The sequence below is a fragment of the Phragmites australis genome, chromosome 7, assembly GCF_958298935.1.
Source record: "Phragmites australis chromosome 7, lpPhrAust1.1, whole genome shotgun sequence".
Taxonomy (NCBI): Eukaryota; Viridiplantae; Streptophyta; class Magnoliopsida; order Poales; family Poaceae; genus Phragmites; species Phragmites australis.
The window spans coordinates 19877093-19949181 of NC_084927.1; the positions used below are offsets into that span (position 1 = coordinate 19877093).

Genomic DNA, 72089 nt, shown 5'->3' on the forward strand with positions numbered 1-72089 from the left:
GAGACGAGAGCCGGTGCTTCTATTCCATCATCTCGTGTGTGCGTTGATGGGCACCGCCTTCGTGCGGCCGCCGGAGAAGCACACGACTGTCGTATCAATTCTGTGTTGGATATGAAGCGCCATCGTCGTGTGTGCCGATTGGTCTCTGTTCTTTCCTTCACGCTGGAAGATTGAGGCTATCGTGCTGATAACGTGTTATAAATGAACTGTAGATAGACAATAGAGTAGCAAATGAACTCTTATATTCATTGATCATGATGTTTACATATTTATATATGGTGAAAAGATATGACGAGAGAACATGTCTATTGAAAAGATAACTCTTCTTAATAGACACAACTCTTAATAAGTAATCACATTATTATATTTAAAAATATCTATTCATAACAGGTGTGTCCAGCATCGTCCCTTTTTATCAAAAGACCAACGGGTAGCTTCTTTCTGGAATGCTCATCGTACTACTAGCAACCCGGGAAATTTCCTGGAAACTTCCTCTGACGGAAATCTATGATTAGGCTGCTTCCCCACTTGAGAAAGCGATGAGAAAGGTAACGCTTAGAGTGTTGCATGTACTCTCCTGCTAATGAGAAGTTCATCTCCAAAGTTAAAAAGAAAAAGGAATTGGATGGATAAATTAAGAGAGAAAGTCGAAAGGCATACTTCGTTGATAGACAAAAATAAGTTGCCCTTGATAAATGTTAACAAAAAGAACTGATATTGGTAAACAAGCAAAAATGGAATCACACAAGGTGTCTTAACTCCTAAGGGATATATAGCACTCGTGTCTTTTTTTAACTATACAAAAGATGTCTAATGCAGCAATTTGCAGCTTTAGGCGCTAAACAAACAACAAGGGATATATATTGCACTCATGGTTTTTTCTCAGCTCTTCCAAAAGAAATTTCAACCGTAATAATTAGCAGCGCTAGCCGATGATCCACCGCATGATCTCAGAGCAACTCGGGACGCGAATGATTTGGATTAACCGGCGTCTATTATCGACAATGTCCCATGCCCACACAAAACAATCACACCCAGGGCCGGTCATATGTATATAAATATTATGTATATTAATTTAAAAGAAAAACTAAAAAAATTAGATCTGTACGATTTATATTTAATAATAGTATCTCATTTTTAATCTCATCTTGAGCCACCAAAATGTCAGAACCGGATCTTATCACACCGTGTCTTATGTCAGATGTTTTTTGGATTAAGAAACCACGAACGATCCGGCACGCCGTGTCGTGTCCTCGAGGTTTTCAGGAATGTTCAGCCAAGGAGCAGCTACTACTCGGTACGATATTGTGTAGCAAAGCTATGGGCTTTCAGCACATTGTTTGGAAAACGGCTCAATTTATTACTCGAATGGTGTCGTCTCACCAGCCGGGTGTGAGAAGTAGCGTTGCTCGGCTTTCATTTCTCAGCTTGTCTCCATCCTCTGCCGAGTTCAGACATCTCAGCTCAGGTAGGACCGCATTCACATTCGCACGGCCAGGGTCTCAACTGCTCTTAGATCAAAGCCCGGATGCCCCTTCCAGTTCCAGAGAGGGCGCTCATATGTGATGTTCCTTCCTCTGAGCGAATGGAAGCTATGCGGTCGCACAGTTCAGTGCCCAGATTCTTCATCCTCTCCACTGCCGGCTGCCAAGCCCCAAACCTGCCACCACAAGGTGCAGACAAGACCACCAGTGACTCAGATTGCATCCAAAGTACAAGAGGGGAGGGAGACCGGCTCCGTGATGTACCAGTGACGATTCATTGACGACAACCGTCACTAGGATACATACCGGCAGTCTAACCTCGCACTCCCAGTTAATAAAAAGTACCAGTGTTACGACATAACTCTAGCGAAAGATTAAATTATCAAACATGGGTTCACTCAGAGGCCAGATTCAGACTACATCCGGTGTACCTAAATAGTTTGATCAATAGAGCTTTGCTTTCAGATGATTTTCATCTCTTAGTCGCCCTTGCGGCGGAAGGAGCACCCCTCGGTTAGCCTGGCCTTCCCACCAGTAGGCTGGCAGAGCACCGTCTGGCAGCCCGGGCAGACCACGACAGTCTGAGAGTGGCTGAACACGGTAGTGCTGCAACCAATGGAAAAATGTTTCAGTTCAGTGCGTCCATAAATTCTAGGACGTTACTCATTAATATGAGGCAGATGTTAAATTAACCAAAAAAACATCAGGCAACAAGATTTGATAGCATGGTACATGTAGTATTCAGTAGGGCCAATATAATCATTAACATCAACATACATTGTTGAAAAGAGAAATGTCCAAATCAGAGGTTAAGCTTTATTAAAAGGTGACGCAGACTGAATTTGTTCGAGCAAGAATTAATGAAACAAGCCCAAGGGTTGCAATGACAAGAGTGGTGTACACATGCGAGCTACCAGAACAGCACTGGGGCAGTAACCAGTGACAAGGATTACATGCACCACTAATATTACACAGAAAAGGTGATATTGTACCCTGGTAGTGTAGAATAACCACTTCAAAAAACTAGTGCAACAGTAAGATCACAGATAGTGCAACAATAAGATCACAGATCATATCAATGGAACATAGCAAAGGATAAGTAACAGAAAATTCATATACGCACACAACCAGTTAGGAGAAACATGTCAAGAAATCTTAGATGTTGAAGCAGGCCTGGCACTTGACATCCTGCATGAAAACAATGCAATATCATTAGAGTCAACAGAAAATGGATAATCACACAGAAATAATCATTGATGCTAGCATGAAAGGTGGGCATGAGAAACCATTGCAGCCAAAAAGTCAAGCACTAAATGAAAATAGCATACTACAGCACAAAAACTTGGCAGCTTCCCTAAAAATGGAAACAGAATTTGAATTCCTAAGCGATGGTCTTGGGTAGACACAACACAATTCACTTAGTACCAATGCCAATATTCTAAAAGGCGCTTATCCCCTAATCAGGGCTAGGCGGTGGCTATTAGAACAGCGACCAATGCTGATTGCAAATTAACATATTTTGCTTTCCCAAAGATTTCTAATTCTAATTGCACAAAAAAGTATCGAGCCAAGTTAGTTCCATCCCAACTCCTATCAAAATATGGCAAGGTGCAGTCAACCTACATACGAAACTAAACAACCCTGAAGCAGGGCCAGAGCTGCCATCCATCACATAATTGATGCTAAGGTATATGAGCGTAGAACATGTTACTTGTGGATGCTTCTAATCCGCAGTAGCTTGAAGCAACTATCTAAATTACGCGTGATCTTAGCAACACAATTGGAAACCCGCGCATAATCAGCACGCGCAGTTACAGGCGAACACATTCCATCAAAGATACGGAGCACAAACGAGAGTACAGATTTTCCTGAATAGAGGATGCAGAAGGGTTACCATGAAAAAGGAGTTGGGGGATTGAACGAGGCGCTTCTTCTTGTGCTTGAGCTTCTCCAGCTCCGCCGGCGGGTTCAGCAGGTCGATGTCATTCTGCAGCACCTGCACCACCACCACCAAAATTACACCGGTCAGATTTCAGAGACATAAATTCAACATCAAATTCGAACAAGAAATATGCGGAACGGGATGGGCGATCGCCGTCCGTACCATGGCGGGAGGCTAGGGTTTGCTCCGGCTCCGCGCTCGCTGGTCTCTGGAGGTCTCTCCGGAGAAGAAAGCGACGGCGGCGGCGGGAGGCAGAGGGTAGACGAGGTTAAGGGTTGCGGTCTGTAGTGGGGTGATGCAGTGATATCCGCCGTTGGATCGCCAGGGAGCAGATCTCCACGCGTGCGGACGGGCGGACCTTTTCTTAGGCCCTGTTTGGGGAGCTTCTGGCAGCTTCTGCTACTCAGAAAAGCTGAGAAGCTCTCCAAACAGGTTGATTGCCGAGGAGTTTTTCTGCAAAGCAAAAGCTGGTTTCTGGTGAAATAAACTAAAAGCTGAAAAGCTGGTTGAGGGTGGTTTTTCTGAAAAGCTGATATGCTGAGAAGCTAAAAATTAAGCCTATAAACCAAACCGCTTATCTTAGAAGCTATAAACAGCTTTTCAGAAAAGCAGCTTTTCAGAAAAAGTCCATAAGCTCCAGCTCCCCCAAACAGGGCCTTAGACAAATCAGTGGGCAGCTATGGAGGCCATGGGCAGATGGGCCAACAGTGTTGTATCATGGGAGGCGCTGCTTACACAGTGAACTTTCTATTTTTTATTTCCATTTTCAAAATTTAGAAAAATAAGCGCCTGTTTGAAAAAAAATAGCAAGAATATGTTTGTCACCCCAACAGGAGATAGGATGATGCAACATGTCAATATGGCACTGGATTGACATGACGCCCTTTCTGTAGCCTTTCCAATATATAACAGGTTGATGTCGCCTTTTTATTGGACAATAGGTCCGTGTGTCCAAGCTAAGGGTGTGGAGGTTGCGATTGTAGTGTCTGTGACATCGGTTTAATTGTTTGCTTTTTAGAATTTTGTGTTTTTAGAATTTGATATGTGAAATAATTGAACAAGAAGAGTAGAAGAAGACAATTTTATTCGTACAACTAATCGATACGATAATATGTATTGTACACTTTAGGAGGAGTATAAGAGCTTCAGATGATTGGTTTCGTTCTACAAGTAGCCTCCTGCACTCCTATTCATACAAAAAATCTATAGTAGTTCATGGACTAAATCCACATAAATAGTTGGGAAAATCAATTAATTCCTTTATCTAGAGTGGTCACGTTCTCTGGGAATACAACATCTAAAAAGTCTATGTTTTAAAAGTCTATTTCATCACCCACCTCCTCCACATCGTCTCCACCTATAACTCTCTAACTCCCTTCTTGTATCTACATTGCACAAACAACATAGGTGACTAACCTCTATCAATTACATCATGTAGGTACCTCCCCAAAATTGGGTTTCACTACGCGGGTACATCTCCAAAAAAACACTATCAGTCCTATGGTTGCTCACAATACTAATAGTAATTTATTGTCACTCGTGTAGGATCAAGAAGGCCGACTAGAGAGGAGTGAATTGGCAGTTCTAAAATTTATCTACCAACTTAACCGATAAAGATGCAGAATTAAAAAGGTCGGTTACAACACATATAAAACCCTCCAAAAAACTATCAAATTCTATGTCTATGTTAAGATTTGCAATCTAGAGTGGCATATAAGCAATTATAATTCTAGAAATGTAACTTGCATAAAGCAAATAAGCTTAAGTAAACAAATCACAATTGAGACACCAAATTTTTTAGCGTGGTCTCGAAGACCTTTTGATCTCCCCTAATTCACATTGAGGTAGGTCCAAGCATTTACCATTATTCTATAAAGTATACAATTCTCACCACGAGAAGAGACTCAACATGAGCAACTTGATTTTGAGCTAGATTAATCCAATGAACCACTCACTACCTCAATTCCACTAGAGTTACACTTTACCACTTTGGCAAGACATGCACAAAGCCTCTTACAATCACATTAGATCTTCTCACAAGCTTTTTTGAGAAGATCACTGGATCACAATGTCACCGCGTAGTCTAGGTGTTGGCAAACACCAAGAGTAATAAGCCAAGACGACTCTCACCAAATATCTAAAGCTCAATCTCTAATACAAATGCACTTGATTCTTGCCTTGCAACCCTCTCTATGTCCAACACACGTACAAATATGTGGGGAAGACTTTATTTAGCTCAAGGATGCTTAATGAGGGCAGGAGAGTTACTACAAGTCACTAGACAAGAGGTATATATAGGCTACACTATCAAAACTAGCCGTTATACCCTAGATGACCCAAACCTCTATTTTTGGTGGGCAGACCACAATACACAACTCGGTCAAACCGTCACTCAAGATAACAGCTCTAAAACTAACCGTTATAGCTTTTCTAGGCCTCCGACGATCAGATCGCCAATCATTCAAGAGAGATGAAAGTTCTCTTATAGTTCCAGTGGTTAGATCGAACACCCTATCCAGGAAAATGAAGTTTCTATATCAGCTCCAGCGGTCAGACCAGCAATCTTGAAGGTCGGACCGCCACTCCTAGATCAGCACAGATGACACACACAAAAATGGTAATAACTTCAATTTTGGTGATCTTGGACTCTACGGAAAGCTTATTCAGAGAGCTACACATCATAACTAATTGCTTGATCTCAAACCTAGAAACATAGTCCAAAGACCCGTCACAAAAAAACTGCATGAACCTCATTTGTCCGCAAAACAAATTTTTAAACTAACTTTTCCATGCTACCAAGAATTAAAACATTCACTATGACAATTTGCAAAACATATTTCCAAACTTAGTGACATATCATACGGAATAGGAACATGGACTTGAGCTATTTGTAAAACACATTTGGGAACTATAACATCCGACGAAAGAGAGAATACATATGCAAGATTGAGCTTATCAACACATGGTAAAACTCAAGCAATCGTCTAGACTCATCTTAATAGTATGATATTTATCCTATCAATCAAGTTATTTCTCTTCTCTAATCACCATTGATTGGTAAAAGAAAATGTCCTATATTTTATAACTTTGCCTTGAGCTAGCCATCCCGTTGGACTTGATGAACATATCATTTGAGTCTCAATACTTCTTCCAGGATTGTCATCAACTCTTCACTTGAGCTTGATAACGATATCCATCCTCGGTTCCCATCTTGATTCCCTCTTAATCTTCCAAAAGCTTAATGAAGTTCATTTGATTGCTTCCATATACCAAGCGCGGAAGACTTTTATTTTCACACTATCTTCACCGGTTCAACACCAAGATATAAACCACAAGCATCAAGCACATAAGGTATCAACTAAGGCCCTGTTTATTTCAGATTATAAAAGCTGGATTGTGATCAAAATCCAAAAGCTGAAACAAACAGCTGGATTGTAAAAGCTGGATTGTGATCACAATCCAAAAGCTGAAACAAACAGCTGATTAGAAAAGCTGGATTGTTATAATCCAACACACAGATTGTAACAATCCAGCAATCCGTCTTCCACCAGATTGTAACAATCTACAATACAGCTTTTACAATCCAGATTTTACAATCCAAGTTCTTACAATCCACAATCTATAAGCTGCTTTTCATAATCTCCAACTCAAACAAACATGCCCTAAGCGTGTCTTAATCTTGCTCTTCCAATACTGCATATTGAATAACTTAATTCAATACTTATCTTTAAATGAAACCTAACCCCAACTCACTCTGAAGCACATAGCACATTTATAAAAACTTGATTGACAACCTTATACTCCTAGTGGTCAGACCGTCGAACATTTAGAGAGAAGGTTTTCTGGTTTCTCTCAAAGTAAATTCCTCAATCAGGATTTCTGATTTCTCTAAATGTGAATTCCTTAATTAGGATTTCTCTTGATCACATGGCATTCCTTAATAAATCCATACTCAATACTCCATGTATCATCTATGGAACAACATACTAACAATTCTCAATATAATTGTTAGTTCATTGGTATTGTCATTAATTATCAAGTTCACAATTAAGGGCTAGATGAAACTTCAACTCGAGATCTATTTTGAAACCCCATATTAACTAGTCGTACAAATATCCAACACTCTTCTACATTGGTCTAGCTATATCCTTATCCATTGAGTCATACACCGACAAATCTACCAATTCCAGACCATAAACAATGTCCATTTCCCCATAAAAAATTATGAATTGCCACTTATTCGTGATAGCTGCCCACGATCGACAAAAAAATATACTATTATTTTGTATAACAATAATTATATCTGCTAGATCTACAACAACAAAACATAAAAAACACATATATAATGCTACTCTAAAAATCTAAGTCTAACCGTTGCTAAAAAATAGTAGATGTAATAACAGTGCAACTATCCTAAAAATTTAGGTTCAATAATTACACTACATTGCTTAAAAAACTAGATCTAATAACACTAGGTCTAATATCACTAAATCCTAAATTTGATTGCTAACATATGTCTAAACCTATATCTAATGGCTAACATAACTGGTTTGTAAAAAAACAAAGATCAAAATATTTACTTTTGCTGGAGATGGATTTCGGCAGAACTTCGCCGCTTTCTTCTCCCTCCCCTCCCCTCCCTTCTCTCCTCTCCTCCTTCTCTCCTTCTCTTCCTCACTCTCTGTTGGTAGCTAAGAAAGAATGGGCGCACATTGAGTGGAGGCTGGACGTGATGCTTTATATAGGAAAAGATACCCCCCGTTGGAAGGGTGACCGCTTTTCCAGTAAGGCCTTGAACACGCAAATGTTCATATCGTTCGTTAGAAGGGTGGCAGGTCACTTGTCACCCTTCTAACGGGCGACAGGAGGACGTGGCCACCACCATAGCGATGTCATTAATTTTTTTAGCTATTCAACCGCAGGGTCCATAACCTATCGCCTATTAAAAGAGCGACATATACTCGTCGCCCTTCTAGTGGGCGACATAAACTTATTTCTGCTATTTTTTTCAAACGGATATCTATTTTTCTAAACTTTGAAAAATGGAAATATAAAAAATCCTACATTCATGAGATTCATCCTTTTCTTTTCTTTTTTTCACCCTCTTTTCCATTTTTTGAGCCAGACCCGTCCTTCTCGAGAACTATTTTTATTTTTCCAACACACAAGCACATGCACCATTACACATGCAAACTGCACTCATATATCCACGAGTCCACCCCCTCACACGTCTACATTTTCAATGTTACTAGTACAACAATTGCTTTGATAATCAACCGGTGTGAAAAAGCTGAGAACTATTCAAGCTATTTTAGAGAAGTTGTGCTAGTAACATCAGGAAACATCCTTTTGCGTTGTCTGTGCACATGACTATCATAGTTTTCTTTTTCAAAAATAAGTTGATGGGTCATCCATACCATGGTCCGAGGGTAGGATATGCTCTGTGCTTGCTAGTCGGCAGTAGTAAGGGGGGGGGGGGACAAAGCGGGACCACTAATTTGCGAGATGGGGAGAAATCAAGTGGGATTTTTCATAGAAGGGCAAAATAACCTTTTGGTAGGGGAGAGGAGGATGCTCTGGTGCCTACAAGATAGTTTTCTAGTGAGTAGCTATGAGCATACTTTTTGAATTTTTTTTGCATGCTACCAACTTTGATCTGCCATATGCCATATTACTAGAAGATGCAATTTAATATTTTTTTTCCAAATTTATTCATACATTAACCTTCTTGGCAAATTTAATCCAAAAGAAAAACATGGAGTCGGCAAAAAATAAAAACAGTTACAGGCGACAAAGCAGGGGAAAATATACTGTTTAGGCAGGATGTGCAAATGACAAAACGAGCAGAGAAATGCGACATATATAAATAAAATATCTAATGTTGAGAGTGGGATTTGAACCCACGCCCTTTCGGACCAGAACCTTAATCTGGCGCCTTAGACCAACTCGGCCATCTCAACTGTTGCATCACTGTTTTCCCTTACAATACTATTATCTTCGCCAGAGGGTCTCCTTCCTCTTCACTCTTCTTCACACGTTCGTCGTGTCTCCCTTCGCCGAGCATCCATCTCGTATGCGCGTGCTTCCGAGAGCAGCCCAACAAGCCATGCCAATGTCCCGTCTACTCTGTGATCCCATATACAAATCTTCGCCCTTCTCGGTCGCCCTGCACTCGTCCCATAGTGGCATTGGCATAGTCCCGTAACAGGTCCACACGAACATTCCTAGAGAAAAGGGGGGAAAAACCCTCCACGCTAGCACAGGGCAACAGCTTATATAAGAGCCATGGACGCTGCCCATGCCACGCGGTGCGCGGCCACCGCGCTATTAGCCTCCCTAGTCTTCGTCTTCCTCGCCGCCGCCGCCGCGGCCGAGGGCGAGCCCGACCCGGACGCCGCGGGCACCCGGAGCATCGTGGACTGCATGGTGGGGTGCGCCATGGACACGATGGAGTGCGCCATGGGGTGCGCGAACAGGCGTGTCGGCGAGGCGCCCGTCTGCGCCGCGGCATGCAGCGCCCAGGGGGACGCCGGCTGCCTTGCCTGCCACGCCCGCGCCCGCGCCCGCGCCGAGCGGCCCTTGCATGAGGCGGGTCACGACGACGCATACGCGCTGCAGTAGACATGAGAGCCACGTAGCTGCAAGTGGAACATCAATCGAACAAGTAATAATGCTATGCATTGCAGTTCTGTTCCTTGATGCATGGTGTTAATTTGGCTCATCGACACTTGGGTAACATGCAGAGGCAGAGATCATAGATGTACAGATTTACAACTAAATATTTGTAAAAATTATTACTATAACTAGTTTGGTTGCTCCGAACGTTCCGGATTCACATGCCATTCTTACGGAACGATATCCAAATAACAGCGATCAAAAGTTCCATGAAATCGAGTCGAATTGCCGTTTCACCCGATTCAGCCCTTCTGTTGAGCTGTTGCAAGATTACCTCAAAAATCCATATTTCCAATCTCTTTTACCTATAAGTTTAGACCTTCTAAAAGATCCAAAAAAATCTACTAACTTTTGTGTAGGTTCTATAATTCATAAGCAACCTATTTTAACTTGTTGCCCTTAAAAAGCCTGAACAGAATTCAAATTAAAATTCATTAAAGTTGATTCTTTTTGCACCTTCCATGAATTTTTAGAGCTTTAAAAGGATTCCAAAAATTAGGAAAAAATCACCAATATTCATCTTAGTTAATGGACTAATTTCTAAAATTATCTCCAGCTCTAAGTTATATAGTGAAATTTCAACCTTCTTCACATGACCTCAATTTTCATGAATTTGATCAATTCCAATTATTCAAATGCATGCAACAATTGCTAAATAAATGATCGTAGATGATGCTTGTAATTGTTGTTATTGCAAAATAAAACCAAAAAACAGCATATCAGCAAAGGACGAAGTGTCAATTACACCGCCATCAACTCTTTTAAAAAACCGAATCCAGACATCTAGCCAAACAGTTTTCAAAGTTGATTCTGATTCACTAGAAAAATGTTTTCAGTAAGAATTCAGAACCAAAATGTTTATGGGAGAAACTGGAACCCTACCAAATGCTAAGCGGGGCACGGCGGCGGCATGGGCATGAGCGAGATGGGGCGCACACGGCTACGCGCGCGGGCACGATCGCGATAGGTATGTAGACCCAAGTTGAAAATATTGGACCCGCCACTGGTAACATGGCTTTTAAAGAGGAGAGCCAACCTTAAGAAAGTGTGTTTCCTACGCTTCAATAGCACCTTCGTAACAATCTACACTTCAATAGCACCTTCGTTACAATCGACGATCAACAACAGCTTAGCTTCGGGGTTCATCGTTGTTGAGTTCAGAGGCATAGCCTTGCGAGGCTGGCCCAGGGCCAATGATGGTAGCTACAAATGGCAGAGGACGACCAATGGATGGTGTCAACAGGAGTAAAGGAAAGGAAGTGGTCTTAGCCCAGCGTCGTCGGATTGTGGTGGGAGCACCGCTAGAGATGACAAGAGGAAGGCGGGATGGGGGAGCGAGGTGAGGCGCTGATGCAGGGGAGAAAGAAATTGTCATGAGGAAGAGAAGATGTGGGAGGTTGAAGACGACATGCGAGCCATTATCGGCATCCAATGGTCCATGATGTTGACTGTAAAATTGTTTGTTTTCATGTGACTTCCGTTTCTTATGCATTGTAGGATTTTTTATACCTTCCTATTAACACTTAGCTATAAAAGTACAAGGTTATTAAACTAATTTCAACAACACAAGTAGTAGTATAGTTTAATATAGCATGCCTATTTATCTTGAGAAAAATCCTTCAATGCCATTGGAACTTATATTTTTATTGTATGTGTCATCCAAAATTTACGTTCTAAGAAACCAAGTGGATATGTATATTGGTTTATATACGATAAGTTATTGATAAAGATTGAGTTGAGTTGAATTTGGTTTGCATGAGTATGTCTATGTATTACAGTGCATGATTATGATTATGACTAACTAGAGATGGAGAGAAATAGAGTTGAAGAAACTTATGTACTTGTCTTATGATGTGTAGGTGATAGATGCAACTTGACGGTCGGCGATAAGGTGATCAAGATTAAGCGGGGTGCTTGGTGCCAGACGATTAGATAGGGCGAGCAGAGTCAAGGGTGATCCTAACTGTACATGTGGAGAGCAAGCTTGTGTAAAGGAGTATGTGGTACCATCGTGAAGTTTGTGTCGAAGTGAAGCTAAGTCGTGAAGGCGCTATGACCGTTCTATGAACGGAGCAAGAGATGGACTAAAATACTCTTAGTGGTAGGTAGACGTGTACTATAAAAAATGGGTATTTTGATAATAAGCTAGGAAACTTAGAGGTCAAGCTTTCTACGTCTATAAATAAAGGGGTAGGCTATGAGAGAGTTTGAATCAACTATTTGAGCTCCTTGTCCCACCTATTTGAGAGCCTAGTTCTATGATTTAGAGCAAATGAAGATGAGTACTTATTCTATGTAATAGGTGAGAGTTTTAAGAGAAAAATTATTGTAATCCATCTAAAATAGAGCTGACATCTTTAAGTAATGAAGTTTATATTTTTGCATTTGTTTAAATTTTCCTTTTTCTAGTCTCTCTATTGGTTCTCTTGCAAGTTTACAAGTTTTTCTTTTTCGGTTGTCATTTTCTTCTTTTTGAGCTGTAGTTTTTCAACCTTTGTGAAGTAATTCTTTTGTTGCTAGAGGCATAAACGTAAATATACTCATGTATTTAAGATGGTCTTGAATCCCATTGCCTCTAGGCCATCAACTTGGAGAGTTGCTTCTTTCGATAACTGTATTTTTGCTTTGTTATTCATTTAAGTTTTAAGCTTTTGTGCACAAAGACATATAGAATGGTCTTAAATAGAGCATATGGTTCATATTCTATTTATAGAGTTATGTTGCTTTGGAATTTTCTTTCTCGTTTTATCTCTCTAAAGTTTATGCTTCCGTTTGTGCGTTTTTGAAGAGCATGTGTTAGGTGAACAAGAAGTAGATCATCTATTTCGTAAGAAATTTATAAGACGTCTATTCATCGCTCTCTAGTTATCTATCTTAGCCCTACAATTTCAAACATGTTTTTTTCCTTGTGGTCAGAATCAGATTGGTAAGAGTTTGATCAAATTATGTGTGTAATTTTAAAGTGCTTTAATAATCCTATCTGTTACCAGTACAGTGGAACCTGTAACCATCCTGTGGCAGGACTTTTCCAGAGCCACTAAAGTGAACCCTGACCCTGAATCAGGTTCACTCTCATTATGTGCTGCTTGATTATGTATCTTTGTCAGAAGCATTCACATCCACGACTTAATCTGTGGATATAACATATTTTGTATGCTTCCTATTTTTCTGCATGTAACAGTCTCTCATCCCTTCATTATAAACCACGTTTGTGATGTCTTTGGCAGATCAAAGCAAACACTATCCTCGGCTGTCGAGGTTTTGGTGTCTTCACTTTCCATGCAGAAAGGAAAGTTTGAGGTTAGTTTCAGCAATACTCAACATGTCAGCATCATTGTAGATACGATATCCATAGATTGTGATTCGGTAGCATGATCATGCATACAGAGAGGAGCCGAGGATCAAATTATCAGACTCTTCCTTCACAATATAAAGGAGCAGCAAAACTTGTGTGGTTTACTTTCACCTCTTCAAGCTATCTATATCTCAGAAGACCCTCCAATGTTCTTGACCAGATTGCTGTCCCTCTTTTCAGTATCACAGGTTTCTTCATGAATACTTTTTATGGGTTTATTTAAGATATGATCTCAAATCACGAAATTCCTTGATTGTTTTTTCTCCGTTCAAAAAAAAAAACAATCAAGAAATGTTGTGAATTGAGATCATATCTTGAATAAGCCCATAAAAAATATATGTATATTTGGCTTAGTGCAGTTGTCAAGATATGTGATTGATGTCCATTTACGATTTTTTTTGTGAAAGGTCCATTTAGGAAATTTGACCAGTCCATTAAAGAGGTCCATAGCCGATTTTTTTGTGAAAGGTCCATTTAGGAAATTTGATCAGTCCATTAAAGAGGTCCATAGCCGATTTCTCTGCTGTGGTATGCAACTCAAGTCCATTGTATCTGAATAATGCACTGTGTTCTGTTGCTAAGTAATCACGTTTCTCTGCTAGATCATAGGGCCTAGTATGTTCAGGTATTCCTATTCTGTTGTCTTGATCCTTTCTTAGACATACACTCGGACAGAAATTTAATATATGTGGGTTTCAGTTCATAGTTCAGTACATACGGACGGCAGAAGCAGCATTCGATGCCATGACTGATACAAACAATGGACCTACTCATTCTTCTGAGGTTTTATCTGTTCCAATATTTCTATGCTTGCGAAAGCATTTATTGAAGTTTTCTTGTGTCAAGCCCCATGTCATATCTTTTTCACAACACAACCTGCCTTCATTTGTCAGTACCACTAAACACGCATGCCATCATTCAGTGATTTGTAGATGCTAATGGGTACGTTTAACCGATTTTAGTTTATTGAGTCAAGAAATATGTCCTAGTCGCTTGCATTCTGTTTGTTTTCTTTTTCCAATACTGAGCAACTTTGTTATTCATCTCCTATGGTACGCTTGTATTCTGTTTGTTTTCTGTTGGTTCTTATTTGATGTCCCTCGTCAAGTGCAAGGATATCTCAAGGGATGTAGTAGAGTCGTGCTTGCCCTCTTCTGCTCTTGCCATCCTCCAAGCATGAATCTTCTGTTGTGCACTTGAACATAGTTCAGCGAAATCGCATAGGGCTCGAATTTTTCGCTCTCGAAATTTTCCTTTTCCTTTTCTTTTATATATTTCCCATTTTTCATGTAAACAAGTCATGTTCTCCATTATGGGAATAAGGATATAATAAGCTGGAAAGGAGTGTTTTCCTCATTCTTTCTCGTTGATGTATAAGCATTTGCATGTACACTTTTACGTAGAATCGCCAGTGTAGTGATGCTGAACAAAAGCAAACACCTCGCTGCTCATGCTTTTATACTTGCTATTTGTCAACGTCTTTATCCTCAATTGCAGATGGGTGCAGAAATGCTTATGCTAAAAAATCTTGCACTCATTGTCGTGCTGCGAAAAAGAATACTTTTGTACCCTTTTCTACTCTGGATTGCTTGGATCGTTCCTTTGCTCTGTATCTACTTAGAACATTTCTTTTCCTGACCATAAGGAAGAAGTACACGCACGCACACCAGACTCACACGGTTTGCAGGAACTGCAGGAGCCCTGTCAAATCCCTGTGTTCCAAGTATTTGCATTCTGCTAGCAAGTTGGCTGGTTTCTGAACGATTTACGTCAAAGGCACTCGTAAGCGAGTGTAAAATATGCAGCTAAACAATCTATTCGTTCCGTACTTGACAAATAAACCCTCAATCCAAAGCTGCAAGCACACCGTGGTGAACAGGCAGCAGTCTCATTTTCACGGAACAGGATAAGAAGTTGGCCAGTTTTTCTGGATCACAGAAAAAGTCACCAGATTTTCGCACAAAATTCGGTCAAAACGGCTGTTCCAGCACCTGCTACTTCCACGGGCAGCCATACAAATCCTCCCAGGTCAGGTGTTATTTAAGGACAGCATAGCTCGGTTCCGAAGCCAGGATAGTTTCACTACCCTCTCACCAAATAAAGTTTCACCTTTTGCCAAGCACATCAGCCTCGCAGACAGTCATCAGTGGGGAGGGGAAAACATTCGGCCATGGCCTGGCTCCGCATCCTCCCGGCGACGACCGCCGCCATCCTCTTCTACATCCTCTTCTACGTCGTGGCAGGCACCGCCGTCGCCACCGACGCTCCCGACTACCTCGTCCAGGGCCGCGTCTACTGCGACACGTGCCGCGCCGGGTTCGAGACCAATGTCACCGAGTACATCAAGGGTATGTCATTCCTCGGCCCTGCAGTGGAAACGCAAACGCACGTCTCTGAATCCATGAACAGCTGGAAGAAAGATAGTCTCTGAATCCATGAACAGCTGGAAGAAAGATAGATGGTGTCCTTACCTCTGAAACTGCAGAGAAGTTTTCACAAGTTAGACATCCAGACTGACCTGGTATGTCACGAACCAGAAGTTCATCACTGGGTCACCTAGCTTCTTGATCGCAGGTGCCAAGGTCAGGCTGGAGTGCAAGCATTTCGGCACCGGCAATGTCGAGCGCGCCATCGATGGGGTGACCGACGAGACCGGCACGTACAAGATTGAACTCAAGGACAGCCACGTGGAGGACATCTGCGAGGTCGTCCTCGTCGAGAGCCCCCTCGCAAACTGTGCCGAGGTCCAGGCGAGCAGGGACCGTGCCCGCGTCGTGCTCACCAGGGACGATGGCATCTGCGACAACCTGCGCCTTGCCAACCCGCTCGGCTACTTCAAGGACGTGCCACTGCCCGTCTGCGGTGCGCTGCTCAAGCAGTTCACCTTGGCTGACGATGATGAGTAAGAGTACGGCGACGATCGGCGTCGCATCACCGGACAGGCTGCACAACCTATAAATCAGTTGCCTGGCCTGCAAGTAGCATGTACGTGTCAGCAAAGTACAGAGTGAACCCATAGCAATAGCTGAAAACATGAAAAACTGTAATTTTGCTGTCTATATAATGCTACTCACAGCCTTGTGACGTACCAGATTGAGTGTTGAATTCTTGTTCTTGTCACCCATTCGTCGTCTTTAGAATACAATGATACAGCAGTTGCAGAATAAAATGGCACGACTGTAGTGAAAACTTGTCAACATAGATAACTAATCTAACATGTGGTTCTGATAGCAGTATAAATATGATTCATTTCTATCAGAAATCACTAAGTTGCATGATGTTCATAAGGACTAGACAACGCCAAGGTGTATTTTGCACCTAAAGCACAGCATTTCGATTACATCACATTTCATGAACTATGAACTAATCCTATGGGGTTTCCATGGCAAAGATTATCAAAGAAGAACAAGAAGAAGATAGCTCTTCGCTACCAAGGTTTCAGATCTCCCACAGGTCCAGCAGTCCAGTTGAGACGCCTCTCGCTAGGTTGTAAGTATACACCTTCTGGGTGTGGGAGCTTGCGAGCAAGGCCGTTCAAGATTTGGTGGAATGCGTCTCTTGGTTGAGCAGGCTGCGGGAACAACATGGCCTGCTTCATTGATGGATTTGCAAGTAACCTTTGCTTTCTTAAAATATCATCGATAGGCATTGATGTGAGGATTGTGTCTAGCTTTGGTACATCCTTCTCCTGGACAAAGACACCAATTTCCTCCCATGGGATTGCATCAGCAAATGGTAGCACAATATCATCAGCTATGATGACTGGAATGCAGCCAAAGACCACTGCCTCAACCAACCTAGGGCTCCATGGTGCCCAGCCCAATGGGCACAGGCAGAAGACAGCACGCTGCATATCTTCGTAGTAAGTGGCAGGGTGATCTGTGGAAATGTCAAATAGAGGGTTGCTCTTGAAGTTCTCCCATAGGGAAGCACGCGCACCTCTGTACAATAATATTACTGAAGTGAATAAAGGGATCCAAAATTCATACAAAATTCAAATATCTTAAAACTTTGAAGCGATTGCTACCTTGCATAGTAGCCACCCTCAGGGTCATTCCCAGTGTCATAGAAAAGTCCTCTGAAGTAAACGAAGATTGAACGTGGAGTATCAGGGGAAATCAAGTGAGCTTGCATTTTCTGCGGAGGAGCATAGGGTGGTATAATGATCGAACCCTCCTTAAGACAAACATGATTCTCCTGTCCAAAAGTTTGGACCAATGTAGCACGTCGCAACAATGGAAGAATTCCACGCTCAATAGCTTTTCCTTCCTGCAAACGTCAATACAATTGTTAGACATATAACTTCTGAGTAAAATGGTAGTTAAGGCAGGATCTATCCCTGATTCCAACCTCTGCTAAAAGGTAAAATTGTGCACAACGCATCCCATGATGAACATGGGATGCCGAGGGAGGTGCACCCACCTGATAGTGAAAGCATGCTGCAAAATCATGCGGGACAACAAAAAAGTGATCTGCTCCATCAGTCCTATTCCAGAAGGGCCATTTGTTTGAAATATACTGGATTGCACTCCTCATCACCCGTGGTGACTTGAATGGCAAGGGCAGTCCAGCAGGAGTTAAATCACAAGTAGTATAAACTGGTGTATAGAACCAATCAGCCTCCTTGGGATTTAGTGTCCGCACAGCACTTGAGAGCAAGAAACGATGCATGAAAATTTCTGCAGCAAACATGTGATTGAGGCACCGTGGATCCTTGGTGACCATCTTCTTGTTGTACTTTCTCGGCAGGTCATAGATGAAGACCTTCAACCTCCCCACGGGATTGTCTTCTAACACATCACCAGCACTCCCTACAGTTTCATAGTTGTTGTTTTAGTGCAAACACATGAGCAACTCACGTGAACAAAATATGATGTAAATAAATTGAAAGCAAAGCAAGCATGCAGCCATCTCTACCTGAGTTGAACCTTAATCCTTTTTATATTTGAATCAATATCATGCTAAGTATAATCCACTCGAGTTGAACCTTAGCCCTTTTTATATTTGAATCAATTCATGTGATTAAGATGGGTTCCTCGTTGATTCTATGCCATTTCTACCAGCTGAACCAAATTACTATCATACATTCATACTTATAAAAATACTCTTTTTCTCGTTTTGCGATTGGCTACCATAGTCATCCTTGAGGCTCAGCAACTAAGTGATCACGGGTCAACCCCCAAAAAATCCACAATAGACCGACCTTAGCATATGCTTAGCAGGACTGGAACCATGGCCATTAGCCACAATACCAGTGCCATACTGTTGGACTAATCATCGGCTGCATAAAAATAATCTTAGCAACAATTAACTAACAAAAAGCAAGAAATTCTGGAGGGAAAAATGAAGATCACCCCCAATGCAACCTTACAGCTAAAATTAAACGGTGATGATATCATCCACAATCATCGAGAAAAAGGATCGAACTTGAACCTGAAAACTTAACAACGATATCACAGGAAATCCAACACAAAAGGCGCAGAAAATAAGCAATCCGACTGAACCGATACGGATTTATTAGCGCTCAAAGAGGTCCTGGTCCACAAATCTAAGCAACAGCAAGAACTAACAAGTCCTAGTTCACAACTCTAAGCAACAGCAAGAACTAACAATCTTCACAAATAAGACTAATCCAAAGTATCCAACTCCAAAGGTAGAAGAGATATATGTGCCGTAGCACACGGAACGAATAAATCAACACACAATCAACAACTCCACAGACCATAGGCTTCTGACTCCAAAGTGGAGTAAAAAACAGCAACGGAAGCTACAAACCTAGGCTCCTAATCCTAACAACTAAAAGGAATCAGCTTTGAATAGAGAAGTTTGGAGATACAAAGAGGAAGAAGAAGAGGGGGGGGGGGGTACCTGAGATGCGCTCGCTGTGCTGTTGAACGGCCTGTTCGGCCTCGCCGGAGGCGGCGGCCTGCGGCGAGAGGACGGAGGCGGCCACCAGCAGGAGGACCACGGGGAGCCATCCTGTTCTTGATCCCATCGCGGACGCCCTCTCCGGTCTCGACCTCCCGGAGCCACGAGAGAGCTTAACGAGGGGATTGGAATTGGGAATTCGACAACGCAAAGGAGATTTTGTTAGGACAAATGGAGAGGGGAGAGAGAGAGGAAAGAGGAATCAAGGGGAGCACTTTCTCAGAATCCTAGTACTAGTTTATTAAGATGGTCCAAATCACTGTAGTTAATAGTTACCAGTGTTATTTTGATGTTTATATACTCCCTTTAATGTTTTGGACAAGGATATGGTCATCATCGTACTTCTTTCACCGCTAGTATGAAAAATATAGCATATTGTAATATTATAAAACTATTTTTCAAAACAGATCTAACTATAGCATTTTTAAAAGTTCACTAAAAATTCGAAAGATATTAATGATCAAACTTTAAAGATATTGACTACATGCAACTTAAAGTAATATTCTTTCATGATTAAAGGGAATATCTTTTCGATTAATGAATTGCATCAAATCATTTTGAACTTCCCTCTTGTGCTTCATATTTAGAACTTGACGGAAGCACTGTCACAAACGTGAGGTTTTTATCCGTGGGCAACTTAAAATGAAGGGAGAGTTGAAACAGTTCATTAATCATGTCATCAGTGGTCTAAAGGAAAAAATCGTATAGATTGGCAGGATAAGATTGATGTTATTACTTATAAAAATACTTTCTTAATATATTATTCTTTCTATTTAAAATATATATTTTTATAGATATTACTAGTTAAAATGTTATATTGGAGACCATTTTAATGTTGAAATGAACTTATATTTAGAATCAGACATAAAGCTCATTAAGATTATTATGTGGGATTTTCATTGAGTGTGAGTAGCCGCAAGCATGGATGAGTTACTGCTTGTTTACCTGGAGGCTGGAGCTGGGACACGCTCGGCCTTGGCGCCATCGTTGACGCCTTCCCTCGGACCGTCAAACTGGACAGGGGCTGACACTTGACAAGTTCATGTTCCCTTTGCCTTGCGTGCGCAGGTTGAATATCATAAATTAGATATATGGTTTAAAAAATAAAATGGTCTGAAATTTGTTAATCCTAAAATTTTGAAACCCGTATAACCTATTACATGCTGCCACGTCACATAGGGGTTGACAAAATTTGGCTCGGCAGCTCGAGCGGCCAATTTGCTCGCGTGGGAAAGACATAGCATTGTGAAGCAAAAATTTGGCATGCCAATTTTTTCTTTTGGCCAGCGGAAATTTTGCTCCCAATTAAACGCAAATAAAATTTACGGGATCCGGTCCTATAGAAGACGAAAGCAAATTTTATAAGATTATATCCTAGAAAGATCTTCTTCCCTGTGATAACATGTGTCCACACTCCCTCTGCTCTTCAGCCTAATTATTAATATGAAATAAATGTTATAGATGAGATCTCATAAGAATTTTTTTGATAGAATCTTATAAAATTTACTTTTACAAAACATTTGTGTCAACTCTCTCTCCTCTCAATTCATATGAGGATCTTTCTAAATATAATCATATAAAACCAAACACGCTTAGACCCATCCCTTGGTCATAGATGCCAAAATAGCCAAAATTTGACTTGGTCAGTTTGGGTCACAAACCAAACACGCCTAGACCCGTCCCTTGCAGCCGCCATTTTGGAACACTGCCCGATCGCATCAACACGCAGAAATAAAACCAACAGGAGAGCTCGTGGAATTTGATCTCACGTCGAAAACAATCACCAGTTCAATGAGTAACTTCACATCACATGCATAAATGGCAAAAGAACAGTGAGACTGCTTATTCGTTACAAGAATGTGCCACAAAGAGATAGCAGTACTCAAGATCCTTCCTAGTTCCTACTGCATCCCAGGGGGCAAAAATGAAGTTCAAAATGGCTTCCAACTTACATTTCAGTAGCAGCACAGTAGCAAATTATTTTGTACTTGAAAACTGCACTTTGGCAGATAACAGTCGACCATCATGGCATGGCAATGACACCCGTGAAACAAAAAAGTTAGCCAAACCAAAAAAATAAGGAACAATATAACAGCACAGGAGGGACTCAACCCTGTGAAAGTAGATAGATAGATGGATAGTCTCGGGCTCAGCCTATGAGCAGCTTGTTCTCTTCCAGGAAACTGTATGTGGGCACCTCAAGGTTGAACGGTGCGGGGCCCTTGCGGATCCTCCCGGAGATGTCATAGTGGGAACCATGGCATGGGCAGAACCAGCCGCCAAAGTCTCCGGCGTTCGGGAGAGGGATGCAACCAAGATGAGTGCAGACACCAATAACCACCAGCCACTCGGGGTCCTTCACCCGCTCCGCGTCCTGCTGTGGGTGGCGCAGGGATGCAACATCCACACTGTTGGCTAGCTTGATGTCATCCTCCGTACGGCGCCTGATAAAGACTGGCTTTCCACGCCACTTCACGGTCACTGTGGTGCCTGGTTCGATACTGGAGAGGTCCACCTCAAGTGAAGCAAGGGCAAGCACATCCTTACTTGCTGACATACTCAGGACAAACTTCAATACGAGGAGACGCAGCAGTGAAGCGTATATGAATCTCCCACCACTCAGAACAAAGTAAGCAAACGCACGCTTGCTGGGATCTCCGGGAGGATATCTTTCATGGTTGTACTCATCATAAACCACCTTTGGGTTAGGGTTCTTCAAAGCAGCCACAGTTGCTGGGAGGTCAGCCAGACCAACATCTTGGTTCCTTGGGACAAGTGTTTCAGTTGAAGAGAAGCCTGCGGGACAAAGTAAGATAACTGTTACAGAGCCCATCTTCGGATATAAACAAATAACAAATGATAGCACTGCATTCAACCTCCTGCACAAGCAAAAGACAAACCAACTAGCAGGAGTTGGCAATGATAGGAGCAAGATCATCTTAGCAGGCATTTCATGTAACAATCTGAATGGCGACATTGGATAATAAGCGAGTCTCCCATAGAGTTGAAACTTCAAAGTAAGCATTGTTGTTTCAATGTTGCTTTTATTTGGTGTAATGCTGATCACAATCAGCATATGCTATGCATGCTTTGGACTAGCAGAAAGCACAAGGAATATTTACAACAAGCAAGCATAATCAACTATTGCCTTAGTCTTTAGGACAGTGCCCACTGTTTTGGTCTTTGCCAACAGGTACAGGAAAAACATATAAACTAAATTGTAGTTTTGCAGCACATTGACATAATATCACCAAAGGCAACATGACACAAGGAAACTAAAAAAAGATTGGCGTCACACATTAGACAAGCATATGCAGACCTCTAGAGCAACATTAGGAAAGAATAGAAGCTATCCAACCAGTAAAAGTAGACTAACAAAGCATGATTAAATGTAGTAAAAATGGTATATTACTTCAGCGGTTCAGATACTAGGTCTTTTTTTGTGAGTAGCTACCTATATGCTTCAATTAATGTAACAACACAACATTGTCATTGTTAAGGGTAAAATAATAATTTCCTAGTTTCCTAGGTTTGGTCTCTAGAGTATTCCTCTCCTGTAATATATACTGCCCCTTTGGGGCTGTGGAATGCATACACACAGTTTACAGCCACTCTCACCCTCTAGCATGGTATCACAGCTCTAGGTTGTTCTCGATCCAAACCAAAAGCCAAAATCGCTTCTGCTCCGCTGCCCCCGGGAGGAGCAATCTCGACTCTCGGGGTGGCTACCTCTACTTGCTGTAGTTTAACAGTAGGTTGTCGAGCTGCTGCAGCAGCAGCTAGCCTGTATTCAACCATCGGGTGTCTCCATCGAGCAGCAAGAGCAGGAGCTGCCTCCCGATCCGATCTGTGTCACCTGGGCTTCTTGCAGCCGATTTGCTCATCAGCAGGCCAGATCGGGTTGGGCCCTATCACTGGTGGCCTCTTCATCATCGACCTCACCTCTGGCCATCCCTAGTGTCGCTGCAGATTCATAGGACTGCTGCTGGCCGGGTCTGAGCATCCTCAGCACAGGTCGCCACCAGATCCGTGCCTCAAGAGCTCCCGTTAACCTGAGCTCACCATGCCACCCTATGGTCGTCGACTACCAGGCCACAGCTCCGTCTCGACTCTTCCCTCTCAGCTTCCCGGGTCACCACCGTAAGATCCAGCTATCCCGAGGTCCTCTCCGGCCGTCGCCGCTACCACAGTCTAATCTTCTTCCCGAGCAGTCAACGGCCACCACCGTAGTTCCACCCCAGGGCCACCCAAATCTACTTGGGTGTTCGTCGTCTCTTCGCCCGCGCCTCTCCACCCTGCGGCACCGCCCAAGTCCCTCTTCCTCGACGCCTCCCTCCCGCTCCACCCACGCCACCAGCCGCTAGTCCTCTCCGGTCTGAGAGAAAGCAGCATGGGCTCGCCAGGCCCTACCCGCTGGATCTACTCCACCCCACCACCGCCCTGCTGCATGAAGCGCCCACCGGCTGCTCCTGGTCGGAATCTACCGTGTCCTGCCTAGGGTTCAAAAATTCATCAGTTACCAGTCGATAACCATGATTATCGAGCTTACTAGTCCGCACCGATTCCATAATACGACCGGTTTTCGAATTTGAATTCAACAAAAATTAAAAATCACAAAAAAAATCCTAGAGAAAACTAGAGGCAATTCTAAGACCTTGTGTGAAAAAAAAATTCAAAAATAATATCGTTTGCATCATATCCTATAGGGAGGAGGTTTGAAAAAAAAGGAAGAAGTTGATGCGTGTAGCTCATTTATTAACTTATGTCAAGAAGATCTTTAAAATTAATTTCACTTCATTTAGAGTTTTATTAATTTCTCCATGATTTTTACAAAGTTCACAAGAAGAAAGTGAACATATTAATAAACAACATTGTAATTAATTGTTTCATGTCTAACATTATTTTTCCTACATAAAGCACAGTATAAGTAAACTAATAAAAGTGGTTTCACTAATTTTGGAGGTGTGATGGGTTAGTTATGAATTAATCTAGTTGCAACACATTTACACAATCCTGCATATATCAATAACTATTTCATGAGTTCATGTATTTTTAAAAGACATAGGATCATGTAAGGCGACTAACAAAATTCGTTTCATGATTTTTGGATTAGCAAAGAGTTAACTATGCATTAGATCATGTTAACTAGGTTTAGCAAATACATTTTCTCACATATTCAACTTTTTTATGAGTATAAATACTTTTATCATTTAGATCATGTTACGAGGAAACCAACAAAATTTGTTTCACTTGATTTGAAACCCAGATGAATTAGTTATTAATTTTACAAAGTTGAGCCATTTTTTGGTTTTTTGTTGGACTTCACCGGTTACCGAGAAATGTGCTCGGTAAATCGGGAAATTCGACGAGTTACCGGTGAATGTGGGAAATGCAGAGAAAAAAAACGATCAGTAAATCGATCAATTTGGTCGGTTGCCGGTAGAATTCGACCGGTTACCGATCGGTTGATTCAGTCTGAATTTGCCACGAATTGCAAATTTGACCGAGTGAATTTGTTTGAATTCTCGCCGAATTTTGACCGAGTTTCACGGTAACCGTGCATTTTCAGTTACCGCTGGGGACTAGTTTTCAGGGTCCAAATGAATTTGTGAACCTTGATCGTGCCCCCTTTCCCCATCGGTTTTCTTTCCCATCTTCTCTAGCTACCCGCCTTGCTCTCAAGCCACTGTCGACGCCGTCGGGCCATGGGCCACCGCAGCCTGGAGCTCCCTTAGGCAACTCTGCCTGAAGCTCGTTTGTCTTCTGTTGTCGCTGCCTCTCTTCTGGTTTGGGTGGACGAAAGAGGAGGATGGGAGTGTTGCTTTTGGGCCATGGGGTGCTACTGGTTTGGAATCCTCGCTTCTGTGTTGTGGAGTGCGGATGTCCGGGGGGAAGTTCTTGTGCCACACGAGGGCTACATCTTGGACTGATGGCCCTTGCCTCTCTAGGGTGTAGTGCAGTTTGTGTGGTGCTAGTCCATTCTCCAAATCCAGCTTGCTAAGCCATGCTCGCTATTTGGCTACCTGTTTTGGATGATGATCTCTTTTGTCATTGTTGCTGCCTGCTAGTACCCGAGTCTAGTAATAGTCTTCCTTCCTACTACTACGTCCATCCAAGTCCGCTAGCGTCTCCTCTCAGTTTGGCTGTGTCGTGCGAGTCCACAAATCATTGTCATTCAGCCAATTGCTACTTTTCCTTGTACGGTTGGTTGTCCTTTTGGCCAATCGCTTTCCGTCGCTGATGACACGACTCTGCTTTCTCGGTCCTCTTGTAGCCTCTAACTACTACCCGTAGCTTTTGGTGCGCAGATTTGTGAGACCTTGACTCGTCCGTGTGGCATAGTACTAGTGGGATTTGAGCGGCCAAGGTCCATCTGCTTGACCGTGCTACTCACAGTCGCCTCTGTCGCGACTCTTGACTGTAGGCGTGCTCATCATCACGACTCTATCCTCGTGCTTCTCTTCGCACCTCCTCGTCTTAACTTGACAAACCTCTCTTCGTGTCATCTTCATCACCCTTCATCATGTTGCTCCTGCCCTTCTCTCTCTTCTCATAGCGGCCACATGACTCCACGTTGAAGAAGAAGACACATCACAGAGCTGACGCCACAGTGACGACATTGATACGGATTTGGATGTATTGTTTAGCAGTGTTGTATTAGGTCCTAAGTGTCTTTTTTAGTGTCATAACCTCTTCAAATGCATCGCTATTGCATATGCCTTGCATTTGAGGGGGGGGGGGGGGGGTTAAGGGCAAAATGTTAATTTCTTAGTTTCCTAGGGTTTGGTCAGAGTATTCCTCTCCTGTAATATATATTGCCCCTTTGGGGCTGTGAAATGCATATACACAGTTTACAGCCACTCTCACCCTCTAGCAATCATGATAGTAACCAAATTCACCAATCAATTTGCCAAACAACATATCAACATGCTAAAATCAAGGGAATATACTTTTATGCAATAACGCAAATGGTCTCTGTTGCAACACAAATCATCTAGGCAATATGAGAACAAATTATTCAAATGGAAATTCAGACACATGGCTAAAATCTGAAGCTACAAATCCGAAGTGTTGTTAGCACCAGAAAGCTTCTCAAATACTCAACTAATGTCACTTTCTTTACGACTGAAGATACCACTTTCTTTACAACATTTGTGGAGGTCATCAATCTCCATATCCACTAATTGCACTGCACAAAGATGTCACTTTCTTTACAACTGAAGACACCACTTTCTTTACAACTTCATATCCACTAATTGCACTGCACAAAGCTCTTAAACTAGTTTAGACACCATTTGTTTGTTCAATACCCCATTTAACTAGTATATTGTTTTTTTAGAAAAAAAATATATAACTAGTATATTTTTCACTCTACTTGGTTCCAACTTCTTGTAAAACTAAAAAATCTATAGCAATAGATAAAACACAAATTTTTAATATGTAAGGAAGATCAGAAATGTACAGGAGAGTTATGTACATTGAAGATGAGAAGAACAGAAACATGTCTACATTTAGAGTCTTGGGAGATGATTCAGCGACCGCACAACGTCCTCAGCTAGAACGCCTCATCGGGCACGGAGGCCAAAATTATGAGGGGATGTCATTGCAGTCTTAGGAGGGATCTAAGTGAGGATTTGAACTACAGTGTAAGGAGATTGACTCACCTTACACCCCTCCTACTCTGCCCACAATGCCACATTGACATCCACTCACTGTTTTGGCCTCTGCATGTGAAGGGTCTTTTTAGTTGAAGACATCGTGCAGTTGCTGCACCAGATCTCAATACTCTAAATGTACTTATGTTTCCCCCCCCCCCCCCTTCTCACCTTCCATACATATAGCTCTCATGTACATTTGCAATTTCCGGTACATATTATGTGTTTTATCTAATTGCTCTAGATACTCGATTTCCATGATAAGTTAGAATTAAACCGAGTGAAAAAGATACTACTTCAATGGGGTATTAAACAAACGGATGTAGAGTTTAAAGAAGTAGTTGGAAAGCTTTGTGCAGTGGCATTAGAGGATGTCTGAATAAGATGTAAATAAAGTGGAATCAGATTAGGCGTAAAGGAAGTGCCATTAATTAGTATTTGGGAAGCTTTCTAATGCTAACATCATGTGAGGTTTGTAGGTTTAGATTTTAGTCAGATATCGCCATTCAAATCTTGTCCATTGACAAAGCTGATCCACATTAGAATGATCACTACACTTTCTGGTGCTAACAACACTTGAGTTTTGTAGGTTTAGATTTTAGTCATGTCATCATGTGTCCCAATTCAAATCTAGCCCACTTGACAAGAACGATCCACGTTAAAATGATTACTACAGAACAGCAAGTAATGGTTAAGACAGTCAAGTACAGAGCCCCAATGATACAAATATGAAGGCTTTCCAGTCAAACGAAACGAGAGCATCCACGAGAACCTAAACCGTCGGCATCCTCAAGATCAAGGAATCCTCCAGAACCATAGGATTCCGATGTCATCCAAGCCAAATATACACAGAACATGAAAAGGTGGAAGGATCCTCGTGTTGTATCAATGATATTTATATATGCTATAATATTAATCTCAGTAAAAATCAGCATTGCTATGCAGGCTTTGGACTAACAGAATGCATCATGAATATGTTTAAAACAAGCAAGCATACTAAACTATTGCTTCATGTCAGTGCTCATTGTTGTAGTCTTTGCCAGCAGGTATAACATAAACATATAAACTGATTGTAGTTTACCAGCACACTGGAAATAAGTAAATAACCAAATGCAACATGACACTAGACAATTGGCAATAGATGAGTGGCATACATTGCACAAGCATATTTAGATCTCTAGTGCAACATTGTGAAACAATAGAAGACATCTGGCCAATAGAACTAGATTAAAAGATCATAGTATGACTACAAGCAGCTATAATGGTACTTCAGATACTAGACCTTTTTTCTTTTCAGCAAGGGATACTAGCTATAGTCTAGCATAAAAGCATTTAGGGGACAAAACAAGTATGACTTAGAAAGTGCATCTCCCCCAATACTAGAATGCTCCGAATAATGTTACAACACAACATTGCCATCTTAGCAACCCAATTCATCACCAAGTTGGCAGGAAAAATCCTGTGTTTGCAGTTGTCCCTAAGAGGCATTCGTTTATGCTGGCACATGCTGCATATCGAGAAATGGATGCCAAACAGTATAAGGAGATGCTAAGAACAAGGGAACACAACTTCACAGAACAGCGCAGATGGAATCCTAACAGGAACAAAAACCGTGCAAGCAAGTTGAGCACACATTTCTCAAACGGACAAGCAAAGTGACGCAGATGGCTACAATCCATTATGAATGTAACGCAATCCACAAGATTGATCCGCAATAGAACTACAGCAACGGCATAACAAGCAACAGAGCGGGAGCCCTAATGATACAAAGAGGAAGGCTTCGAAGAAAATTTACACCATGCGCGAGAACCTGAAACATCTATCGCGTGGTCATCCTCGTATCGCAGATCAAGGGATCCTCCAGAACCCACCCGATGGATCCCGATCCCCACCCGAGCCAAATCTACACGGAACACGTGAAAGCGGAGGGGCGCGCGTGCTTACCCCTGGAGGCTGCGAAGAAGGGAGACTCAATGGAGAACCGCGGCTGGTCGCGGCCGCGGGCCGAGTCTTCGTCCCCGCCAGGGGCGCCAGCGCCGGCGAGGGAGGCCCTTGTCGCCGCGGCGACCGGGCGGCAGGATAGGGAAGACGAGAGCCTCCTCCCCGCAACCCTCAGCATGGTCGTCGTCCTCCTCCTCCGGTGGTGGCGCTAGCCTCCAATCTAATCTCGGCTAGGGTTCGCCCGCTCTGTCGCCTAGACGCACGGAGTGAGTGAGAGAGAGAGAGAGAATGGAAGAAACGAGAGGCGGAGGAAAAAATTGGGAGCGGTGGGCTACGTGGGCCCGATTTTTAAGGCCCACTAGGTTTTGTGGCCTTGGGTATCATTGTTATGCTCAGTGGGTTGTTGGCCAAGGTGGTTTTTGCTGGCTATACTATCATAATACTCCCTCCTAAAAAAATACATAGTATTTTTTATTTTTTACGGTCTTTGACGTGCAACTTTGATTATTATTTTTTACTAAGCTATAGTTATAATATCTAATAATAATATAATATTATGATAGCATTTTTAAGATAAATCTACACATAATTTTTATGTTCCCAAACTAAATATTTTGGAAGATATTGACTGTCAAAATTTTAAAAGTTTGACCATCTTAGTCAAAGCGATAAGTATTTATGACCGGTGACTTTCACTAAAAAACTATGTCAATAAAGTGTAAAGATCGGTGACGACATAAGAGGGGGAGTTAATTAGGTTTTTTAATATTATTCGACTTAATTTAATAAGATAAATTTAAATTGACTTCTATCTAAATGTGTTCAAGGTTTATCTAGTGAGGCTACTCTAATAGAACAAAGTTTTGCATAATAAGTTCTAATCCTACAAACTACACATGACAATTCTATAAAAAGTAAATACGAAAAATAATCTATGCAATAAATAAGTGTAGAATGTAAATGAGTTAGAGAGCGCAAACTCGATATGACAACTTGTTCTTATAGTATCGGTGAGTTTCCTCTCACCACTAGTCCACGCTAGAGCCTCTCGCATGGGCTAGGTTCCCCGGTCAGGTAGCTTCACAACTCTTGCCATTAGATATCCCCGCACACTGTTAGGTCTCCTACTAAGGTAGCCGTCTGGGCACATGCCACTCCTCCCGCTCAAAACGCTTACAGCCACTCCATAAACTCGATGGGAGGGTCCCACAAGACTCATCATCATTATGCCATCTAGATGTAGGTAAATACCAAGAGTAAGAAGTGTAGATCACTCACTTGATCTAACTCTAGACTAATCATCTAGCTAGATGCACATTAGGCATAAACTAGCACTAATCAAATTTTTAATCTTACGCTAATTACCTTGAACTTCAACTTCAACTCAAAGTTGGCTATGAAACTCTCCAAGACGAGTGTGTGTCGGATAGCCAGGAGTAGAGTATTTATAGCCCCAAGTCCAAAAACTAGTCGTTAGAGTTCATGCTACAAAAATCTTTATCACCATATGATATGGTGATTAGCATTGTATAAAACGGTGACATCCTTTCATTGGTCAGAAATCTGATTGTTGGAGCCTATCAATACCTCACCATATGATAAGGTGGCTTTTAGTCTTTAAGCCACAACCTCTTTGTATGATAGTATGATGACCTTGTACTACACCAAGCCAATACATCACTGTATGATGATGACTTAATCTCCTCGAACACCACTTCGACAAACTTTTTGTCCAGTGGTAAAGTACCTACCATATGATACGGTGACCCTAAAAACTTCTTATGCCATACCTCACCGTATGATACGATGATCCTGAAAAACTTATGATGTCTTATGTTTGCCTTCTATCTTGACTCATTGTATGTTATGGTGTTCCACCGTATGATATGGTGACTTATTTTCCAATGGGGACTTGGTCCAATTTAATCCAACACAAGTTCTGATCTTTGTGGCTTCCTTTCCTTGATATCTTAGGCCTTCCTCTAATATATAGAGCTAACCAAACTTAGTGTATATTACCTACTAAGTAACTAACATAAAGACATTGTATCAAGCTACTAAACCCAAACCCTATTTATAGTATGGCAAAAAAAAAAAACTATCTACGTAAATGATACTCTCAAACACCATACTCACTTGCCTAAACAATTGACCTTGATTATCATATCTTCATTAAGCTTTTCTTTGACCTTGATGATTATCCTTTGAGATGTTTGGGACCCCAATTTTATCATGCAACATCTATAAGAGCAAACCATGTTAGTCTCATTGACTATATTACCATGCGAAATCTGGAGGTGGCATAAGAAGGCCATAGCGAGCAACATCTAAAAGTCATCCATAAGCTTATAGGGAGCTCATAGTGAATTAAAAAAAATCCATTTTTGTGTATATTGTCGAGACTCCACGAGGTCGTTGCTCTTGCCGCCATTGGAAGGATGTGGAGGGAGCAGCTCCAGTGAGCAAGAGGCTGAGAAAGGTGTCATTGACGGTTGGAGTAGGGGTGATCACGAATGTGTAGTAGTAGCCGCCATATGGGGCTGCCTCAGGCCAACAATCTTGGGGAGGAGGGTCATTGCCAAATCCGATCGTTGTCAGATGTAGCAGCACCAAGCTTAACATCGGTGTTGCATGGACAAGCCATCTCTCCCAACACTAGTGGCACCAGGGATGCTGACCGTCATTGCGAGATCTTGTCAATGCTCCAAGGGTCGGCAGAGAAACCAAGCTAGGCCCTCTGGTGCTTCTCTTTTTTGTTGAACTTGGCGGTGGATGCTGATATCACTAGATTTTGGGAGGAGATGACCGGAGAGAGGGGACGAGTGGCGCCGAGCACAAAGGGTGAGAGGAATCAGGGCTAGGGATACAAGTTGGTACTTAATGGGTAATTTGGATCACTACTTTTGTTCATATCCCTCCACGTAACAATTATTGGCAATACTATTTTTAGTTCAATTGAGTAAACTCTAGGTCAACAAATGACTAAAAAAAGTGAAATTTGCATCCCTACTCTAGACGGTTGGAGGTGAATTTATAGTGGGTCTCACCCTTATACTTCATCGAAACCTTACTTTACACACAACTAAAGCACAATGACACATGTCTCGTTATTATGGATTGGTTGGGCCACAATTATTGTGGTCGCCCTTAGTGGTGCCTTGAAGAGTACAATTTTTTTATTTTTCTTGAGACATAGATTCCATCACACATCTATCTATCTATATCTATATACCTAATCTATCTATCTATCTATTCTATATACCTAAAGCCCGTAGCTTTCTCGCTCCTTGGTTACGTCACGTCATCACCAATCGTGAGCCATCGGATCGAAGGACACGTGTTGTAAACTGTCGAATCGAAGGACACAACGTCCTGAGTTGTCTCCCCGATTCTTCTTCATCCCGATCCCCAACCGACCCGCCCCAACCTATCTTCGCTCCTCATCCCACCTCCTCTTGCCCCCACGCGTCGCCGCCTCCTGGCGCCCTACCGCCGCCCCTAACGGATGTTGTAAGCTCTTGATTGTATCTTGCCATTGATCCATTGGTTTGTGATTTTTACCACCTATATGATGTTCTAATATGCTTAGTTTTTATGTTATAGGTTAATGGTTTTGTGTTGTGCCCTAAACATGTGTCAAAGACACCACCATGTGATGACCTGAGCTCACAAACAAAGGAGAATGATAATTCTTCTTCCTTGCCTCGAAGGTATGTGATATCCTTTGCCCTTATTGAGAGATATGTTGAGGTTCCAGTTCATCTGATTTATAAATAATTTGTGTGTTGTGTTTTTTCCCCTAACCAATGCTCACATAAAGAAGAATTTTTCACCATTTTCAACGGGGAAGGTCAACAAATTGATCAGCTTAACACCACTAGACCTTTCTTGCCTTTGGGGTTATGTTATTTCTTCACCTTTCTTTTGGAGATAATGTAAAAGTTCCTTGCCATTTTATTAACCATCCATCTCTCATTTATATAATCGTGTATGTATTTCGTGATTCCAGCCTATATTCAGACAAGGAAGGATTTTTTGATGATCATCAAAGTTGCGAAATCTTTCTTAAGTCACTACCCTTCTTAGGACATAATGTAAAGGTTTCTGATCCTTGATCAGACATTAATTATAATTATCTGTTATATATTATCATTCCAGTTGTCATTCAGACGAAGAAGGAATTTCCAATGCTTATCGAGCACAAGAAGCAAAAGCTGATCAGCTTGATACACCAAGCTGCCCTTCTGATCAGTGGGTTTTGCTTAGTTCATCTTTAAGTGCATCAGAGAAGGTAGCTGGTAGCATAGCGAGAAATGGTGGAACAAAAAAAGCGACTTCATTGTTGGATGGATAACATGTTTGATATGTTTCAACGAAATCCAACTTTATGGCTAATTCTTTTGCATAAGAAATGATCTCCTACATTTCTAAATAAGTTCTGTCCTCTCTGCTTGATTTGTTTTAGAACTGGGGTCTTGGTTCTTCTGATTCCAACTCCAATTGATATTGTGCTGCTTACAACTATGATACGCGCTGATCAACTGTTAATATTCTTAGTTTTTCCCTTTTTCAAATCTAATTACTTGTATGTTAACTAATATCGGCTCTTTTTAATTTCTAACGGACACCCCTAGAAATCTTCAACCTATTTTAAGGGAAAATAATAAGGTATGTGTTTACTTGATATTCTGTTTTCTATTGTGCCCTTATCAGTGGCTGATCTGTTTTCATTTTTTTTTTCACAAATATGGATCATATCTGTAGCTACTAAATATATTACCGATCTAATATCCTATGCTGTACAAAGTAGCCTCGTCTCTATTTTAATAACCAGCATATATTAAACTAATAAGCGGAACATACTTCAAAGCAAAGACCTGCAGATTTTAGAGTTATCTAAATATATGTCTTTATGTAGAGTTAGCTCAGTGCCTTGTCTCAACAGGCGTGGCAAAGCTGCACCGCTTTTCTAGTTTAAACTTAATACTGATGAACATGGACTGTGTATCTGACAAACGAAACATGTCTTTCTTTTGATCACACGAGACAAGCATACAGTGCAGCTAAGGGATGAAAGTTGAGATGCAGTAGAATTTACGCGGCGAACATCACAAGGAAACTATCTGTGAAACTTGCAAGGAAACTATCTGTGAAACTTGCAAGAATCAAGCTACCGTACACGATAACACACACATTCTGTTTCTGTTAAGGAAATGTATCAGACCTTCAGGAGGACCAACGCTCATCGGAGATTTTTTTACTGCTCTTCAGGGTTCTGCCGCTTCCTCATCAGCAGCCGAGGTGGTATGCGTCGGGTACCTCCACATGATGTCAGCCCAGGTGCTCTGCCCGTCCGTCACTTCTTTCACCACTGAGGCCACCTCGTCGACCTCGACCCGAATCTGGTCCTTGCTGTCCCGGTCGCGCACAGTCACACTTGTAGTGGAATCGACCGTGATTGCCAGGGGGACACCGATTTCGTCGGTCCTTGCATAGCGCTTTCCTATTGTATTACCTGCAACAAGCATCTTGACCCATATGAGAAATTTACAAAACGTATAAGACAGTAAACAGGATCGCATTCACCTTCCTTGCGGTCTTGCCTCTTGTGGACAGTTTTGCGTGACCATCCACTAGGCTAGCATGATATACCATAAAAAAAACATTTCAAATTTTAGATCCTAAAATGCAGTATGGGACCTGCTGCCATAATAACCTATCTCGAAGAACAAATTTCATTCAATCAAAATATTTTGAAAAGAAAGCAGAGCAGGCACATTGAGTACCGCATTCAGAAAATAATACACTGAAGAATACAATGGAAAATCAAACTTTTGTAAGACATCTATCTTGAGTTTCAAAAATACGAAACAAAAGATAATTATCTGGTTTAACTAAAAACGTTTGCTGTTCGCAAAGCATACTGTTGTATATTTTGGAAATTTCAATGTGTTCATGCCTTGGGCCGACGTAGAGCTGCTGGACCGGGCTGCTTCCTTTGTTTTCGGCCCAGGCCCGTGAAGAGTGGCTTTTAGTCGGCAGCTAGGGTTGGATGAGGAGGACTTTTCGGTGCTAGGGATTTTGATCTCTTCTTGGGTGCTGGCGGCGGCTCAACGGCTGAGGCCGCATCTTCCGCACCTCGAGGGCGGATTGAGCTCCTGGGTGCCTTGGCCGGCTGCTTCGGTTCCTGGAGCCGTCGGATGGAAGGTGGCCGCGGGAGATTCGGAGGTATGGCTATGGCCGGGTGCCTGCCATGGGGCCGAACTCACATATATATATATCATCTCCTCTCCCTCACATTGTTTTTCAGATGAGTTTTGATTCACTTTTGCTTGTCTCCCCTGTGATTCCCCCTCTGGTGCATTGGTGTGTTTGAGTCCGAGTTCAACTTGTGCTTGTGGGCCGATGCTCAGTTCTGAGGAAGATCGGTTGGTGCCCGGAGCTGCACTGTCGAGGCTCGCCTGTACTGCAGTGGCTGTGCAGTAGAGGTCTTGTATCTCCGTCATCCCTCACACCGGCAGAAACGGCAGGTTGTTGGATTTCTGGGTCAGCGGCATTTGAGCCGTGCCTTACCTCGATCATCAGTTCTCTTCAACAAGTTGCACTGCGAGCCTTTCTTCTCCCTTCTGATCTGATTGTATAGATCCCTGATTTATATGCTCTGTGATGATCAATTTTATTGAAATTGAATTAGAATAGTGAGTACAATAGAATCGGTCTTGATACTCTGATTATTAAAACATAGGCAGTGCTCTGTTTTGTGATCTGTTGAGTGGAGTTCAGCGTGCTATTTAGCTGATGATGAATCCTTCTTTTCAGTCACTGCCTATTGTATGCAATACCTGGACATGAAACTTGATTATTGATCTCAGTACATTCTGTTATCTTGGTTTGATATTCTGTTAGCCTTGCTTGAGGTTCAGTTGTCCTGTTGTTCTCTGTGCAGAGGACTCTAGCTGTACTGAGTCTCTTTTCAGTATAGTTTTAATCTATAGCTCTGTCCAGGTATTTGTAGCCTTCAGAGTATTGTATATCAAGATCGTTTTCTAGGTGTGATCTCATATTCTAGTTTAATTAGTGATATATCTAAAGGACCAGTTTGGGAGCAAATCTTCAAAGATTTGGGGCCAACTGATGTGAATGATCTGAGAGCCATTTTCATATAACATCATGATCAGTACTGTTTCAGATACTTGCTAAATAATTTCTGTGGTTATTTTCCAGCAGCCATTTGAATTATGATCATGTTTTTAACATATGTTTCATGCTGCTCTTGTTATATTTCCATTGGGATATATATATATATATATATATGCTCATATTATCGCAAATACTACAACACATACCAGGTGGAAATTCTCTATGAGACATTAACAATTTAACAATCGACAAACATATTACATCTCATTTTTAAAGTGCGACAAGTTTCAAAAATAAAAAAGATCAAAAGTAGAACTCAGATATAAGTGCTGAAATATAAAATACGTGCAAGTTCACTCATGTACCTGTCATGTCGATAATATGTGAAATCCCAGCTGCTGTCAAGGCCTTTGAAATTTTCTTGGCAACAACGTCAAATTTCTCAATCTTGACCAATGGAAAGACAGTGCACTTTATTGGAGCAACAAGAGGGGGAAAACCAAATACGTTTAACTGCTCATCATCTGCCTTGCCATGCCTTTGATAGAAGCAGTGCTCAAAAAGACAGTATATAATGCGCCCGATCCCAAAGGATGGTTCAATGACAGAAGGAGTAAATTTCCTCTGATGTTCTTTTTTCTTCTCGACATTAATTGTAACCATGTTTTTCTTTATGGTAACATCCTTCCCAAGGGTGCACACCTTAAACTCGACCTCCCCTTTGGACTCCAACGCCACTTTCAAATCCAACGCTTCAGTCTCACTCATGGCCTGTAAGAGAAAATACAAGATGAACACAACAGCAATATGATGCAGACAGACAATGTAGAAATGAAACGTACTTCCAATGCTTCAAGAATCATCTTTTGGTTCCCTTTGAACGCAAGACCAAGCTCCTTTTTTGATGGGGCTATAACCAGCTTCTGAATGTGCAGAAATGAAACTTATTATTAGCAAGCAGATAATTTCAGAAATTGACCAAAACATTACAGCTGTAAATCCATGGTAACGACTCAAATATTCAGTGTACAATAAAAAGCATGTACCCAAAAAGTAAACCTCACCTCCACTTCTCTGGGTTCTGCAAACTTTTCATGTGCTTCAAGTGGAACACCGCTTTTATCCTGTTCAATATCGGCATTAGAAAGGCATAGTTCTATAATGATTGTTATGTGCAAAAGAACACTTCACAGGAGAATATGTCAAAGGTGGTGTTTTTTCTCTTGTTGGTGTAGAACAAAGAGAAAATGTAAAGCAAAAAAGATCATTCAATTAAATTGATTACTTATGAAGTCAAATGATAAGAGCAGTAAAAAAAAAAAGAAATGTCCATCTTTTTCACAAAAAAACAACTATTTGGCCACAAAAACGAAGTGGCAGACAGGGGACTATTTAAAAAAGGTAAGGAAATGCCTGCTCCTTAGCTTGATGGTGGCATAGTTTTTGTAACTTTTTTTTTCACGCGATGGACCAACAGAGGGGCCCACCGGTGCCACCGATCGAAGCCGGCGGCCTGGGAGCAGGCACGTGGAGCCGAGGCTCGCCAGCTCCCATAGGTGCAATGCTTGGGTTCGAGCCTGGGCGGGTGCGGCCACAACGGGTGTGCCTACCACCGAGCTGCCGCTTGGTTCACAGCTTTTGTAACTTATAGTTGTATAATATCAAGTATAGAAGTATTGGTGTATAATGAACAATCAACCAGCAATTCCAAGAGTGTAAGCATTCGATGATGATACATACTGAGTGAGCACGCAAGTCATATGCAGACCTATCAGCAATTCCAACGCACTCAATCCACCCGTAAGAGCATTCAATTTCTGCGTCCCAACAATCAGCAGCATAGTGAGCCATTTCATTTGGCAGATGCTGTCGGAAGCGTAGGCGATCTTTGTCAATCCCAAGCCGTGTCAAGAAAAGGTAGACCCTTCCAATAAAGTAGCCAAGGGTCTCATTGTTCACAGTCCCCTGCAAGTTGTAGCAAAAGTTTCTTAGAGTCAGACAGCACAACTACGAGTTAAGAGAACGGTACCAGCAGTAGCAAAAGAAGTGCTCAAATAACATATTGTCGTAAGAACATCTAACAGGGAAGCATCTGAATATAATACCTCAGATACAGCCTCTCCGAGTTTAAGTCTTGTTGCTGACCTTCCTGCCAGTTGCTTCTCTCTCGGAAACATCAAGAACTCTAGATCAGAAACATCACCAAACTTTGGGTGGGATTTGTCCTCTGGGTCCACAAAGTGCTCAATTTCCGCTAAAGTAAACTCACGGACTCTCAGAAGGCCTTGACGGGGAGATATCTAGTGAAAGAAGTTATTCTCAGTCCACAAATGTTATTTATTTAGGTACGACCCTACATTTATTTACTACTAATTAATGAACTCACTCCCATTTTATGATTCTTGTTTATCTCAAACCTAACTTGATTTAAAAAAATATTTGTCTGTTTAATCTGGATACCTAATAGGCTAATAAATAGATGATGACATAAGTGTACCAAACATGAACAGTAAAAGCAATGGTAGCCTCTCATGTGTCACATCACATTAGATAGAATATGTTAACAACTAGATGATCTGAACCCTAGAAAGAAAGTTCATGATTACAGAAGCTGAACAGAACATTAACAAAGTCATGCCTCATTCCTGAAGGCTTGACCAATTTGGGCTGCGGCAAAGGGTAGCCTTTCACCATTATAGCGATACAAGTCTCTGAAGTTCACAAAGATACCCTGTGCTGTCTCTGGCCTCATATATCTGCAAAACCAAGGAAGCAAGTAAGCACAAACTAGAATGAATAAGGTAGGATATATTGATCTGCTATTGAACTCACCCTGGGCTCAAACCTGACGGTCCAATGCAAGTCTGAAACATGAGATTGAAAGGATATGGATCTGACAATGGGTTCTTGGTGTCAGGAGCAACTATCCCGTACTCCTTAATCTTAGCACCCAATTGTTCTGCAGAGAGATCATCTAAGATAGCAAGAATCCTGTTGAATTCTTCTGCCTTCTCAGGAGGCAATGTGCTGTCCCTCTCAAGCTTCTCCTTACAGAAGTCCTTAAGCAAGTGATCAGCACGGTAACAATTGCCTGTCTTTTCATCTTTAACCATTAAGTCTGTAAATTTTTCCACATGACCAGAGGCTTTCAAGACAACTTCTGGAGTCACACATGGACAGTCAACCTCAAGCATCCCCTCCTCCAATACAAAATGCTAACACGAACGGTGCACATGTAGATGGCAAGTCAGTGATCAGTGAGTGAATACAGCATTCTCAGATTGTAATGACCATAATATAGCTAATATATATTAGGCTAAAGATTTACCAGGAGTGCACATGTTTACACCGAGGCAATATCTATTACTAAACCCATTTTTTCCTGTTACAACTAATGATGACAACAGCAACATTTCACATCTATATCTATAGTACAAAAAGAACATCCTGACCATCATTCATCAAATTGGAAGAATGAGATTGAACGTTACACCTCTTCCCCAAAATAACCTTGGTTGCCACTTAACTGTATCCCTCACTTAAATACTCCCAATATAGTGTAACACCCCAGCCCGTTAGCAGCCTGTTAGTAGTGATGTTGGCCATGTGGCCCAGGTGTGTTGGTGTGGCAGGTTTAGTCCCACATTGGTAGTTTACGTGGGTGAGGGCCAGCATATAAGCCTTGGTGTTCCAAAAATAGCACCTCCTAATTAACCCTTTCACATAAAGTGAGGACGAAAGTGTAAAAGATATACTATGCATATGGGCTCGCCCCACGTAGGAGCTGGGTTATAAGCGAATTTTGGATGCGGGTGTTACATATAGATTAAAAGCATCCTGGGACTAATTGTTGTATGGAGATGTAGTCGATCGTGTAGATGAACTATTGAAAAGAAAAGATCATTATTAGAATGATTTTCTGTAATTGCTCGCAACAATGTGCAAACCACATACTAGTATACCTCTCAATACCACTTGTGGCAATTACCATTTGGCAATCACTCCCACAAACATTAATAACTACACTAGATTCCATTTTTAAATCAATCTTATTAAGTATTTTTTGCAGAACATAAATTTCAAAAATATGCATGTTCAAGCTAATTCTCACAAAGTTTCACCATGCAAATCCATGACAAAATATGAATACAAACTTTGAGGAACCAGCCAAATGTTTAGTTGTAATATATAACAATGAGATGTTACTGCCATAAATACAATTCAATTCTGTAATAGCTCCCTATGTTAACACAAATTCCTAAATGGTCACATAGTCAGTGAATTAAAATCAAAAGATAATGTTGGAGCTTGTCAAGTCCAACAGGGAGTCACTAAGGAGGGCGTTGACTAGCGAAACATACAAAAGCATACATAAACACATGAACAAACCTGAGGACTAGATCTTAGATATCACACAAAACAATTGTCACAAATACATTACATCAACTTCTTATTGCCTTAAAATAACCAACCCTGCAATACGCACAAAAGACAAGAGAAACCCTCCAGATAATAAAAAGAGTACAGGCTAATCACAAACCAATACATGATCACATACAATAAGGACACTAGGACACACCAAAGCAGCAGCACATGAACGTGATACTTCTGCATTGCACTGGTTGGTGCAAAAACTAACATGTTATGCGAACTCCTAAATTTTATTGCATATTACAAGGGGCATCTAATCTATCGCAAATGACAGCTAACTCCACGAGAAAACCTAAGATACCAATCTCTTGATCCAATCCAAAAACAATAAGTTCCTGATTTAGGCAGGAGAAATGGCCAATGACCTAAAATCTCAAATGCTTAAGTTGAGGTAATCAGGGTAACAAGCGTATGCATATGATATTTGACAGTCCTAGCAATTACTTTGCATGCATGCTCAATAATGCTACTGTTTTGTCAAAGTTGACATCATCAATCTATCTTGGGGATAACCTTCTCCTATACTTAGACTACTCAACACTACCACCACCAACAACAAAGTCTTTAGTCCCAAGCAAGTTGGGGTAGGCTAGAGACGACATACTTCAAGGCATATTGGAGCCCAAAAGGTACCAAATCAGAGGAATGTTTTACATGATTGCACACCTAAATAATGCACATGGACAGCCAGCTTATACCCAGAGTATAAAAAACAATCGAAGCGCCTCCCAAATTAGGATTCATCAATTTACACATAGGTTCAAGAAAATCTATCTCTCGGTTTCCAGCAGCTGCAATACACATAAGGTACATCACCAGCCTACAGTAAAACTTGAAGTTTGCAAATAATAACGAATCAACTCAGAGCAGCACAAATTAAGCATCCAGTATCCGCATTTGCATCCTTACTTACCACACAATTTGTAACAAGGAACCACAACTGCTCTCGGCCCTCCTAATATTCTAGGATTCAGGTAACAAAATAATTCTCCTAATCCACAAACTGACGAAACCAGAGTAATTCCTACAGTCTACAATCGACGAAACAAGCATATCCTGGGTCAGAGCATCCAGTAGCCACCTTTCCCTCTCACCGAAAGGGCCAACCTTTCTTGGTGAGACCAGAGCAAGTAGGATCAAATTTCAGTAGTCAGCGGGTCCGCTTGCAGCCTCTTCCGCCTCAATTAGAACCAAAATGGCAAAAAATGTGCCGCCTTTGCCTCGAACTCCCCACCCAGCCTACAACGCACAACGCAACGAGCCCTTGCAAAGTAGTCACATTGCTACAAGCTCGGTATGTGCGAGGTAGTACCTGGCGCCAGAAGGCGAGGACGTTGGCCTTGACGGCGCACCCGGGGGGCCCGTAGTCGTAGAGACCCGCGACGCCGCCGTAGATCTTGAAGGAGGGCACGAAGAAGAGCCGCCGCTCCAGCGTGTTGGTCACCGCGGCGCGGAACGCCTCCCGGGTCATCGTCGCCCCAGCGGACGCTGACGCCATGGCCGCGAGACACCGGGCGGCGGCGGGGGCTAGGGTTTTGGGTGGGGGGAGGAGAAGGAGAGGTCTTGCGAGCAGCGCGCGAGGGGAGGGCGGCGACGAGGGGAGGACGCGGCGGAGCAGCAGAAGCATCAGATGGGAGGGGGCGGGGGTGAGGGCGACGTGCGGGGCCCACTAGTCGGTGGCACACAGCTGTCCACGCCACGCGCGCTTGCCCGCAGATATTTCGGATTTTCGGTGACGAAGAAAGGTTAGCGGGTCCCTGCGGTCGGGCCCACTTACAGAAGATATTTTTACTTTTATATATTGTAAATCCGAAATTAAAAATATATACATCCGTTTTAAAATTTTGCAACTCTATACTTGTGTCCCGATGCATATATTTTCAATTTTTAGATTTAAAAAATATAAAAAAATCTTCGTCACAACGCAATGTGGTGGATCACAAGGCCCATTAAGCCCATCACGTGAGTAATCCGAGAGGGCCGTTTCTTAGCCTATTAGGCCCATTACCGGTGGCTAAAAAGGCCCATTTCGAATTAGAGAAATGGTCTCCAGCCCAGCCCACATAGACGGGTCAGGTATTTTAACACAATTCCAATTCCCGAATTTTTATATCTTTTAAATCAAAACATTGTAATTATATACGTCTGTTTTGAAAAATTAGAGATTTAAACTCTATCTGTAATTTTTCAAAACAAACACATATATTTATATTTTTTATTTAAAAAACTCCAATTTAACGAGTGATCCAATATAGGCCTAAAACATGAAACTGCATGTTAAGGTTTTGTGGCTCCTTTGATGCGGTAGGCTGTGCTGTGGAGTTTAGTTCCTTAGACGTACGAATCTTTAACAATATGTAGAATTTCATTGCATCCAGTATTAGAAACAAGTATGTCAAGTGACAATCTGTAGAGTCCATTAAGCCTGAAGAAAGGAATATCGATCATTGCGTGTTGATATCGGTGCTAATTAACCATAAACTTCGTGAGAATAGGACATTTTTTTTCTATTGTCTTGCGCATTAGATCGAGAATTTCGAATCCTTCCCTTAAATGTACCTTAGTGGTAGAGCTCCTTCTCTCTCTCTATATATATACACGATGGAACGATCATAATCAAATTTGTTCCCCATCTTCCCTCTTAATTTTCTAGAAACTTCCAACCAATTTAGAAATCTGCAATTAATAAATACCATTAGCATTAAAAAGTATTAATGTATCATCATTTTCTTTTATCTATAGGTGTGCATCCTCCATTTTTTTTATATTTTTCTGTAAAAATTTTTAATCTCTACTATAATATTATTAATTTTGCGTGGATGGGACAGTTTTACCGGCGGTTTCGTTTTAAAAGTTGATGGAAAGAATCAGGGAGAGAGCTGACACATGGATGTAGATGTACACTAGCTACACTAGAGGAATAGATTCACTCACGAGCCAGCCAATGCAATTCGGCGCAAAGCTAAAGATTCTACTCCATGTTTGATCCGATGCCAACTAATACGACAAACAAGAGCTGACTAAGCTGCTTGCATGCATCTGTGTGTCTCATCTCACCTCACTGTTTTGCATCCAATCGGCGCCTGCCTAACAAAGATCATGCATGCTCCCAAACTCTCTCAGAGGCAGCCACATGCATGCTGAGGAAGATGTGTGAAGGTTTTCTGAAAAATACAGAAAATGAACACAATAGCTAGCGAAAGAGAATCATTTGCACAGTGCCAAATGGCATCCCAAAAACCAGCAGCTAACTTAAACTATTGGCAACATTGCTCTCCCAGATGGAACAAATGATCCCTAATTAAGGCCTTAGGACATTTTTGGAACTACACATATGGACAATAATTTTCTTAACAAAAAGGTAGGAGTATATCAACAATAGAAAGTACGGAGCCGACCGCCTGAAAGTACTCTCATTCATCTTTGCAGTAGATTAGCTAGAAGTGCTCCCTTTTGTTAAACAACTGACAAATAAAAGTAATGAAGCAGCTAATCCGGCAAGACAGTGACACACATACTCCATTTTGTTGTTTTTTAATGAAAAAATAACTCAAAGGGTAGCAGGAGCAACATCAGCAAACTCGGCCTAGGAACCCATCAATGGGACAAGAATAATCTCAAAAGGGAGCCTGGAAACATTCTTTCGAAAAGGTTGACGTGGAACTAGTTCTGCGAGACGAACCTGGAAACATTCTTGCACACATCTCTTTCTGCACTACTGGATGCATATGCATACACTATAAGTTGTTTGGCAAAGTGAAAGTGACAATATTATTCCTTCAGCTGTTTGAGGTGCATCAAGTGCATGCATGCAAACATCTCTTCTTGAACTGAAAGAACCGGCCGGCTGCTAACTCACCGAGTGAGCAGCATGTTCATCCTTGTGAGAGGGCCGGATAGATGATTGTCTATTTGACCACCAGACATAAGCATTGTTATTGTTGTTCCAAGGTAAGGACAGATCAGTATAGTGAATGTAGTTATTCCCCTCCTGGCGTATTGCCAAATTGAGGATGTTTCATTGTAAGGCAGAATCAGGGAAGCTCAATTATTAACAGAAAAGCTAAAAGAATTTGATGATGAAGGCAAGAAGCTCAATTATTAACAGAAAAGGTGTTAAAATTATAGTTATATAGGACAAGAGGTAAGGAAAGAATGTCAAAATAGATTAGTTTAGTAAATGTTTGGTATGAACCCTGATCGAGATGTCTGTTATGTACGCTCGTGATCACTAATCTGTGTTTCTCCTTTGTAACGGAAGCATATATTCTTGTTTCTCATCAAAGATAAAAACACTGAATGCTCAAAAAAACAGAAAAACTCAAATAATTGTAAGATGTACATATATGGTTTCTTTTAAACTTTTTACATGTTTTGACAATCATATATACTGCAGAAAGTCGATTGCTATTTTGTTGAGGGCCATCACTTCCACTATGTCAAAATAGTATATTAGTAAACTTTTATTAGTGACGGGTTATATAAATGTTACTCTGAATATGTCACTAATGATTACACATTAGTGACGAGATGTCCACCCGTCATTAATGATAACCATTAGTTACGGGTCACAATTGAGACCTGTCACTAACATATGTCCCTTATAGCATGTGGGGGTATGTTGCCGGTCGGTATTGATGATCTCTAGTGACGGGTAGCCACAAAACATGTTACTAAATATCGTCATTAGTGACGGGTCCAGAAAGACACCTGTCACTAAAGACCATCATTAGTGATAGGGTTATGATGTAAACTAGTGACAGGGTTATGAAGAATGTACGTCACTAATGATTAACATAAGTGATGTGTGACAGTTTCACTGTCACTAATATGCTAACTCCCTCCCTAGTTTTCCCTATTTCTTGGCTATATCTTGAAGCAAGGTTAGGATTTGGCAGCCATCTTTTCCTGCAAATATATCACAGTAGCAAACATATATCCACCAGCAAACATCCACCATATCAACATTAGGTAACACATCGACATCATGTAACATCCACCATATCCACAAGTAAACATCCACCATATCACTCAAGTTTAAATAATAACATACATAGTTTGAAAGTGTATATCAAGATAACTAGAAATTACATAAGTCCAAAGTGCAACCACAAAATACATAAGTCAATATGTCGTCTCCCTATAATGGAACTCACCTCTCGAAGAGACGACTTCGGTTATTAAGAATGAGGCGATCCATCCTCGAATATTAAAGAGTGCAAACTCCTCGATGTTGCCGCCTGGTAAACTGAATTCCTACTAAATGAAAATAGTAATTGAAAAAGTATGCAATTAGTATGAGCAAAATTATTTTATCATTAGATATTAGTAATGAATGAAAGCAGTTATAAAAGGACTATGCAATTATCTTACATTTGGGGATTTCATATCCTTTGTTGTCATAGTTAGTAGCATGTGGCGCGCAACGTAGAAACCACAGGTATTGCTCGATGGCTGTTGATAGCACTTGAAAGAGGAAAACAATAGTAATCGAGTATTTGCAAAGGTCTCTGCTAGCATTTACCACAAAGGCGGTTTTATGTGTCAGTGTGCAGTGCATCTTCAAATCATACTTTGGACCAGAGCGATTACACATGTCAAAAGGCCTATATGCAGAGATGGATTAATTAGTCATCATTTGGAAAAAGTTTGAAGTTCAATATGTAACATAAGTCATGAAGAACTTATTCATTGATTATTCCTTTGACCGAATTATAGTCACATTCTCCTCGTTCGCCATCAGGTCCTACTACTGTTCTTGTTGAATCAAGGTACTAGACCAAGTGCCACTTGATGGCAATGACCAGTAAAATCAAATGACCACCCATGTTATGGGTGACCATTAGGTAGTCCTTTCTCGAAAAGTTGCTCATTGCCCTAGCCACATATCCCACAACAGATTTCCTATCTTATTACATCACCGAGGCCGTCATTGTTTGGGGTCAAGGAATCTTAAGGGATCCTTCTTCCTCGATTCTTGCACCATGTGTCTACAGATAAGAAGTTAGTTGGATTGGAGAATTAGTGATAATAATTAATGAATGTCTAGTTTGAAGGACTTACAATGTCTAGCATCGTAATAACCCCATATTCATGCCATTAAGGTTGAAGAGGTTGTATAAGTCGTTGAGGCCCACGAGGAAGTAGATGTCCCCATTCAAGAAGTGATGATTTTGGTATTGGATGGCAATGGAACTCTTCTTTACTCTACAAACTTGCAGGTAGTAATTATATAACTCGATACAAGGTAGTCCGGCCCTCCGAAGTGGATCTGCCGTCAGCAAGGGCTTCTCAAGCTGGAATTTTGGGTTAGCCTTAGTCTAAGCTACCCCTATGTCACATTTCTCGAGGATTAAGTCCTTACCAGATGGTTTAGACTTCTTCTGCATCCGCTTCTTGGACTTTGGCTTAGACTTCTTCTTCTTCTTTGGGCTGCCCTCAGGTTGCCTAGCTAAAGATGACGGAGTGGGCAAAGGCGATGTAGCTGGTTCATCTTGAGGTTTTGAGGTAGGAAACTCGGTGCACTTGAATGTCCAGACTGATCGATCCTAGATGGTTCTGGGTGCACCAAGATGGTCCCCTTCTTTCATTGGATCCTTTGAAGACGAGCTTGACCTAGTTTTTGGATCTCATTATGGGGGATGGGGGACGGGCAAATATGTATCCACGACATTGGTATGTACAAAATCCACGAAGACCACAACATAGCTAGGACGTATCGAGACCGTATGTAACACCTGGACCTTTGCAACCTCAATTTGGTACCCACCATGTCTTATGAGTAGCGAGCATAGCATGGGCCGACCGAGAAGGTCTATAGTATTCGGTTCCATAGATGGAGAGAAGACATGTTGTTCAACCTCCCTAGAGGCTTGACTACTCTTGAGTCTAGCAATGGGACTATTACCTACTAGCGCACTAGGAATTACGACTCCCTATACTGCAAACCTTTGCAGGACGTCTTGATAAATGTTCTCCATGATTGGCTGGGTCAATGCTTGCACATCTGTTGCACTTGACCTCTTCCTCTTCTTATACATCCTGACATGTTTGGGGAAGCCTAACTTCCAGCCCTGGGAATTGGACACACTTCACATGTGACCTGGGTGCTTAGGATTTTCCAACATAATGGAGAGCTTGTCATGTTCCCTGATCCTGGTGAATGAACCTTAGAATGATTGAGCAGCTATTTCTTTCACCTTTTTAGGGACTACCTAGGTTTCACTGTATTAGAAGGTGATTTCTCCACTATCTGATAGCTTTATCCCTTGCTCGCAAATACGATTGCGATCGTCCTAAGAATTAGGATCAAAGATTCTTGTGACCTTTATTGGCTAACTTTATATCCTTCATCTACCATTTCTTTCTTTTTCCCACATACCTGGTTGTGCCCAGGTTATGGTTATGCTTGTTTTTTGCCTAAAGCTGCTTCTTTGCTAAACTCTTCTTTTGAAACGCATTTGAGCTCTTCAACGCCACAAAAGCTTCACAATACTCCCTTTTCATATATGGGTAGTTACTGAAGGGCTCCAACCCTTTTGCTATGTACTCGTTCACAAGCTTGCTCTTGTGGTTTCTCCAAAGTTTGGCGATCATTTTCATAGCAACCCTGAAACCCTTCGCCTTCATGTTCTCCGGAAACTCCAGAAACGTATTGATGTCATCATTGAACAAGACATTCTTTTGAGCCATAATGAGGCCATCGAACTTTGGAATGATCAATTGCACTCTCTTCTGAGAATTAAGGCATACGAACTTTCGTAACCTTTGCAGGGCCTTCTTCTCCGTAGGTATGCCATCATCATCGATTTTCATGATGCTAATATTTTTCGTCGGCCTCTTCGCTTGTGCCCTTGGCCTTCGTATTGTTGCTCCACTGGGACCTAGTTACACAGACGCTTGATTTGGAGCTTGTCCTTCATCAAAGGATCCTGATGAAGACTCGTTAGCAGACATCTAATAGAAACGACAAAGGTTATATATGATACATGTTATCTATAGCGAAGGATCTTAATTTTTACATGGAAAAAGATAGGTCCTAATCTCATTCGAGGATATCTAACCCGAGTAAGTTTCTGTGCTCCTGTATGGTTCTAGAGAAAATTTTAGCTGTATCTCCCCGCTGTTCTCCAAATACACATCTCAATAATGAGCCAAAAGGGTGTGTATCCAGAGAACAACAGGGAGATGCCACCAAAATTATCTCTAGAACTGTACAAGTGCACATAAACCCACTATTCGGAGCACATATCTTGGAACTGTTCAAAATTCATGGATAATTCAGGAGCATCTTCTTATAAATATGATGAGTTGACAAGTCATATTTATAATCAAGCACTTCCGAACGGGAGACGTAGGTGATACAAACTAAATTTACTTTTAGAATTTTCTTACAAATTTAGTTTTAATTTCCTAAATCTCATCATCAAAGCAAAAATGGATAACATAGCAGCTAAGCAGAACCTTACAATGATTTAATAACATTTTGCACAGATAACCTTATAACATGAAGAACTGAACATCAGGTATATAAAATAAATGCAAGTGCTCTTAGAATGTAGTTTGCAATTGGCCCTAGGAAAAAAAATCATCCTGCCCCCTAACTGCATGTTGTGACGTATCATTAACAGGGCAAATATGAAGTTCTCAACTAGCTTAAAACCTAAACATTTTCTCTAGTTTAATTCAATTTTAGAACAGAGCTTCTATTGTACAGAAGACTACTGAATAAATAGAATGCCAACAAAGCAGGAGTCATCCAAATTGTGAATTGATGGCCTAGAAACAAATATATACTTTATACGAAAGAATCACAGGCCAACAAATTGTACAATAGTAGCTTGTCCAGATCATCATCGAGTTACTACCAGAATTGAGAGCTCTCGGTCTACACATGCAACCCAAGAGCTAATGCCACCACAATTACGAGATATACCCAATTTCAGTTCACCAGATTATCATTGATATATGCCGCCACATGTTTCACAGTTATTGTACTCTGGATATGCCCAATTTTAGTTCACTAGATCATCATCGAGCTACTACCAGGACAATGAAAAATATTTTGGACCATAGTAGAAACATGCATATGAACACAAGTAGAGGAATAAAATAGCACAATGAGTAGTGGAACAAGCGCACCAATCACAGACTAAACTGAAGACCATTTGCAGATATCCAATATTTGACAAACAGGTGCATCCAAATTCACTTATTCAGCCCTCGAAATGTTGAATCCATCTCATATGGAGCTATGATTTAATTAACTTTTGTAGATTTAACCAATTGGAGGGGGAGCAGATGGAGGGGGAGGAGCGGGTGGCATACCTCGACAATGATGGATGTGGCCCGGGCTCAACGGAGACGGGGGGGGGGGGGTCGATGTTGAGATCAATGGTAGTGCAGGTTGGCGAGGAGAGGACGTCGGGCGTTTGCGAGGAGGGGGCGTCAGGCGTCAGCAAGGAGGGGGCATCTAGTGTCAGCGAGGAGGGGGTGAGAGGCGGTGGTTAGGAGGCGACGGGGATTGTCGAGGTGGAGGGGGCGGTGGGCGTAGCGGTCATTGAGGAGGAGGGCGGCCAGCGTCTCGGGACTTAGGGGTTAGGGTTCCCGGGCCCGTTATATATAAATACATCATTAATTACTTTCATATTATTGACATATTATAGTTGTCACCTATCACTAATAACTTTTAGAAGGATTTTGGAGTATTATCTTTTAAGAATAGAATTTTTTCCTTCTGATTTAATTATTTCCTTTATGAATTTATTTACAATTGCAAAATTATGATTATGCACTATTTAATTGCAATATTCATGAAAATTCATCACAAGTAATCTAAATTCATCACAACATGATAACAAGATATCGACAGGTGTCATAGATCAAAACTTACGGTTTCAATCCACACAAAATTTAGACCTCAGTGAATAGTACAAATTTTAGGTTATATTTATTCATGCATCATTTGGCATGTACTCGCCATTTTCGTGTTTTTTTGACATGGATCCTTTCGTTATGGTCGGAACACAGGTATGGAGTCTTCTTATTCTGTACAACCTGTTGCATGATTGCAATAGCAAAAGGGGGAATTTCATTAAATTGATTGTACTCGTCCTCATCAACCACGTTTTCAACCCCAACGATCCGTCTTTTCCTAGTGAGAACCATATGAAGTTTCTTATTTGTCGTATCATTCACATAAAACACTTGGGCGACCTGTTTAGCGAGTATGAAAGGTTCATCCTTGTATCCAACATGTTTGAGATTAACGATAGTGAATCCATACTTCTCTTTCGTAATGTCCTTTGTCCCATGCACCCAATGACACCGAAATAGGGGTACATTGAATTCCAAGTAATCCAGTTCCTAAATCTCCTCTATCTGACCGTAGTATATGCTCCTATGCATGTTGTTATCATAAGCATATATACGGATACCACAATTCTGGCATGTGCTAAACTAATCTTAGGCAACCATGTAAAAAGTGTAACCATTTATATCGTATCTTTGATATGTTATAATTGTGTATATAGGGTCCACTGCTAGTTTCCTGATCAAAACACTTGCATGAGTACTCGATTAATTAATTCGATCTCAAAATCAAGTGTTGAACCTTTGCATATGTTGCTTTGCAAGTCAAGCTTCTGTCCTCCCTAGATTCTCTTGAAGAAGCAAATGCTTGTGCTCATCGATATATGGGACACTTCACTTATTTGTTGTAACACGAGGAAATGAGCTTGGTCATTTGCCTATTACTCAAGAGTAATTGCATGTTTTTCCAAAATGCCTTTACATGTGAGCCTGCCCTCGTGGCGAAAATGAGACACACCAATTGGGTTATCTGGGTGAGTGTAATTAACGCACCACTCCACTACCTCCTCTGTAGAATAACCCTGTGCAATGTAACTCTCAAGAAAAGCTCAATTCCTTACGTATGACTTGATAACGCCTATGAATCTCTCACATGGATACATCTAATACAGGAGCACGGACTAAGGAAATAAATCTCCTTTACAAGGTGAGAAGTGAGATAGACCATGATACTAAACATGGATGGTAGGAAATATATATCGAGAAGACAGAGTCTCGAAGTTTCTTTTTTTAGCTCAGCTAGCGCTTCCGGGTCGAGTACTTTCTGACCAATTGCATTGAAGAAAAAGCATATGCTCATGATAGCCTCTCGAACATCAATTGACAATATGTTTCTAATTCCAGTTGTAATCATCTATGTCAACATCACATAGCAATCCTGAGTCTTTATACCATCAACCATTTTCAACTCTTTCACCAAAACAAATCTTCTAATGTTGGACGAGTAACCGGAGGGAACTTTCACACTGTGCAAGAACTCGTAAAATGCCTTTTTTCCCCTCCTTCTTGGATAGGGTGATGCAAGATGGGGGTAGGAATTTTCCTTTATTTGTATCCTTGGCATGAAGCTCCGGTCTTAAGCCTAATTCTTCAAGGTCAGCTCGTGCGTTTTCATGATTCTTTGTTTTTTTCCTTCGTGTTGAGCATTTTAACAAGGAGACTATCATAGATATTATTTTCTATGTGCGTGAGGTTAATAGAGTGGCGAACATCTAGTTATTTCCAATAATCAAACTCATAGAGAATTTATTTCTGGTTCTACATTCCATTTTCATCACTCATGGAGGATTTTTTTTTGCTTGCCAAGGATGACACTGATTTTATTAACTTTATCATAGAAAACTTGCTTGCTGAAATGCGTTGGAGGTGACGCTTTCTCCCTTTTACCGTCAAATTGAAACTTCATTTTCCTGTACGGGTGGTTCATGGGAAGGAAATGTTGATGTTGCATGTACACTGTTTTCTTTGACTCGTTCAATCATATAATCTCAGTGTCATCTAAGAATTTGGGGAAAGCTTCATAATTTCTTTTAGTCTACCTTGATAAATTATAAAGTGCTAGCAGATCATTAATGGTGATGAACAACATGGCATATAGGGTGAAGTATTTTCGCTTATATTGATCCCAAACCTCAATGCCTTCAGACCAAAGTCTTCTAAGATCATCCACCAAAGGTCTGAGGTGCACATCAATATCATTACCTGGTTGCCTTGGACCAGGAATTAAGGTCGACAACATAATGTATTTTTGTTTTTTACAAAGCTAAGGTGGAAGGTTGTAGGTAGACAGTAAAACAGGCTAGATGCTATGTGAGCTACTCATATTACTGAATGGATTTATGTCATCTGTGCTCATAGCAAATCTAATATTTCTTAATTCTTTAGAGGACCAACCAAATGTAGAAATAATGGTTTGCCACTGAGTGGAATATGCAAGGTGCCGTATCAATGTGTTGTGGTTACCACCTCCTAGTGCTACCGCATCAATCGGGACTCCTTTGCGTTCATGAACACACGCTTCAAACAAGGAATTACAGGGAAATACCACACCACCTTCCTAGGAGGCTCTTTTCCCTTGAATCCTTCCTTCACGTCGCCACCATCATTTCTACGCTTGTATCAATGTGTTTCACAAATAGGACATTAATCCAAGTCTACATACTCTCTACAAAACAAGACACAATTCTCCTTATATTCATATTTTTTTTATATTTTTAATCTAAAAGGATAAATTATCTTCTTCCCATCGTAGACGATTTTGGGCACCTTATTCACCTCTGGTAGCATGTCCCTTAGCAGATGCAACAATACTTTGAAACTCCTACCATACCAATGATAGGTCGCCTTCAATTGCAGAAGCGTAAGCACTGCAAACAACAATGTGTATTTCTCTTTACAGCCAGGATAAAATGGTGTCTTCGAGTCTCACACTATTTTCTAAAATTTGGCAAACTCACCATCACTATACTCGTCGTGCCCCTCAGCATCGCACACCATTTGTTCCACATTCCCTAGCAAATTCACGTAGTCATCATTCAATCCTAATATGTATACATCCTTGAGATAATGATCCATATCACCGGCTAGTGGGAGTCCTTGATCCATACTGCCGTCCGAGAGGATCCGATCTATTTTCCCTTCGTTAAGGCTTTCCTGGATGTGTTTGTTCCATATGTGATATCTCTCTTTGAATCCACGCCTTAACAAGTGATCGTATACATTGTCTGGTTTTAGGAATTTCTTCTTATTTTTGTAATCATAGCATGGACACTATATTGTCATTTTACCCCGATCTTACATATTCGCCACTGCGGCACTCACGAAAGACTTCATCCCACTCATGTACTCGTTACAAGTATGGCAATCAAGGTACATCCAACTTTGGTCCTTCATCTAAAAATTGAAAAAAATATTCATTGTTAATAGAAACGACAGAGTAGATACAATTGGATAAGTATAAAAGTTCTAACTAAATTTAACTAAATTAAGTGTGTGCATGTGTTCTAGTAAGATTCAATCCAACAATTAACATCCAAATCTGACACATGCTATCTATGGTGAAGGATCCTAATTTTTATATAGGAAAAGATAGGTCATAATTCCATTCAAGGATATGTGGTCTGAGTAGGTTTCTATACTCTTGTACGATTCTAGTGAAAATTTCACCAGCATCTCCTTGCTGTTTTTGAAATACACGTCTTAACAATGAGCCAAGAGGGTGTGTATCCGGAGAACAATAGGGAGATACCATCGAAATTCTTTCTAGATCTATACAAAAGCATAGAAACATACTACTCAGGCCTCATATCCTCGAACTGTCTAAGGTTCGTGGTCAATTCAGGATCATCTTTTTATAAATATGATGTATTGCGAAGTCATATTTATAATCAGACACTTCCGATCGGGAGACGTAGGTTACGCAAACTAAATTCACTTTTATGAATATAATTAATATAATTGCACCATAAACATATCAAGATTTGGGAGAAGAAGAAATTGTGGACTCAAACTCAAACCCTAGAATCTAGCAAATATGAGCAAGAGGAGGAGGAAAGGGGGGATACAAACCTTCAAAGGCTAAAAGGGACAATTCACATGTATCAAGATTTAGGAGGAGTAAAATTGTTGATTCCAGCTCAAACCCTAGAATCCACCATACATGAGCAAGAGGGGGAGGCAAACCTTCAAAGGCCAAGGAACAATCCCAACTTCAAATCACCAAGATTTTGGTTGGTCTTCAATAGAATCACCAAGAAATCACCCCCTGTGCTAAGTAGAAGGCAAGCATACACTGTTTGGTCGAAATTCTCAATGCAGAAATAATCCTAAACATCACTCATTAGTGACAGGTGATAAGGACACCCGTCACTAATGAGTTCAGCCGCCCGATACTACATTTAGCTATGTATGTCCTCTCTATCCACACTAATGACTCTATCATTAGTGATGGGCTTTGATGTGACATGTCACTACTATATTTTATGATGGGTCATTCCCACTCCATCATTAATGACCACTCATTAGTGACGGGTCTTGGCCAGGTCCCAACCTAAGCCATACATTATTGATATGTCTTCACTAGAACCTTCATTAATAGTGCATTAGTGACGTATTTTGATCGGCCGTCACTAATGTAGTGTCACGAATGGTGGTATCTTACGTATTGTTCCTCAGTTGACACTACTACAGAATAGGCTATCATTGTCGGTTTAAAACTGGCATCATTGTAGATTTTGAAACTAATAATAATCATAGATTATAACTGCCGGCAGTGATAGTAAATATCACTGCCAGTTCAAGTCGAGAACCAGTAGTAATAATCCTACTATCACTATCAATTCTAGACTTAAACCAGCAGTGATTATCTATCCATATGTGCAAAAATACTTTACCGCGAACTCTTCGACATGGGGATCTATCTCAAGTTTAATCTTAAACTTGAGATAGAAGCCCCATACTGAAATATTCGTGGTAAAGTATTTTATATAGAAATCTAAATTTGAAATAGAATCTCAATTAACATTAGGAACAATGTGTCATGTGGTGCAAAACTGCTCAGAGCTTGTAGCTCCTAGTAGAGCAATTTTGCACCTCACGGCACACTAATCCCCATGCTCAAGCTTGATCCTAATTTTAAACTATAACCTTTTTGAAACCTCAATGGCAAATAGGAATGGATGTTGCAAAGTTGTTGTACCAGAAGCTCTTTGGCTTCAGATCTAGGCTTGTAGTATTGCACCATACGTCGAAGAGCTCTTGGTACAGGAGCATTGTGCCATCCGTTTTACATCTTGCATTATCTTACTGATAAAAGTACATCTAAATGAAGGGCGGAAACACAACTTGCCACTCGTTTAGATCTTGAAGCAAATGTGTTTTCTGCCGCTCATTTAGATCTACCTATTTCCATAAGCTTGAACACTCAACTTGCCACTCGTTTAGTTGGGGAGACAGAGAGGGGGAGATGGGGTATCACACCCCAAAACCCTAATATAGTCATTAAGTATGCATACACATCATGACAGCATTGTTGGTTTTCATTTAAGTGTTTAAACACGTTTAGAAAATGTAATGTTATTGATCAATATGCGTTTCCACCATATATATTATGAGTGGAAATCATTTAGAGATAGTTAGGAAGACCCTAAAGTCATTTAGGAAGGAGAAGAAAAAGAAAATAAAGAAATGGGGAAAAGAACAAAGGCTTTCAGCACATGGGCCCTACATGTGGTCTGACTGGGACTCCCTGCACTATGACCACTAGAGCGTATAGGCAGCCATCGACCAACTCTCACTCGATCTCTCTTGTTCATTCACTCCCTCACCCCTTCCCTTCACCAAACCGAGAGAGAGAGAGAGAGAGAGAGAGAGAGAGAGAGAGAGAGAGAGAGAGAATATCACCTTGACGGTGGGAGATCAATGGAGAGAACTTCCCCGAGCTCCTTCCCACCGTCTTCTTCGATGGAGATGCTTCCATGCTACTTCTTTCACCTCAAGGCCAATCACCATCCCGGAGCCCATTCTTCGAATCAAAGCTTCCTCAGAGTTGGCCAACCCCTTAGAAAGTTTTTCCACATTGAGGTGAGACTTCTCCTACTATTTTCCTATCGTTCTCGAGCTCCAACTGGTTCCATTTCATTTAGGCCCGAGCTCCACCCTAGCCATGGACTTCATCCATGGGGTCCTCAAGTTTGGCCTCATGCATGTTGCCCAAATCACCCAAGAAACGCATCCATAGTCTTGTAGAGTATTTTGGTAGTCTTCATGGTCAAAGACATCATTGGAGCCTTCGCTAATGACCTCGCCGAGGTGTTGTCGGCCAGGCCCAAAGGTCTTATAGCTGCTAAGGCTGGTCTGACTGCCTGGTTGTGATTTAGCCAGTCAAACTCCATAAATAGGAGTAAGACCTCCATTAGGGTCGTTCTAACCGCCATGAGTCTGGACTGACCTCTAGGCCTATTTAGTACTGTTTTCTTCTTTGTTCAACCCTCATGGTCTGACCACCATCTAGGCTGGACTAATCACCAGTTACTCAGTACCATGTGACCTTAAGTTGTCTCATACAAGGTTCAAACCTCTTTTAACCCAATCGCTTAGACATCCTTTTGCAAATACTTTCGTAACATGGTGCATTACATCTCATTCATGATCATGCATCATAAGCATATATTTCCGTTCGTTCGCTTGTTCATATGATGTGTTCTGAAATTTTTTAGAGAGTGACGCATCGATGGTTGAGGCTGACACTGAACTGAACCTGTATGTGAGCAAAGGGCCAGAGCAGAATGCAAACATCTAAGCATATTCCACCTTTTATTTTGGATCTTGTGGTGTCTAATTTGATAATTTATCACTTTTAAGTATATTGTGCATGTTAGCGAGTCAATGCCAGTATTTTTAGGTAGTGTATTGTGCATGTTAGCATGGCATGTGAGTCCACAAGATTTTCATGAGAGCACACAAGCTCATCATGATTTTCTTGCAAGGCCACATGCTTCTTAGTAAGCTTTTCAACTTGAGCCTTTAGCTCAATATTCTCTTTCTCCAAAGATGCTATATAAAAATTAGAGTTAGTAGCACAAGCATCATCAATAGGAGAAATAGTGAATTTGTCCTTAGATAAAACATTGCAATTAGGACATGATTTTTCTAAATCCACTAGAGGCATAGCATCTAATTTATCAATCAAATAAATATGCTTAACTTTAAGATTCCCATAAAGATTAGATAAAGAACTATGTGATTCTTGAAGTTTTTCATATTTCACATTTAAGGCCTTAAGCTCTTCTATTTTCTCAATGAGGAATTCCTCTTGCCTCTCGAGGCTTTCCTCATGGCCTTCTATTATACGCAAGAGCTTGATCATTTTAGGCATATTCTTTTTGCTCAAAAGATCAAATCCGAGCTCATCACTATCACTAGCACTAGAACTAGCTTTAGCATTATTAATCTCACTCACCGATTTCCTTTTACCTTTTGCCATAAGGCACAATGGAGAATCGATGTGAGGGGATGAGCACCTTGGAGAAGTGGATGCTTCTCCACCTAGGCTTTGTCTCCCATAGACTTCTATTTCCTTCAAAATGTTAGTCTCACAAATAATAGTAGAAATAGATACATCACCATGAGAGCAAAGAGACATATCATCATGATAAGTAGGCATTTTTGCACTAGATGATATACAAGGGTTAACAACACTACTAGAAATAGAAAGCTCATTGCAAGTGTTGTTAAAGTCCAAAGGAGGGATTGGACACTCACTTATCACACTCACTATTTCATTACCTTGCTCGTTGTTAAATGTTGGTGAAGTGGATGACGGAGTGACATCCTTTTGGACAAAGGAGAAAGTCATTTGGTGCTCTTCATGGTGTGATGATGAAATAGAGCATTCCACAAATGACGTCTCCGGAAGAAGTTCTTCTTCATCACATTTGGGCTTGTCATATCTTTCTTTAAGAGTAGTCCAAATGAGATGAGCGTCTTCAAGCGGCAAGATTGATTCAATAACATCTATGCTCAAATCATCAAATAAGACATTAGTAGCTTGAGCATTGAGATGTATGCATTTCTCTTCCTCTTCGGGTGATATGAGTTTATCATTAGGAGGAGAAATACTCACATCTACAACTCGCTCTATTTGAGGACCCATGGCCCTAAAGATATTAAGCATGCGAGTACTCCAATCACAATAATTAGAACCATCTAAAAGGAGTGGCTCTACGTGCACTAATCCACTAGTCGACATCTTTACTCTCTAGGCGGTAAAGCCCAAAAAGAGAGACTTGGCTCTGATACCAATTGAAAGGACAATGATGTCGCCTAGAGGGGGGGTGAATAGGCGTTTTTACAAAAATTCAACCATTTCTACCGTTGGCCTAAACTTGCAGCGGAATATAAACTAACGAGTTTTTCACAAGAGAAAAACCTAAATATGCTAGGCTCAACTAGTGCACAATCACCCTAAAGAAGTGTGGAAATTACAATCCTAAGGTGACAAAAATTACTCAATTCTAGCAAGAGATGCAATAAAACTTAAATTGAAAAAGGCTGAAAATACTGTTCATATGCCTGAATTTACTGTTTACCGAAGACTCCGGTGTAGTTCGGATTCTCCGGGTTCTATATAAAACTGAGCCCAAAACTGAATAAAATTAATGAGTGGAGAGTTCTAGCTCAAACCAAGTGATGTCGTGTGTTCCCGGAGATGATTCCAAGCAGATTCACGAAGAACCTACACTCAAATACACACAAACAAGTATATCGAGCAATATGCACAAAGATTTAAGCAAGAACATAAAAGTAAGGAAACAAGAGAGGAGATGCAAAAATTTGTTTCCCGAAGTTCGGATTCACCACCGTGAATCATACGTCTCTGTTGAGGAAGCTCCAACGAGCCGGGTCTCTTTCAACCGCTTTCCTCTCCAAGCTCGGTCACACTTGAGCTCGGTTTCCACTAACTTGATTTCTTTCCTTCCGGAGGCGAGATCGACCTTCACAAACTTTCCGCGGCTCACCACAAGCACGGGAGCTCACCGGCGACACCTAGCCGGCTAGGAGGCTTCACCTCCAAGAGTAACAAACGCTTCGAGAACTTCTTGCCGAGAACTCAAGTGCTCAAGAATGGATTTAGCTCACTTGCACTTAATCTTCTAATCTCTCAACCCAACTCACTTTTCTTCTCAAATCACACACTAGAATGGAGTGGGAGAGGTTCTTTTGGCTCTAAAAAGGTGTTCTTTCGTGCCCCTTGCAGCAGCCCCAAAGGATGGGGTGAGTGGGGTATAAATAGCCCACTCTAAACAACTAGCCGTTACTGTTTTTGACAGAACTGACCGGAGTATCCGGTGAACACCAGAGTATCCGGCCCTAAATCCAAATACGGCGTCAGAACGGTCACATAATGTGTCAAAACTGGCCGTTACGCTCTTTTCTGGACTTTTACCGGAGTATCCGGCCTACACCGGATTCTCCGGTCGACACTTAACCCAGAAAATAGCCCCGGAGACTTCCCGGAGTCTCCGACCACTCCAGGTACCGGAGTATCCGGACTTCACCGGAGTCTCCGGCCTTTCCAGGTACCGGAGAATCCGGTCTACACCGGAGTCTCCGGCCACAGCACAGCTGACCTCTGAAAAACGGCGATAACTTTTGATCCCGGAGTCCGATTTCGACGATTTTGGACTCTATGGAAAGCTTATTCAGAGGGCTACACATCCCAACTGAATTCATGACCTAAAACATATAGGATCAAATTAGGAACACTCCAAAACCTATTCTGGACACTTCCCCACTTTCCGCTCCGGACTCTTAACAACAAACTCTCACTTTGGGTTTGGTTGGGAACTCTTGAGCACTGAGACACGACAATTAGCTCACGTTGCATCCCTCTTAATAGTGCGGCATACCTATACTCAAATTCAAAGATAAAACTCGTTTGAACCACTTTGAGCATTTGAAAACTTTCAAGTACCGCTTCTTTTTCTTTCAAACCTTGAGGGTTGCTAACTTCCATATATTCTTTACTCCATTTCTTCTTGATTCTTCATATGATTGATGTGAATCATCCATAGCTTCCCATAGCCTCACACGGTCCATTGGCGCAAAGCCTTCACTCGCGCTTCACCACCACCTTGGTCCTTCGGCGCCAAGCCATTTGCTTGCCCTTCACCACGGATGGTCCATTGCAGCCGAGTCTTGCTTGCCCTTCACCGTCTTGCCATAGAAAACCACTTTGTATTCGACATCTTCAAGAAATTCACTTTTTCATATATGGAGTCCACTCTTGTTCTTCACTCTTGGCATATATGATTTCAATTCAACTTATGCCTTTTTATGGATCCTAACCCCAACTCACTCTCAAGCACAAAGTACATGAGTTAGTCCATAAAACCTAAATGACAACATTTATACCTTAAGTTACTTGATCTCCACAAGTAACTTATTAGCCTTCATGCATATTGTCAATCTTCATATAGAACCTAACCCCGCTCATTCTTAAACACATAGCACACGGGTTAGTCCATAAAACTTTATTAACAAGTCATACCTTTAGTTACTTGATCTCCACAAGTAACTTAGCCTTCAAGCTTATTGCTAATGTTATTGAGCTTCTTCTTCTTCTTATGAGCATCACTAAAAGCTCATTTATTTAGATGCATATTTCTCCTCCATGCATCACATCTAAGCATCACCTAGAGCTCATTAATCTTGATGTACTTTCAATCTTCCCATTCACCTAGAGTTCATGCATGTCTCTTCTCCATGCATCACCTATTGAACAACCTACTAACAATCTCAACAACATTGTTAGTCCATATGTATTGTCATTAATTACCAAAACTACACATAGGGGCTAGATGCACTTTCACGAAGAACAAGAAGCCCCAGGCTCTAGGATAGACAAACATTCCTGTAACCAGCAACATCCTTGAGGGACATTCTCAGGGCATTTATAGTATCCATATAGGAGTAGGGTGTTACGCCTCCGTGCGGCCTGAACCTGTCTAAACTCTCAGTGCATTTACTCTTTTCTGCATTGGATCATTCACTCCCGCCAACCATCGCATTTATACCCATTTATTTCTCCAGCAAACTTGTCCAAGATCATCCCCGGTCGAATCTCTAAAAAGGGGTCCCTTAGGATCCCTGCGACAGGAGTTAACCCTCGGACACTCTCCATCCTTATAACTTGGGTATAACAATATTGATGTCTAACTTAAAAGTTATTCGAGATGATAAGCAATGTATAGGTCATTGATAGAAGTCGAGCGATGATCCAACCATAGTTCGCGAGTTATAGGGCTTAATTATTGTTTCATAATGAAATGAAGTTGGGATGGATGAGTTGTGACAATGAGATGAGATGTAGGCGGTGCTAGAGGTAGGTCGGGAGAGAAAACCATAGACTGCTTGTATCAATTAAGTATCGACCATTGTTTTCCATTGACTTAATCACTTTTTGTACTTTTACATATTCAATAAATGTACGAATGGGCCGATTATCATACGGCGTGCTAACGTTTGACTTGCGATCCTGTGATGCGTAAGACAAAAAGAATGAGGAGAAGCAAGGTGGCGGGGAACCAAAGGTGTTTGAAACATGCTCTCGGTAACCCCAGTGCTATAGGAGCATGTGCAAGTGGGTTGTTCCTAGTATGAGAAAGGTTGCCTCAGGGGCCAACAAGATGGACCGGAGTCGTGTGGGTAAAGATGTACCTCATGCAGGGTGTAAGATCAATTCGAATTGCTGCGTTCTTGGTTATGAGCATATATATATCCATCCATATCAATCATAGAGTTCCAATGTTGGAATGTATATGGTATGTTAGAAGTGGTTATTTTTTATTATGTTGAGAGGAGTATGACCAGGTGACAGATATGTTATTGTGATGATCTCATGATACAAGGGTACGAGTTTTTAAGATGTGTAGATGCTCATACTCTTGAGTTGACAAATGGTTTTTGGGAATAAATTCATTTAATCTTGTAGCTGATTGTTTACTACACATCCCCAAATGCATGATTATTGGAGTCAGATTATTATATGTACTCAATATAGAATAAGTCTTGCGAGTACTTCTGTACTCACCTTGCTTTTGTTGAGTTTTGCACGTAAGGAAGAAGTAATGTACGGTTATTTCATACCCACCGATGTCGGTGATGGGCAAGAGTAGTATGGGCTGCTTGTATTGTGTTGGGTGGTGCCTCAGGGCAAATGTCATCATATTTTTTGTTGTTTATAAACTCTATTTCCGCTGTGTAGTAACTCTAACCGGCTAGGAGATGAAACTATCGTATTTTGTCCTTATAGCGTTCGTTATCTTGTAAATTGTTGAACTTGTAATAACTTAAGAATTTGTAATATATTTACATTATTCGCTCTTTATTATGTCTTGATATGGTCAAGCTTGTTGTAAAGGCGTGTGTTCTGATATTGGATATAAAATACATGTTGGGACTATCGAAATTGGATTCTAATTAATGGATTCCTCGAAAAGTTAAGGATTATAGTTCTTTTTCGAAATGGATTTTTGTTGGTCATGATCATTGTGGTGAGATGTGGGTTAGCACGTGGTATGTCGAAAGACGGGTATGTGGTACCTCTCATCTTATTAAATGATCATCCTAATGATTAATCCGAATACAATTTAGATTGTTCCTCACACGGGGCGACAGGCTTAGTAGACGGTGAGGGCTCGGGAAAACGAGGGCGACCACATGGTGGCTTGGGCTCAGGAAACGGCAATGGGCTCGGAGGACGTGGAAGACGGGCCCGAGGGGTAAAGATGGTCAAAGTGGTGACGGTGGTCATCGCATCACTTCGACCGTCACTACTCCTTGGGATTAGCTTCTGGAGACTGGGAGCAAAGTGAGATGGGGAGCGGGCCGAGGGAGATGGACTAAGGATTTATAGAAGTATTATCACTGCCGGTTTGGAATAGGAGCCGATAGAGGTAATAACTATTACTGTCGGTTCGTATTGCCTCAATTATTGCTTTGTTGATGAGCTTATGAATCAATAGTGATAGTTTAACACTGTCGGTTCTTAATAGCTCAGAATTAGATTTGCTGGTTCAGCTTATGAACCGGTAGTGATAACTTATCGCTGTCCATTATTTTCGAATCGGAAATGAAAAAAGGGCACAAATAATCCTTTGTATAGTAGTGTGATGATTTGATGGGCATGTATACACAGCCGTTGGATGTTAGCATGGATTTGAACACCCGTAGGATTTCATTTCCCTAAGGCCTTAGAGCACTTTTTCGCGTGTGCGATGCTTTCTACTCACGTTGATGGAAGACATGTAGAGCATCGATCGTTGCCTCTCGATTTCTCGATCTACTTCGTGCGTGTTTCTCTTTTTCCCCTTCGCATTATCAAAATGTCAACATTCAAATAATCTATTCTCCTCGTTATGGTTGTAAAAAAGCTCAAAACTCACAAGTTATTTGAGACTCGTCAGAGATTCAAGCCGAGCTCAAGCCTGGCTCGAAGCTTGCGAGCCTAAACAAGCCGAGCTCGAGCCTCTTATCCTATTTAATAATTTAACATTTTATATATTTGATTAGAAATAGAGAAAAAAATTATTAACAATTTATATGTTTGATTAGAAATAAAGAAAAAAATTTATCAATTTTATCTATTAATGAATCTACTCGAATTGAGTCAAACTTTAATTAAGTCAGACTCAAGTTTACCTCTAGACTCGATCCACAACTCAAGTTTGCTTGAGCTCGACTCCAATTTGTATGGACAACTCAACCCGTTGATAGCCTTACTGCTGCTGATCTTCCAGTCCGAATGGTTCTATTGATGCTTCACTTCGTGCCAATGGAATCAAGAAAGCCGGATTTAGCGCGACAGCTCGTCTCATATGCACATCGATCCACTGCAACCGCACCTTGTTGGTTGCAGCGAAGATATGACCCAGCACCTTGTTGGTTGTGGTACTATTGCCAAGTGGAATTATGTGATTAAAAATATATGATAACGACCTATAATAACCTAAATTTTACAACACGTTTTAAAGTTAACAAAAGAAATGCAGAACACATTTTCCAAAATTCTTCAAAGCATCATGGTAATTTCATGAATCTCCAAAATTACTTGCAAATCCTGAAAAACTCATATCTGTTCACCTTTCCTGTTCTCATCCTCAACACCCACATCGTTCCTTTCATCTCCGAACAATTGAGCCGTTATCATTGTATTTATTTGTTGTAAAATATTGAGTAAAATACACTGGCGGTCCTCAAACTTGTTCTGGTGTGTCATTTAGATCCACAAACTCTGAAAATGCATTTCTAGATCATTAATGTTGTTAAATCGTGTCAATCAGGTCCATATTAGCTCAGAGGGGATATTGACACTGACGTGGCATGCCAAGTGGTGCTTGCATGGCAAAGACGGTACCCTATCTTCTTCTCCTCCCGATTGTCATTCCCCACCACGAGCTTCACTGTCGCCATCGGCATTTTTGGTGGCTCGCTATCCGCTTCATCTCACTCGCCACATTCAGCAAGCGGGAGAGGCTCGCCATCTCCTGTTAGCTATGAAGGAACCCTCCGAGGCCTCCCCTTTTCTCCCCTCGTCTCTCCTCTGCTCAAAGCACCGAGGCCGCCATCTTCTTCTACAAGTCCGGCAGCCGCAACCCTCCCTCCACAGTGCACCAATTCTCGAGCGGGAGCCACCGTTGGATTCCTCACATCACCATAGATCAATTTTGGGTTGTCCTTGAGCTTGATCATCCTATTGCCGAAACACCCAATTTCAGGCCGCCGATGCTGCCACTGCCAATTGCTCGCTCCAGTACCCTCTCTCCTTCACTATCTAGAGAGCATACACTAGTTCCCCAAAGCATCAATTTGGCCCGAGAACCTTTGAGCTACTCCCAAGTTGTGCACCCCGATTGGACCCCACTGCTTGCTGACGCTGACGTTGTATGCAATGCTCTAGCCCCGAGCGACTCTTTCTCTCGCGCCATAATAGCTCCTAGAAGCTCCACCCCGGCCCAATTGGCTCAGGATGCTTCTGGCCACAGTGGCCATGGCAACGCCCCAATGCTCTCCGCCATCGCTGCTGGCTCTTTTTGTCGCTTCCCGAGTCAATCTAGCCTGCTCAATCTCTTTCCCTTCCTCCCCTCTCGCTCCTTATCGAATCTCGGCACCCAATATGCCCCCATACGAACTTGGCCAGTTGCTCGTTGGACATCACCGAGATGCTCCCAAAGTTGACGTACACAACGCAGCGCAACGCGGGCCATCGAGCCACCAAAGCGGCACATCCTGCTCCTTACACATGTTGGACCCGATGCCGGCGACAGGGCTGTTCGTGGGCACGTTTTTTCGCACCGTGAGTGGGAGCGGGCCTATGATGTAGATGGCCGCAGGAGCTCGGCCTTGGCCAGGAGCAGCTGCGTGTCGAGCTCATCGAAGGTGTTGATGACCACAACGGATAAGCTCAAGGAGCTTCGCTCACCCCTTCACAATCACCGCTGGAATGTAGTTGCAGCTAGCTCGATCAAAAATTGCTGCAGAACCATGCTCCCTTGAGTAGCAAACGAATCGGCCTCCACCACCCTGAATTGGTATCCACCATCGATGAATCGGGCCTCTACCACCCCCAAATCGGCACTCACCATCCACGAATTGGCTGCCATCGTTGAATCGACCTTTCCCACGTAGGAATCGGTCTCTCCCACCCCAATTGGACTTGGTTGACCTCTAGAGTCGCCAATCCACACCCCTCTTTCTATGGGTCGTATCTCCCTCGCTGGTTGGTGAAGTTGCAGGCTTCAAACCATGCCACGCCATATCCAAAGCTCGTGCAGCCTAGCACTATCGCTCTGGCCTAGTTCAACACTCGCTCAACGTAGTGTGCAAGCAGGGGGTGCCACCGCTGCTACGTTAACTCCACTCAATTGGTGGCTGCTCTCGTCATCCATATCCGGAGATTTATCCGACGGTGGGTCCCCATGATGTGACAATCAGAACCATAGAATTTTTTCACGCGGGCACCACGTGGTATATCGTGTTAGCATCAAGATCTTTCTGAACCGGTATGGACCTGATTGTTACAGTTTGATAATATTAATGATGTACGTAGGAATGCATTTTTAGAGTTTGTGAATCTAAATGATATAACAAGGTAAGTTCGAAGATCGCTACTGCATGTTACTCTAAAATATTTCCTAAAAGCAGAACCCTAGCCTCCAAGGAAGCCGGCACCGTCTCTCAGTTCCCCTGTGTGGAAGGTGAACTGGGGAAGAAGTATGAAAACATGAAACGGTTCAGTTTACGTGGAAGTCCCAAACTGGGTCTAATATATAACTTCTCGCGAATCCCTTTTATCTTTTACTAGCAATTTGATTTGATTTGCGCAAATGACAAGCGAGATGTTGTGAGCGTGATTATGTCATGTCGCGCTTGTAAACTTGGTCTGACCAGTGACGACATTTGCTTTGAAGTAGTATTTGGCATATTTGCATGCATGGACGACGCGCGAGACTCGGGCCGGCGCCCGGCGTGCCCGCCACGGCTAGCCGTTCTAGCAGCAGCCAGTGCACGGCGCCGCGCGCCGCTGCCTGCCAGTGCCAGGCCAGTGTGAAACCTCGGACCAGCAGCGCCGCCGCAAACGTTGAAAGGGCGACCGGCAGCGCCGGAATCAAAGCCGGACGGCCGGAAGCTTTGAAGAGAGAGAGAGAGAGAGACGTGCAGGAGCGGCGTTATCTATAGAGGTCTACAGCTAAGCTAGCCAGAGGAGAATTGCTGTCTGTCCCTGACCTGACACTGACTCACTGACGGATGGATCGATCGGAGCTGAAACTTTGAACCGCGTGAGATTATACATCAGGACCACTACTGCATCCATGCTTGCATATAGAGCAAGTACAATAATAGAGCTTTCCACAATATTTACGGTTCTTGCTTGTGTCTAGAGAACCTATCAGCAGTATATTTTTTTTAGCCATAGCCCACTTTTCACCGATCACTAATTTTCTCTTCCCCGCTTTTCCTCCACCGCCCAAAAGCAAACATTGGTCGGGCCCTACTGGCGACAAATGAATAACGAATAATTATATATATTTAATAGAAATGTGTATATTTATTGAAGGGTATTCACTGTACATGTGTCATATTCCGATGCAATAGATTTCATAACCGTCCTAGCGTAAATGAGACATGTACCGATATTCCAAACAGTTGTCCTTCCTTTAGGAAAGAGTATTTCAGATATTCTAAAGAAATATAATCCGTAAAGATTATAACTGGAAACTTCGATTATAGTATGTCAGCTGGACCCAACAATATAAGGGAGGGGTACATCCATAGGCATATGGGTCCATGTAAGATAATTGAATTCCAAGCCAAAAGCCATACAAGATTCATTCTACAAGAACTTTAGAATTTAGAATATGACAGAACTCATTGAGATTCTTAAAGTTAGATTTAGACATATCATCCATGTAAGATAATTGAATTCCAAGCCAAAAGCCATACAAGATTCATTCTACAAGAACTTTAGGATTTAGAATATGAGAGAACTCATTGAGATTCTTAAAGTTAGATTTAGACACATCATATTGTAACTATTTTTTTCTAAGATTAATCAAGATAAAATAGGACATAGATCTATTATTGTAAGGGAAATATAAACGTGTATAGAATCTTATATCATCTTTTTCAATATACACAACTGATAATCAAGTACTTTTATTTTAAATAAATATTTGCATAATCAATTTTACCGACCATCGATACTTATCAGCGCATTAGAGCTGATCCACGAAATAAGCGACAGGCTTTCTTCTCTTTCCTCCTCTCTCTCCTCGAGCATGCTCATGTGTTGGGCTTGCTCTTAGACCATCCCCAACAATATTCTCTTTATTTTGTTTCCTTCCCGATTCCCTTTCCTGTTCTCATCTCCAACAGCTTTCTTTTGAGGGGAATCGCGAAGGGAAAGAAGAGAAAATTCCGTCCTGAAGAGAATGATCTTGGAAATCTCTTCGTCATGTGAACCGTAAAGTAAACCGTTAGAGCGCTAAGTGAAAAAAAATCCATTCATACTGAAATTTTAGATCATGAGGGAATCGGTTGGTCTTGGCCTTAGTAGTAGGTAACCTAGTGCAATTGCTAAAAGAGCGAGCTTGCGTACCGTCCGGTCAATGCGCATGTGAGGACGGCGAAGCTTGATGTACCCATCCATGGAGCAGAACCCAGCTTTAGTCTCAAGCACGAAGAGCATCCATCTCAATCCATCGATCCGGTCCGCGTCCGGCCGCCGAAAAGCATATATCCCTGAAAACATGGAACACACATTCTCACGTGTAGTCGTGTTATCCTGAATACATGGTTGTGTGATTGTGTCCTTCCATCAACATGGGCTACTTTAGGAATTGTTATTAGGTTTTGTTTTCTTCACACAAAAAAACGTCGAGCGCCTGTTTGAATAAGGGGTATTTGGTATCCAAACAAGCTTAATTCCTGGAAACTCTAGAAAAGATTCTGTATCCAAACAAGCTTATAATATCTTTTCATGATTTTACATAAAATTTAGACTGTTGATTTCAATCTTATGAAATAGATATTTTCCCGCCCCCTGCTATTTATAATTTTCACCTCTGTGACAACCATAATATTATTAGTGAGATGACGAGTCCTTTTACGCCATCATCACAATCCCACCGGTGTCAATAAAGCCCACCGACCTTTCACCCTGCCCCAACACATCTTACCAAGTCTTATCATCCTCACCGGTGTCAATAAAGCCCACCGACCTTTCACCATGCTCCAACACATCTTACCAAGTCTTATCATCCTTCTATTGTGTCTCCTACCACCACCGCCTTCTTTTCTTTTTATGTCTCTCTACTAGTATACTGTAGCATCTGTTTGTTACGAACATACATCTCTCACTCAGCAAATGCACGCCTACTCACATCTTACGCATACATCTATACATACAACTACACGTAGTTTAGAAGATCACGTTTCTAGAAGAAACGGTGGAACCAACCAAAACTCCACATAAGACGAACACATCATATTCCTATATTGACATCACCCCTCCGGCTTCAGGTCAAGGGAAGAAAAGTATCCTGACCACCGGCTTCGGATCTAAGGGGAAAAAAAACTATCTTAGACCACCGGCTTCAGATCCAAAGGAAGAAAACTATCTTGCCTCTGGCATCGGCTACTTAAAAAACTCTTCAAATCTTTTTATATGAATAAAATAAAAGAGTAGTAAAATTGTTTTATTAGCAAACTACTATCTCAGATATTTTTTACTTATCATTTAGGACAACGATTCGATCTCTGATACCTGCATTTGACCGTTGTTTTTAAGTATTTGTAAAAGTTATTGAAAATATAGTTATTTAAAAATATTTTTCATTACAAATATACCAATACTATTTTTATGTAACAAATCTTTAATATTTTATGTATACTAGTGATCAAAGTTTTTAACTATTAACGGTAAGTATCCTTAAATGTTATTTATTAAAGAATAGAGAAATATATATTATACTAAGAAACCCACTAAGGCAATAATACCATTTTTTACATGACCAATCTACCGGTGGTTAAAACTGAAGAGATTTAATTTGACAGCACATTATGCTCAATCCATGATCAAAGTTTGGTATGCAAAGAAAGGGAAAAAAAAAAGAGAGGATAGGCATACATTGGTTCATGCGCCCGGCTGCTAAAGAACGCCCGATCGACTTGACTTTTTTTTCACGGTATCTCCATCCACGGGCCTGATTTTTTAAATAATATTATTTTATTAAAAATTTACATAAATATTATTTAAAAAGAAAAATTTGCAGAAATACGTGACAGTCGGTACTCTAATTGCTTACTAGCCACCTATCAGTAATAGAAATACTGCATTCTATTTGGTACACATGTGGAGGATATTCGGTACTTTTTGATAGGTTCTGGGTTCTACGGATAATATTTTAAAAAAAAATTATAATTTTTTCATATGCTCTTAAATGGAGATTATCTTTATATAAAACTATACATATCGATGATATCTATAACTGTGCAGTTGAATATTTTTTATTTAGATACTTAAAAAGTGTTAGAAATTATAGATCTGAAACGTATATTTCGGTTATTTGACGAGAATGGACTAGTTGGTATTGCGGTTGTCGATAGTGACTAGTCAACTATTTCTACGACTTTCCTATTTTAAATATTATTTTTATAATTTTTTAATAAAATAATATTATTTGAAAAAAGGGGCCTGAGAAGGCCACAGGACATCACGTGTCACCGGGGCCACGTGGAAGGGAAACAGATCGGAGCGTTATCGTGGCAGGTCTGCGCGTGCTCCCGGGCCAGCGAGCTAGTGGCAACGAAGAGGCGAGAGAGAGTCGTAGCGTTTTGTCGCACTGCGTACGTGCAGCTTCGGCGACCTGCCAGCTCCCGTACGCGAGACGTATCGAACACTAGGTAGCTGACGCGCACGCGTTAGTTCGGCGGGGAATTCAATTGAAGCTGGTCAGCACCCTAGCTGGTGGTCACAATTAAGCTATAAATAGTTATCGATAGGAAAAATATATATATATTCGCCCCCAACTCTTCGTACCAAAAATCTTTGGCCACAAAGCAAGTGAGCTAATCAAATGGTACAAGTTTATATATATATATATATATATATATATATATATATATATATATATATATATATATATATAATACAAGTAAATTGAAGAAAATGTGTTTAACCATGCATGTTTCTCAAAATGACAGCCGAAAGAAGCCATGAAAAAGATTGGTACACGTAAGAAAAGTATAGATGTGATTCCTCAAAGGAAAAGGACAGGACAAGAAGGAGCTGGTAGGTGCTTCTTTTGCCTTATTCTTTATTTTTGAAAAAATGGAAGAAAATGCGGTGCCCTCTCCAGGGTTGATAGTGCACTATTGGTTTCCTGCCAAAGAAAGTAGAACCTTGTAAAAAATTGTTATATGCAACGCCAGGAATTAATCTTGAAAATCAAATATGCAACATACAACCTTCTATATTTGTTGTTGAGCCAGAAAATATTGTTTCAAAGTAAACTGAAAATACCTTGCAAAAAAATCCTGACAATAATGAGAAACTATATATATAATAACTATATATACTTAGCTAACATATGGTCCCAAAATATATCCATGCGTTGTGTGTGTGTGTGTGTAGATATATGCACGCAATGCAAAGCTATACAAAATTATTAGTGCTACCAATTAAAGCACTTTAATCGATGATGATGAGTACTGTAATGGCATCGTATCACACTTTGAACAAGAACTTACATTTCTTAATAAAAAACATGTTGAGGTATATATATTATATATGTTAGGCTGAGGCCTTTCAATTGGTTAGGCAGAGACCGGATGATTTATACTACAGAGAAGCGTGCAGTGTCATCTAATCTTGTCTCATATATATCCTCACAATTGCAGGACATGCATGCATGATCAGACGAGTTAGGTGTCAATGGCAAACAAGTAGTGTACTACCACTGGTCCACTGTACACGTGTGAGACCATCGATCTCAACTTGGAAAAACTATAGTGCGCCTAAAAAGCTTCGGCTCATACGCATATATATATATATATCCTTTTCTCCGGTTCGATAAATCGAAGACGTGAGCCATGCCTAACCTGGAAGC

At 41.3% G+C, this 72089-nt stretch overlaps 5 protein-coding genes and 1 non-coding gene across 6 annotated transcripts; 1 reads left to right on the forward strand and 5 right to left on the reverse strand.

Moving 5' to 3' along the window:
* Positions 1-1185: 1185 nt before the first annotated feature.
* On the reverse strand, positions 1186-3741 carry LOC133924119 (uncharacterized). The gene is made up of 3 exons (XM_062369518.1): positions 3589-3741; positions 3379-3480; positions 1186-2090 (listed from the first exon to the last, which is right to left on the reverse strand). The coding sequence occupies exons 1-3, from the start codon at positions 3589-3591 to the stop codon at positions 1929-1931; spliced, it is 267 nt and encodes an 88-aa protein (XP_062225502.1). The 5' UTR covers positions 3592-3741; the 3' UTR covers positions 1186-1928.
* A 5564-nt stretch (positions 3742-9305) lies between these two features.
* Positions 9306-9386, reverse strand: TRNAL-AAG (transfer RNA leucine (anticodon AAG)). Its single transcript has one exon. It is a non-coding gene; the product is annotated as a tRNA-Leu (tRNA).
* Positions 9387-15374: 5988 nt separating this feature from the next.
* LOC133924121 (pollen-specific protein C13-like) lies at positions 15375-16547 on the forward strand. The gene is made up of 2 exons (XM_062369520.1): positions 15375-15804; positions 16031-16547. The coding sequence occupies exons 1-2, from the start codon at positions 15627-15629 to the stop codon at positions 16360-16362; spliced, it is 510 nt and encodes a 169-aa protein (XP_062225504.1). The 5' UTR covers positions 15375-15626; the 3' UTR covers positions 16363-16547.
* Positions 16548-16684: 137 nt separating this feature from the next.
* On the reverse strand, positions 16685-19560 carry LOC133924120 (probable glucuronosyltransferase Os04g0398600). The gene is made up of 4 exons (XM_062369519.1): positions 19325-19560; positions 17879-18267; positions 17484-17725; positions 16685-17397 (listed from the first exon to the last, which is right to left on the reverse strand). The coding sequence occupies exons 1-4, from the start codon at positions 19449-19451 to the stop codon at positions 16884-16886; spliced, it is 1272 nt and encodes a 423-aa protein (XP_062225503.1). The 5' UTR covers positions 19452-19560; the 3' UTR covers positions 16685-16883.
* Positions 19561-21309: 1749 nt separating this feature from the next.
* Positions 21310-29271, reverse strand: LOC133924122 (cytochrome b-c1 complex subunit Rieske, mitochondrial-like). The gene is made up of 2 exons (XM_062369521.1): positions 28984-29271; positions 21310-22180 (listed from the first exon to the last, which is right to left on the reverse strand). The coding sequence occupies exons 1-2, from the start codon at positions 29156-29158 to the stop codon at positions 21534-21536; spliced, it is 822 nt and encodes a 273-aa protein (XP_062225505.1). The 5' UTR covers positions 29159-29271; the 3' UTR covers positions 21310-21533.
* Positions 29272-33987: 4716 nt separating this feature from the next.
* Positions 33988-42243, reverse strand: LOC133924123 (glycine--tRNA ligase, mitochondrial 1-like). Its single transcript, XM_062369522.1, has 9 exons — positions 41864-42243; positions 38953-39335; positions 38759-38876; positions 38226-38420; positions 37861-38085; positions 37185-37244; positions 36963-37043; positions 36486-36891; positions 33988-34495 (listed from the first exon to the last, which is right to left on the reverse strand). The coding sequence occupies exons 1-9, from the start codon at positions 42176-42178 to the stop codon at positions 34248-34250; spliced, it is 2031 nt and encodes a 676-aa protein (XP_062225506.1). The 5' UTR covers positions 42179-42243; the 3' UTR covers positions 33988-34247.
* Positions 42244-72089: the final 29846 nt, after the last annotated feature.

Excerpts from the sequence above, each read along its gene's own strand:
- LOC133924119 (XM_062369518.1), bottom strand. Across the intron at positions 2,091-3,378 it reads CCCCCAACTCCTTTTTCATG|CACTACCGTGTTCAGCCACT; the intron begins GTAACCCTTCTG and ends CATTGGTTGCAG.
- LOC133924121 (XM_062369520.1), top strand. The coding sequence starts at position 15,627 with ATGGCCTGGCTCCGCATCCTCCCGGCGACGACCGCCGCCATCCTCTTC. Across the intron at positions 15,805-16,030 it reads TGTCACCGAGTACATCAAGG|GTGCCAAGGTCAGGCTGGAG; the intron begins GTATGTCATTCC and ends TCTTGATCGCAG.
- LOC133924120 (XM_062369519.1), bottom strand. The coding sequence starts at position 19,451 with ATGGGATCAAGAACAGGATGGCTCCCCGTGGTCCTCCTGCTGGTGGCC. Across the intron at positions 17,726-17,878 it reads CAGCATGCTTTCACTATCAG|GAAGGAAAAGCTATTGAGCG; the intron begins GTGGGTGCACCT and ends TGACGTTTGCAG. Across the intron at positions 17,398-17,483 it reads GAGGGTGGCTACTATGCAAG|AGGTGCGCGTGCTTCCCTAT; the intron begins GTAGCAATCGCT and ends ATTATTGTACAG.
- LOC133924122 (XM_062369521.1), bottom strand. The coding sequence starts at position 29,158 with ATGCTGAGGGTTGCGGGGAGGAGGCTCTCGTCTTCCCTATCCTGCCGC. Across the intron at positions 22,181-28,983 it reads CTTCTTCGCAGCCTCCAGGG|GCTTCTCTTCAACTGAAACA; the intron begins GTAAGCACGCGC and ends TTTGTCCCGCAG.
- LOC133924123 (XM_062369522.1), bottom strand. The coding sequence starts at position 42,178 with ATGCTTCTGCTGCTCCGCCGCGTCCTCCCCTCGTCGCCGCCCTCCCCT. Across the intron at positions 39,336-41,863 it reads TCCTCGCCTTCTGGCGCCAG|CATTTTGTATTGGAGGAGGG; the intron begins GTACTACCTCGC and ends CGTTCGTGTTAG. Across the intron at positions 37,044-37,184 it reads CAGAACCCAGAGAAGTGGAG|AAGCTGGTTATAGCCCCATC; the intron begins GTGAGGTTTACT and ends CTGCACATTCAG.